General features: G+C 41.3%; 2 protein-coding genes and 1 long non-coding RNA gene across 3 annotated transcripts; all 3 read right to left on the bottom strand.

Moving 5' to 3' along the window:
- Positions 1–8976: 8976 nt before the first annotated feature.
- Positions 8977–10364, bottom strand: LOC100710681 (trace amine-associated receptor 13c-like). Its single transcript, XM_025904110.1, has 2 exons — positions 10155–10364; positions 8977–9943 (listed from the first exon to the last, which is right to left on the bottom strand). The coding sequence occupies exons 1-2, from the start codon at positions 10325–10327 to the stop codon at positions 9136–9138; spliced, it is 981 nt and encodes a 326-aa protein (XP_025759895.1). The 5' UTR covers positions 10328–10364; the 3' UTR covers positions 8977–9135.
- Positions 10365–27155: 16791 nt separating this feature from the next.
- On the bottom strand, positions 27156–29326 carry LOC109197541 (uncharacterized). The gene is made up of 3 exons (XR_002058598.2): positions 29267–29326; positions 29104–29193; positions 27156–29024 (listed from the first exon to the last, which is right to left on the bottom strand). It is a non-coding gene; the product is annotated as an uncharacterized LOC109197541 (long non-coding RNA).
- Positions 29327–37958: 8632 nt separating this feature from the next.
- On the bottom strand, positions 37959–39734 carry LOC100704889 (trace amine-associated receptor 13c-like). The gene is made up of 2 exons (XM_013273987.2): positions 39562–39734; positions 37959–39336 (listed from the first exon to the last, which is right to left on the bottom strand). The coding sequence occupies exons 1-2, from the start codon at positions 39732–39734 to the stop codon at positions 38523–38525; spliced, it is 987 nt and encodes a 328-aa protein (XP_013129441.1). The 3' UTR covers positions 37959–38522.
- Between the last annotated feature and the right edge of the window lie 23061 nt (positions 39735–62795).

Below are 62795 nucleotides of genomic sequence, written 5' to 3'. Positions count from 1 at the left end.
AATTGGAAAAGCAAAATGGACAGCTGAAAAAATGCTGAACATGCTAAGGGTCCTTCAAATGTACTTGCTAAATGAAAAAAAACTCAGCAAAAAAAGTGTAACAGTCACACAATCACAAATATGGAAACATATGGAAACACACATGCACAGAGAGACACACACAGGATCAAATTCAGTCAACCAGTCTAAATATATTGAATTTAAATCATACAATAAGATGCTCCCATAAAAACTCTGTCTCGCCCTCTCTTTCTCTCTCTCTGTCACACACACACACACACACACACACACACACACACACACACAAGATCCAATTCAGTCAACCAGTCTAAATATATTGAATTTGAATCTTACAATGAGATCATCCCATAAAAAGGCTTTCTCTCTCTCTCTCTCTCTCTGTCACACACACACACACACACACACACACACACACACACACACACACACACACAAGATCCAATTCAGTCAAGCAGTCTAAATATATTGAATTTGAATCTTACAATGAGATCATCCCATAAAATGGCTTTCTCTCTCTCGCTCTCTCTCTCTCTCTCTCTCTCTCTCTGTCACACACACACACACACACACACACACACACACACACACACACACACACACACACACACACACACAGGGAGAGAGAAGTAAGTTTCTAGCTCAGTCAAGCAGCCTGGGAGCTGCTGAATTTGAATCCACCAATCAGAGAGCCTGTGCACTTTTTCCCGCCAAAACAGGTGCAGCCGTTTTTACACACACAGAGCACAGAGACAGGATTTCTGCAGTGAATTTCTCATAGTGAGGATTCCTCTCAAACAAATGACCATAATTTCCTAACCGTAGGGGCTAGAACGGTCATTCTTACACCGTTTTGTTCAGAAGAGATGGGGGAATCTTAAAGTGTTGACACTTTATCATTAAAATATGAATTATTGAAGATATTTGACTTCTAATGCACCATAACTGAGTAGAGGCAAGCGAAAACTGCCTTGGCTTGCCCTCAAACAACGCTTTCTAACTCTAAATCTATTTGGAGTATTGATATCATTCTTTCACCGTTAGAGACAGCAGGCTTTGGTGAACAATCATGGAAATTTTCAGGTCTCTGTTGATATCCATTAAAAAGATATGACGAGAGAAAAAAGTGGATCATTTCCAGAGTTTGAAATCTGAAGAAATCTGAGCGAGGGACGAATTTCCTACCCTCAAACAAGTCTAACTCATTTCAGAATGGTAATAGGTGAGAAAGAAATTCTTGAATTGTGAGTGTCAGGAGTGTCTGAAGATATACTGGGACAAGCCTCATGTTTTAACTTCGCTTCGTTAAGGAGATATGACGATTCGAATATGCCTCTCATTACAGAAATCAAGCTGTGATTTTGAACAAGCTCTCCATTGACTTTCTATGGGGATTTTTGAGACTTTGTGTTGGTCTGAGGAGATTTGCCAAAATTCTATAAATCTCACAACAATGATGGTGACATTTTCTGAAAGCCAGCAAAAATACCTACGTTTTGATGTATAATTTGTGGAAGTTGAGTGAAAATTGAGCAAGTAGCAAGAAGTTGTTCGGACATGAAGAGAAGACTGCAAAACCTTCAGTGGCACACTGGAAGCCAAGTGCATAGCAACCATAACAACGCATGTATTTTGTGAAAAATCACAATTTTGCAACTCAAAACTTTAAGAGGCATAAAAGTAAAACGGTAAAAGATTTGAAAAAGCTGATTTATTCCTGAATAGCCCAATAATTTGAGAACATTTTAAAGTTTGAATGGTTGTTCTACGTGAAAGTAGGAAAAAGTAGTTAAGTTTCAAAAACAAGCAAGTTTTAGCAGAATTGCGGAAGTTTCCCATTCATTTCAATGGGACAAATTAAAGGAAAAAAACGTAATATTTTAAAAAGTATAACAGTATAAAATACCAAAAGATATAGCCGGAAAGAGCAAAAATAGCAGAATATTTTAAAATTTGAACGGTGAAAATCGGCTGAAAATTGTGGAAGTAGATCCACGGCGAAAAGTGTACGGAAACACCCGGAATAATAAAGAATAAAGAGAAACAGGAACTCAATAGTGTGGATGCTTAATCAGCATCCACACAATTATCGGCACCTCAGAAAATTGTTACAATTACAAATGTTTTGGTATTGTTAGGGTTTAAAATGATTAAATAAAGCTGGTTTTTATTATTTTTATATAGACAACGCGCAATGTGCTCATAAATGAGTTGGTGTGTTTTAAGGGTCTAAAACATCATTCAGTGGTCTGACTGGACTGAAATAATGAGAATTGACATAGAGCGCAGAGGGTCTCTCTTTTTTGCTACATGCTTACACATCACACTACATAATGGTTAGAAGGATATTTTCTGGGCCAAAGGGAGTCTGAAAAGAATGTCCCGAACTAGATAAATAAATCACTGGTAGGATAATATTAAATGATCAAAGCTAGGCAGAGAGATGTTTTTGTCTCTGCCATTCCAGGAAAACGAGCACATAAGAGGTCGGGAGTGAACGAAGAGGAGGCCAAAGGGAGACATCAGGATGGTTCCGGGGAGAAGACAGTCATAATAATAATAATATATAATTGTTGCAGTATAAAACTGTATGGCCATCTGTCTTCATACTTTCGGTGAAGACAGATGGCTGTGTTCACAGAGAGGTCCAGTGCTATAAACTTGTAATTCCAACTACAGAAGCAAATTAAATCTTTTTAAACAACAGAAATTTCTCCTGTACTTCCCCTAGTGTGCCACACTAAGCATGGAGAACAGAAAGAAGAGCAGAAAATTTTCTGAGGACTTGTGTACAAAGATTTTAGAAAAAATATCAACAATCTCAAGACTACAAGTCAATCTTGGGAGATCTTAATGTTCCTTTGTCCACTGTGTGCAACATAATCAAGAAGTTCACAACACATGGCACTGTCGGGCCCCTTCCAGGGGCTGGGGGCCCTCGGGCTCGATCCACAGTGCAGGCTCCTGTGTCTTCTGCCACAAGAGGCTGGGAAGGGTGGGAAGGTTGCCCCTCCGTTGGTCCTCTTTGGGCTCTTATGCTCTGGGGGCCTCTGGATGTCTGGGGCCTGGATCTCCCCCATGCCTGCTTCATAGCCCTGGGGGACCAGGCTATCGCTCCCCACACCCTCTAACAGATGGTTACATGGAGAAACCTTTTGAGTACAAGCGCACCCTTCCACACAGGTATGCACACAGGTGTACACATGGGTGTTCACAGACACCTTATACCTTTTTTGGCTGCTACCTCAAAGCACTACGCTGTCAGTCTTGCGTGCTGCACAATAACATTCAATATTTAGTATTTACTTATACTTACATTTATTTAGGTTATTGCAGTGATGTTTTGTGTATTGTGTTGCTCTCTTTTTGCTTGTTTTCTCTTTTTTATTTCTTTCCATCCAGGTGATTTCTTTTCTTCTTTCTAAAGTGTCCTCTCTCACTGTCCCTCTCCCCCTCTGTTTTTCTTTCCCTCCCTCCCTTTCTTTCTTTTTTCTCCCTTTCCTATCCCTCAGTCATGTCTGTCCTGTCTGTAATAACTTAAAATAAAATACATAAATAAATAATAATAACAAAGGCCAATCAAATGGACCAGTACGGCAAGGCTGTGATGATCCACTTGGTAAAGTAAATCCGCTGGGCATCTTTCTTGGCCTTCAGACAACAATTGGCTAAAGCTCCAAACGGGACAGGCCAAAAAAAAAAAAAAAAAAAAGGAAATGGAACCACTTGTCAAATATGTGCTGTTCTGTACATAATCTAAATTTGAAAGTAATAGTTTAATCTATTAAACCCCAAGGGCCATTTCTGAGGTTCCTGCTCGAAAGTGAGAAAGTGACATGCCCAAAATGAATAATTATTAAAATTAATTGCTGAGTGTTTCTCTGCAATTACAAACTCTGTGCAAACAATCTTGGTAACAAAATAAAACTAACATTTGTGAGACTTCATCAGGGGTGTAAATATTACAGCAGATGCTACTGTGTCAACGTAAATGAGGATGGAACACAGAAAAAATATGATTTTTTCCTCATCTTTTTTTGTTTTTTATTTTATATAAAACATTTTTAAAATATGCAGAGAAAGACAATAAACTCCAGAAAATCAGGAAACAATATATTGACATTATCTGTCAAAAGATAATGTAACTATATGTATCTATAATGTATCATGTAATACATGACACAGTGTATCATGTATAATGTATCATGTAATACATGATACATTGTAGATACATATAGATAGATTATAGATGCTTTGCACAGATAATGTATCAGGTAATACATGATATATATCCGTAATGTGGATTAACATTGGCAATCAAGATAAGCACTCACACAAAGTTGGTTATCAACTCAATAACCTAACTAGGATTCCACCTGCTCGTTCGCATGAAAGGGTGGTGTTAGCAGTGTCTAACAAAAAGGAGCGTTTAACGGGTTATATGATTCTTCTTCCATAAAATGATCCCTATAAGTGTACTCTAGAGACATTATCAGATGGTGATTAAAAAAATCTATATATAGAAGATTCAATATAACATGAAAAAAACACCCATGCTTTTTACGGACAAGAAATGATCTGTGCAGCAAATGTTGAATCTAATCTACACACCTTACACTGCCACATCCTTCACTCAGAAGGTTAAATAAACTATCCATAGGCAAATCTTCATTTAAGTGAACCCTAAGTAAATGGGGTTGGATGGCAGCTGCATTCTGAAAGTAGTAATGGAGAGAAGTATTAGAGAGAGTCCAAGCTGTACTTTTCTATGGTGCTTCTCAAGCCATAAGTCTGCAGAACAAACAGGAGAGAGAAGTTAGGTGCTGGAAAGTAGCTGGGCAAATTGAAAGGAAGGGTGACGAATTAATACAAATCATACAGGGTGGGAAACATTGTGTTTTCCTTAGACTCTGTAGACAAGGGAATCTGCCAGTAAACCTTCGTCACATCAAGTGTTATTAAAAAGCAAGCAGTGCCCAACCAGTCCAGGAAGTCGTTGACCTGTGGCGTGGGATAAGCATCAAACTGTGACATCTGATTCACCTTGGAGGAGTCTGCACAGAACTCTATAGACCCATCTTTCTTCACCACAAAAACTACTAGGCTACAACTTGCTTTTTGTGTTCAGGTAAATTACAGGGTTGACAGCACGTGCTGTGAGCACGAAGATGTGCTGTATGAGGGTGGTGAAACTAGGCAATCTGCAAAATGCATCTGCAAAAGGCTGTTGTAGTGCAACAAGTCCTGCTCTCTGGGCCAGCATGAGATGGTTATCACAATGGAGTGAGGTGGCAATGATTGAATTTTGCACCTCATCCCCCAGCTCATCTCTATCTTTCACCAACCTCACCACAGAAACCGAGCCTGCCTCTCCCCATGCTTCTAGGAGATTGAGGTGATATATCTGTGAGACTCCATCTGTCTCCACTGCATTACTTCATAATCAAAATCCCCCACTTGCCATGTGACCAGAAAGGGACCTTAACAATTGGCAGGTAACAACTGGGCCTTCTCCCACAATAATCTCACAAGTGTCTGCAGTTTTGCTTTCAGGACCAGGATGTATTGAATTTCATTTTTATTTGGGCTTGGACCTTCCTCCCAGTTTTCTTTAGAAACTAAGTCTTATTCAGGCCCTGCATGAGCCAGCTGAGACTGGTTTTTATTTTTCTTTCTTTAATTTTTTTATTTTATGAAAAATCTTCAGCTCATTTTAAGTTGGTGGCAGAATCACATCTCAAAAGAGGGACAAAACTATGTTTAGCACTCTGTAGCATCCTCTCTTAAAAACAGTTCAAGTCTGATAACACTTGAAATGTTTAAATCACTTTTAAAAACACAATTTTTTTTTCAAAAGCTTTTCAGAAGTAGTACCAGAGTCAGCTGGTAGTCAGTTTTAGTCAGCTGTTGGTCACTCTTAATCTTTTTATTTTGCTAATTTTATTCATTGTATATCTTATTGTCTATTTTACTCAAGTTTTAATATTTAATATATATATTGATTTATTTTTATCTTCTTTTTCATTCATGTATTTATTTTATTTTTATTTATATTTATTTATTTGTCTGGTTTTTAACTGCTATCTCTGTTTTATTATTGGAAAGCACTTTAGTCAACTTTGTTGTTTTTAAAGTGCTATATAAATAAAGTTGGTTTGGATTGGATTGATATTCTTGCTGCTATTTTTCGTTTCATGATATTCTGAAGTTTTCCATTTGTTAAAAGGTCGGAACTGCCAGGTCTGGCAGTATTTTTGGATCATGTTCACATGTGACGTGGTATGATCAACCTTTAATGTGTGGATACCATGTTGTGCGTTGTGTTCCTGAGCCCATACAGTGATTTCCTTAAAATAATCATGACTGTTTTTAATGCAATGGCACTTGTGCCCGAAGATCATGGGCATCCAATATTGAGTTTAATCTCTTCCCTAGAGCATAGACATTTCTCCAGATTCTCTGAATTTTTGATGATTTTCTTTACTTTAGATAATGAGATTTTCACAGTCTTCACAATTTTACATTGAGGAATACTATTTTGAAATTAGAGACAACTGCAGACAATTTTTAGATATGTTTTTTGCCAATTGGTAAAACTTGGACCATCTTTACTCGGGCCATGATTACTCAGTTTACTCATTTTGAACTCAACCTGATGCCATTTAATCTTACTAGTAGCAAACTGTTCCACCAGCTGTCTCTTAAGTATCATCTGACCTGAAGCGGCATGTATTGCACAATGCCATTAAACCAACTCTTTTCTGTTGCACAATAACAATTTCCTACAGTGCAGTTCAAGTGCCCTGACGTGATGCACCAACAATCGAAATGCTGACTGACAGGGATCGGGCATATATAGTGCATGTGATGACCATGAGTGGAGTGGTCACAAAAAATGAGATTGTAGAGGAGGAGTTCTGTGGTCAGCTCAATTTAAGTTTTTCGGCCATTTGCTCATCTTAGTAGTCAGTTTAGCACATGCCACATTCTGTGCGAGAGAACCTATTTTTCCAGCCTTTTCTTGTTCCCTTCTCAACTTTTTTTTTAGATGTAGTTCTGCCATCAAACTCAATATTAGTTAATGTTTTTCCTAAAATGGTAGACTTTCTAAGTTTAATGTTTTGGTATATGGTCTGTGTTCTGATGTACATAAAATATGGGTTAATGGCATTTGCAAACTGTTGGAGGCAGTTTGTATTTACAGTCAAAATTAGGGATGGGTATTGATAAGATTTTAACGATTCCGATTCCATTTTCGATTCTGTTTAACGATTCGATTCTTTATCGATTCTCTTATCGATTCTTGTTTTTAAAAAGGAGAACACTAAGGTCGATTAGCTTAGAATTTTGTTTTATATCTTCTCTTTGAACAAGATAGAAATTTAGGAGTAACATGGCCTTATAAACCCAACAGTGAGATCTTAAGAGATCCAGCCTACGGCTCTTCAATGGGGTGTCACAGGGTCCCCGGGGAAAATTGTAAACGTAAAATAATAAAATAAATATTCTTCTGTAGCAATAACAAAGTATAACATAAATTATTTTGTAGCAATTACACAAGAATATCCAGTAATGTCCCTGCCTACAATTAAACACATTCACTTACCATCTGCTGTGGCAAATGGCTGCAAGGTTTTTACCACAAACTAGTCACTGCTCGGTGACATTCGGGCCTGAAAAGAGACGCTACCGGTGGACTGCAGCGACAACTGCCAGCGAGCGCCAGCCAGACTCTGTCTGTCTGTCTCATCATGGTCACCTAAATGCACAGTAATGGCAGGTTTTGTAATAAAGCAGATCGCGCTAACATAACATGCACTGTTAGTTGATTATTTACCTGCCGCATTAACGGGAGAGGACGTGCGAACGTTACCGCTGCTGCTGGGTTGAGATCCACGAGTCCGGAGCGGAATTAAAAACACGACATTCATTTAAGTTCATCGCGTGTTTTGTGAGCAAATGCTTTTGCATATTCGTAGTGTTTCCTCCCTTAATGAAATATCTACTTTGCAAGTATTGCAAGTTGCCCTGTTGTCATCCGTTCTCGTAAAGTATAACCAAACTTTTGAGCGTTTGAGCCGCTTAGGCGCCGTGTTTCCTGCCAGGTACGCTCCGAGGCGCCGCAACGTGGTGACGTCATTCGGGGCGACTGAAATCGATAAGGGAATCGTTTGCAAAAATGGCAAACGATTCCAAGGAATTGAAACAGTGGGAACCGGTTCTCAACAAGAACCGGTTTTCGATACCCATCCCTAGTCAAAATAGAGTCTTTTTTTAGAAATGGGTTTTTATTATTATTTTACATTTAACTACTATCAGTTACTACCTCGTCAGAATGGGTCGTTGCAGCAGGTAGCACTGTGTGTCTGGTTTGTATTAAATCCCAGTTCTTTTGTATTCTTTACGGCCAAGAAAGACACAAGGCTCCAAGTGGTCTTTTTACTTAAAATGATCTTTAATTTTACATATCCTGGATATGGAGACCTGAACACAAAACACACAACCCCAGGTCTGAAACACAAAAGGAAGCCTAGTTGTTTATATACTTGCTCTCTATGTCACACCACTAGTTGGTTTCACTTTCTGCTGCAGGTCCTATGCTCTGCAAAAGTATGCAGTTTCCTGTCAGCCTACGACCTAGTTTTACACTGAAGTCTGGGCCTCTCATAAAACACACTAATCAGCATTTAGATTATATATTTTATTCCCTAACATTTGGCAGACACACAGTGCAGATTATTATAACAACAGACAAACATAAAGCACTTAAATTAACATTCTTTCTCAAGAAACCAGAAATTAGAAAAAAGTACTTCAGTTACTGTTCTTCCTCAGATTTTTAATGTGGTCAAAGTTAATGTATTTTTTTCTATCACTGAAAAAATAAACAACAACAAGAAAAAAAATAGTAGTATGAGCTCATTCAATAAAATGGTGTCAAAATCAGCATAATCAGATTTATACTTTTTACAATTAATATTACAATTAATATTAATACTACAAAAGTGAAGCAGCAATATTCATAGCTCAATCTGCTATATTTACAGAGACCAAAAGAATGGCTGCATTTACTTGTATATAATTTTTAAAGTTTCAAACCTTTTTAAAACAGTATTTCTACAGTATACTGACCTCACAGGAGCCAGTCTGTAGGATCTGTAGAGTGACAATTAGTTTTACAGCTTTTCTAAACCAAGGATAGAACATAGTATAGATCAACGGGTTTAGACATGAGTTTAAAAAAAACACACTCATTAAATTAGGGGCTACTGAGCTATTTCTGTCCCTTACAAGAGAGACACAGTAATACGGGCAGAAACAAAGTAGAAACACAACTACAAGAATCCCAAGAGTCCTGGCTGCTTTCAGCTCAGATTTGTTTGTTTGATTCAATGAACGCTGCAGTGTGACAGTTGTTACATGAGAGCGCATGGCACGAGCCTGAGACACAGCCACCAAAAATACTCTCATATACAGAACTATGATAACAGAAATTGGAACACAAAACGATAAAACAAGGTCAGCAGTTCCTGCAATATCATTGATGACAAGGACACACTCTCCATAGCAGGAATTATACCTGCCTGGTTTAATCAGTAAGTCTTTTAGGTATAAAGTGTCATAGAAAATAGCATAAAACCAACACAAACAAATCCAGTGTTTGATTCTCACCACAGTCATTCTAGTGGGGTAATGCAGAGGGTCACAAATAGCCACATAGCGGTCAACTGATATTAGAACTATGTTCCCTATTGAAGCACAGGTAATGTTGCCAGTCAGATACCAATAAACAGAACACATAACATCACCAAACACCCAGCAGGTTGTGCTTCTAAAGATTTCTAATGGCATCAACAGGAAACCAACAAGAAAGTCTGAGACAGCCAGAGAGAGGAGAAGGATGTTAGTGGGTGTGTGAAGCTGCCTGCAACAAGAGAGAAAAGAAGATAATGCAGATTAATAATGTCAAAATGTCTCCAATAATTTCATTAGTAAGGCACTGAAGCAAGGCAAATAAAACATCATAGTTAAACTACACCAACAATGTGCTAGATTCACTCCATTAATTTATTAAAGCATAGTGTTAAAGTTTTGAAAACTTAAACTCTAATTTCAGCTGAGGAATTGATCTGTGCCTGAAGTGAGAGACTGAGATGATGACGAGAAGGTTCAGAACAGCAGTGATCAAAGAGATACAGGACAGCACAATGTTCAGGAGCACAGCTTTGGACCAGTGAAGTGTTGGCTTCTTGCAGGAACTGTTGAGCTCTACAAAACAAAGCTCGTCTCCTTTCTTTATCTCCATCATCACTTGGCTGCAAATCCTGCAGCTCTCAGTTAAGAGCTTTTGCTTGAAGAGCCATTATATCTGTTTTTGATGCCCAGCCACCCCCACCCACCCATCCACCCCTATGCACCCCTACCCACCCCTGTATCATATGTTTCTTTGACACAAACTTTTGCTTTGTCATGTCAATATCTCACACACAGTCATTTAAGAATATTTTATTCATGACTGGTGGGGTGTTAGCAGTAGCTTAGGAGGTCATCTACTTATCGGAATGTATGTGGGTTAACCCCTGGCTGCTTCAGTTTGCATGCCAAATATCCTTGGGCAGCATAAAAACCCCAAGCTGCTAGGAGTATGAATGTCTCTGACTGGTATAGAAAGCACTTAAGTGTGTGAATGGGTGAATCGGGCATGTTGTATAAAGCACTTTGAGTGCTCCAGGAGAGTAGAAAAGTGCTATTTAATAATTTCCCAGTTTGGTAGATTATGCCTTCTGAAACTGACACCACCATTTTACTGTGTTAAAACACACTACACGGTATTATACACAGTATTTAAATATTGCATATACTGCATTAGCATCATAGTTGCATACTTTGAGGGGGATCCAAATTCTCCCAATCCTGAACACATGCTGCCCGTTTACAACAGTGCATAGTCAAGCCCAACAAGGTCCTCTGACCTGCACAAACTTGACCTGGCCTTCTGAAACTCTTGCTGTTAATTTAGCAGACACCTGGTCTGGTGTGTCATATCGTACATTTCCTATCTTACCTGAGGTGGGCCACTAGGTAGTAGATTGAGGTAAAAGTTATTCCAAATGATAGGTCAATTTCTCCTATAAACTTGACTCTGTTAGTCCAAGCCAGTTTTCATGACAGCCTGATAACAGAGGCTGGATAATTGCATGGCAATACACAAAATAAGAGGAGGCTGGCAAAGCAGAATGAACTAATGAATATCCCTATAAAATGTGTAAGAGCTGATATATACAATGTGTAAAAGAATACAAAACATTAATTTGGAAATGTAGTCACAAAGTTTTAGGAGTTATGCACTAGGACTGCTCTCTCACAACCTGTAGTTCTGAGACAGCTTTGGGAAGAGGGTGTCTCTGAAAAAAACTTGGCTTTTTAAAGGGAATTTTCAGGGGGTGTCATAGACACAGACTGCTTTTGTTTGGCTAGTATCTAGCTTTCTGAAATAAGCCTTGCTACTTCAGTGGATCAGCGGGATTGGCAGCCTCTGGCTTCAACTTTAGTGAATGAAGCTTCCAGTGTGGCATCACCAGACAATTTCCATAAAAAACAGTCTGAAATAATTACGAATTTAAAATAAAAATATGCTTATGATTAACTCGCTAAAGAGATCTGAAAGGTATATCCATGTGTCTGGTCCCATTACTTCTTGTGGCCGTGGTGTCAATCTTTTTAGCAGGCTACTATCTCTGTACACCTGGCTCTAATTAAAAAGTAGGGTTGTCATTATATACAAAAATATTTTTCGTCATGTCATTTGACAGGTTTCAGTTTTGAATATTTAGATGTTGTAGTTAATTCTGTATCTCCTGCTATAAAATCATCATGGAATGGGCATGTGGCAGGGAGAGAGTAGACCCAAATACAGGGCTCAACAATAAAACAGCTCTGTTTTATTGTTCTTCATTGTGTCATTGTTCTATTATGTGTTTTTATCTATTGTACAGTGTCCTTGGGTGTCTTGAAAGGCGCTTTATAAATTTTTTTTAATATTTTTTATTATTAACAGAGAGAGTCAAAACACAACTTTATTACCTAGCTACAAGATAAGGCAGAGAATAGGTGGAGTAAACTGACTGGACAGAGACTGGTGGTGGTGATGAAGATGACAGAACCACACACAAAAAATAGTTTCAGACTGACTAATGTTGGGTCTGCGCTTCCACAGGCCCCGCTACTTTAGAGACTTATTCTCGTGAAGGGCAAAAACAAGACAGAACATCTTCAACTGGTCTTTTACTTGTTAGTGAGGGAAGGCTGGTCGGAACCAGGCTCTTGGAGCTCAACGCTCCTCACCTGTCTCCAACCAACTCCTTCAAAGGGCAGCCCTCCTCGTAGCCTTTTATTCCCATGACAGTTACAGTTTACACAACACAAACACCTCCCACCGTAAAACCCCCCTATGGTTCTAAAAGATAAGGCACTGTGTGTGTGTGTGTGGGTGTGTGCGTGTGTGTGTGTGTGTGTGTGTGTGTGTGTGTGTGTGTGTGTGTGTGTGCACGTGAGTGAGTGTGATCTCCTGCTCACCAAAAGGATCATAAAAGCAGGAAGCTTACAACACAAGAAACAGGTCTTTCAGATAGGATGTTCTTACAATAAAACCCAGCACCAGAGGGGCTGGAGAGGTGGTCAGAGACAAAGGAATGTCTTTGATCATGCTGCTTGAACTAAGACTTTACAAACTTAAGAAACACAATGACAGCATTCAACAATTTGACTCCAACAACTAACATGATGAACAGGTGCAGTTTATGAGGTTACAGACTTGCTAACCGAAAACAAAGACATTAATTCTGCCAGCCAAGAAACACTACATACCATTAAGTTAGCAGAACCAAACACAGTGTGAAAGCATGCTAACGTGAAACAGGAATGTCTGAAACATGGCAAGAACCTTTATTATAGATCTGCTCAGAAACACAACATTCTCTCTCAGGAGGGCGGGTAATGACAGAATTTTGTTTTGTAATTCTTAACAGATTCAAAAACAATGAAGTCCTCTTGAGCACTCTTCAGTTCTGAAACAGAAAACAGCACACAATCGACTTTAAACTTTCTGGCCTGGATATACTCAGTTTTTATTCTTCCCAGCCCAGAAAGATCATGGGATAAAGAGTCTTGCTCACTTATCCTTGCAGTCTTAGGAAACCTGGTGTCAACAGAAACCAGGGGACTAACGAACTCATGCAGGGGCAAAGAGTGCCAGAGCTCTTCCTCTATTTTGGAGTGGAGGATAGAGCTTTATCCTTTAATAATGTCACTGATTGGGTGGGGCAGGTGGTGTTTAATTCATGCAGAAGCAAAGTCAGATATAATTCTCTTTTTATGTGATTGCATACAGAGCTTGATGCGGAAATTTTGGATTCACAAAGAAAACCGATAACCACTCATTATCTCAGACCGGTGTTTTAGGGTTGGTCTGCCAGCTAACACAAAGAAAGCCTTGGTATGTTGAATTTGCCTCATAGTGCAACACTCTGGTTGTTTTATACACATGGTATGAATCAGACCAACAACAGATCTAAATATAATTCCTTATGAGCACCTATCAATATAAGTCCCTAAACACTACACGACCTACACACTCATCTCGACCCGTCTAATTCATATGTCCTTTCTTTGACAGAAAATGATCCTTCTTAGTGCCTACTATTGCAAAGAAGTGGAAATCTACAGTACAAAAATCATAAAAACATGCCAGTCAAATGCAACATTGTTCTAAAAAGGACAAGAGATGAATGCTTCAGTTTGTCACAGATTAAAGTGGAATGAATGTGATTGGTTAAATTGCATTTCGATCACTGTAGAAAGAAAGACACTGCAGCAGATTAGAATCAAGCAGAACATTAAATGTATAAATCATTTAATAAATCACCAAATTAATACATGCATGTTCCTGTGGCAATGCGCCTCATCAAGGAAACACAAAGACTTTAGAGGCAGACCCACTATTTTAGCTATTACAGCTATTTTGTGGAATATTTATTGGTCAGCAGTATTCCTGTTGATCTCTAATCTGGATCTTAGAACCTGCTCTGGAGTAGATTAGGTTTGTAGTATACGTTACCATGGCGATGTACGGTGGTAAGAACCAAAGGAACCACCAACAAGGTCAGCAGTTCCTGCAATATCATTGATGACAAGTACACACTCTCCATAGCAGGAATTATACCTGCCTGGTTTAATCAGTAAGTCTTTTAGGTATAAAGTGTCATAGAAAATAGCATAAAACCAACACAAACAAATCCAGTGTTTGATTCTCACCACAGTCATTCTAGTGGGGTAATGCAGAGGGTCACAAATAGCCACATAGCGGTCAACTGATATTAGAACTATGTTCCCTATTGAAGCACAAGTAATGTTGCCAGTCAGATACCAATAAACAGAACACATAACATCACCAAATACCCAGCAGGTTGTGCTTCTAAGGATTTCTAAAGGTATCAACAGGAGGCCAACAAGAAAGTCTGAGACAGCCAGAGAGAGGAGGAGGATGTTAGTGGGTGTGTGAAGCTGCCTGCAACAAGAGAGAAAAGAATATAAGACAAATTAAGAATATCAAAATATCTTTAGTGAAAATTCTACACAAATGCAAATATAATACACAAATACAAAATTGATGCACTGAACTTTCTAAAATTTAAACAGTGATTTCAGCTCAAAAGTTCATCTGAGGAAGAGAGAGATTTTAAAGAAGATAAGACAGCTGAGAGGACCCGTGGTTATGTCATGTACTAATCATGCTAAAATGTCTTTAGTGAAAATGTGTCCTTAGTTAAAACATGATTAAGTTTAGTCAACAGCCATTGTTAAGCTGAAGATATTTATCTCTTGCACTTCATCCATTCATTGATGAAAATTTACTTTTTCACATATCTAAAACCTAAATCGCAGTTTCAACTGAAAAACTAATCTCTGCCTGAAGTGGGAGACTGAGATGATGACCAGGAGGTTCAGAGCAACAGTGATCAGAGAGATGCAGAACAGCACAATGTATAGAAGTACAGCTTTGGACCAGTGAAGTGTTGGCTTCCTGCAGGAATTGTTGAGTAGTTGTTGAAAACAAAGTTCGGCTCCTTTCTGTATCTCCATTATCACATAACTGCAGATCCTGCAGCTCTCTGATGAGAGCTTTGACTCAGAGAACTGTTATATCTCTTTTTGCTCACCTTCTTCCCACCCCCATTCCCTCCTCTTTCTTTTGAGACAATCTTTTTCTTCTATGTTTTCAAACTCACTTTTGGCAACTACTGCTATGACATAAATAACATTTAATTGAATTGAAGTATCTCAAAAATAGTGCATGTATGTATCGAGACTTATGTATGATGCAAATTGTTCTTCTGGACTCTGAAGGTACTTAAGGACAGCACGAGAGCTCACCACGTTTTACTCCAACTTTAATCTTGGTTTCACACAACTGAACTCATAAAGCGGCAAACACCTCCTACAACCCAAAATGTTTCATTTGGGAACAGAATGGTGTGTATGTGTAAGTTTGGTGATGGAGTTTTTATTATAAATGAATGATGAATTTTTATGAATTATTATGTCTATTTTTTTTTTTATGTTTAAGGACAACAGATGGAAATTAGCCTTTGGCTATAATCTGGCATGTTTACATTCATGTAATTTGTTTTTACATTTATGTTCATTAGCATGCACTGTCCTAAATAAATAAATAAATAAATAAACATTACCCCTCTCACTTCCCTTCTCACTAAGTGTGAGTGGACCCCTAGAGGTCCGCCACACATACCCCCCAAACACCCAGTAGGGTGTCTTACTAGTCCAGGACCCGGGGCTTAAGCAAACAGCCAGAACGGCTGAACCTAGGAGGCAGAGAACTTGTAGGGCATCCTCCAGTCTGTGAAGGATGCCCTCCACAGACTGTTTTGTTTCATTGCCTTATTACCTGGCATCTCTGTGTGCCGCTCATTCTGACCCTTCTGTGATTATTCCTGTCTTTGCACCCAGGGCTGTTGAAGGCTCAGCTCTGTCCTGCACCTGTATCGGTGCTTTGAGGGAGGACAGCTGACGCCCAGCTCGCCGGGTTTCTGCGAGTCCAGTCACCAAGCATATTGTGACTGATAGTTCTATGTGGGATTTGGATCAAATTATGAACCTTTTGTGAATGATTCCATGAACACTTTTCCTGTGGCTAACTCTGGCATGATTGGGACTGATTATAAAGTAATGTTTTCAGGGACAATGCTATGAGTGTTTTTCATGTGGCTGAACCAACTCATTCCAGGCCTGAAACTGTTTGAATCTTGCTCGAGGCAGAAAAAGATGTGTTTAGCTGTTCAGAAGGAGATTCCAAAGACTGTTTCAGTTGCTGCTTCCCTGTTAGCACCTCAAGGAGCCACAGGTCAAGGTGCAACTCCTGTTTCAAGGGCAGCTGAGTGCCGCTTGCTCTTGCACCCGTGCCTGATCTCTGGGTGGAGGCAGCGGTTGTCCAGTCAGCACCTGTGCCAGTTCCAGCTCCTAGGGTCAGAACAGCCATGAACCAGCCATCTGCTGCACCCGTACCTACACCTCGGGTGGGAGTGGCTGGCATCTAGTCTGTCCCTACACCCATGCTGGCTCCAAGGGTTAGGCCAGCCAGGGCACAGTTGAGCTCCCCACCCATACCGGTCTCTCGGGTGGAAGCAGTTGGTGCTCAGCAGGTGCCTGCACCTGTTCATGTCTCCGCTGGCAGCTCAGGTGATCTGCTTCAGCACTCTGCGGCTTCCACGCTGCCCTCTGTTTCTGCTGGCGACTCTGGAGAGCCCATCTAGCATCCAGCCATGCCGCCTGGAGGCTCAGCCGAGCCCGTCCAGCATCTTGCTCAACCGCCTGTAGTTACCATATCGCAACCATGTGCTCAAACTTCTGTGGCTACTGTGCTGCCCCCAGTTCGCTGGCCTGCTGCAGCCACACCGCCTATGGCTCAACCTCCTGTGGCTTGCAGCTGTCATGCTGCCTTTAGCTCCACCACCTGCAGCAACCACATCTGACCCTGCCACGACTCAGTCAATTCAATTCAATTCAATTCAATTCAATTCAATTCATCCATCCATCCATCCTCATCCGCTTTATCCGAGGTCGGGTCGCGGGGGCAGCAGCCTAAGCAGAGAAGCCCAGACCTCCCTCTCCCCAGCCACCTCCTCCAGCTCATCCGGGGGAACACCAAGGCGTTCCCAGGCCAGCCGAGAGATATAATCTCTCCAGCGCGTCCTGGGTCTGCCCCGGGGCCTCCTCCCGGTGGGACATGCCCGGAACACCTCACCCAGGAGGCGCCCAGGGGGCATCCTTGTCAGATGCCCGAACCACCTCAACTGGCTCCTTTCGATGTGGAGGAGCAGTGGTCCTACTCTGAGCCCCTCCCGGATGGCCGAACCTCTCACCCTATCTCTAAGGGAGAGGCCAGCCACCCTTCGGAGGAAGCTCATTTCTGCCGCTTGTATCCGCGATCTCGTTCTTTCGGTCACTACCCACAGCTCGTGGCCATAGGTGAGGGTCGGGACGTAGATCGACCGGTAAATTGAGAGCTTCGCTTTTACACTCAGCTCCCTCTTCACCACGACGGACCGGTGCAGCGTCCGCATCACTGCAGCGGCAGCACCAATCCGTCTGTCGATCTCCGGCTCCCTTCTCCCATCACTCGCGAACAAGACCCCGAGATACTTAAACTCCTCCACTTGGGGCAGGAACTCATCCCCGACCCGGAGTGGGCACTCCACCCTTTTCCGGCTGAGAACCATGGCCTCAGATTTGGAGGTGCTGATCCTCATTCCCGCTGCTTCACACTCGGCTGCGAACCGTTCCAGTGCGAGCTGGAGGCCCCCACCCGATGAAGCCATCAGAACCACATCATCCGCAAAAAGCAGAGATGAGATTCTGAGGCCACCGAAGTGAAAGCCCTCCACCACTTGGCTGCGCCTAGAAATCCTGTCCATAAAAATTATGAACAGAATCGGTGATAAAGGGCAGCCCTGGCGGAGCCCATCACCCACCGGAAACGAGTCCGACTTATTGCCGGCAATGCGAACCAAACTCTTACAACGGTTGTATAGGGATCGAATGGCCCGTAGCAGTGGGCCAGACACCCCATACTCCCGCAACACCTCCCACAGGACACCCCGAGGGACACGGTCGAATGCCTTCTCCAAGTCCACAAAACACATGTAGACTGGTTGGGCAAACTCCCATGCACCCTCAAGTATCCTCGAGAGGATAAAGAGCTGGTCCAGTGTTCCGCGACCAGGACGAAAACCGCATTGTTCCTCCTGTATCCGAGGTTCGACTAACGGACGAACTCTCCTTTCCAGCACCCTGGCATAGACTTTCCCAGGGAGGCTGAGGAGTGTGATCCCCTGTAGTTGGAACACACCCTCCGGTCTCCCTTCTTAAAGATGGGGACCACCACCCCGGTCTGCCAGTCCAGGGGTACTGCCCCTGATCTCCACGCAACATTGTAGAGGCGTGTCAACCAGGACAGCCCTACAACGTCCAGAGCCTTCAGGAACTCGGGGCGGACCTCATCAACACCAGGGGCTCTGCCACCGAGGAGTTGTTTAACTGCCTCAGTGACCTCGACCCCAGAAATTGGCGGGTCATTCCCCTCATCCCCAGACTCTGCTTCCTCCTCGGAAGACGTGTCAGTGGGATTAAGGAGGTCCTCGAAGTATTCCTTCCACTGTCTGACAATTTTCTCAGTCGACGTCAGCAGCGCACCGCCAGCACTATACACAGTGCAGGTAGAGCACCGCTTTCCCCTCCTGAGACGCCTGACGGTTTGCCAGAATCTCTTCGAGGCAGTCCGAAAGTCTTTTTCCATGGCCTCTCCGAACTCCTCCCACACCCGAGTTTTTGCTTCAGCCACTGCCCGAGCCGCATTCCGCTTGGCCTGTCGATACCTGTCAGCTGCCTCTGGAGTCCCACAGGCTAACCAAGCCCGATAGGACTCCTTCTTCAGCCTGGTGGCTCCCTTCACCTCTGGTGTCCACCATTTGGTTCGGGGATTACCACCACGGCAGGCACCAACCACCTTGCGGCCGCAGCTCAATGCAGCAGCTTCGGCAATGGAGACGCTGAACATGGTCCATTCGGACTCAATGTCCCCAGTCTCCCTCGGAATGTTGTTGAAGCTCTGCCGGAGGTGTGCGTTGAAGATCTCGCGGACTGGGGCCTCTGCTAGACGTTCCCAGCACACCCTCACTACGCGTTTAGGTGCACCGGGTCTGTCCAGCGTCCTCCCCCGCCACCTGATCCAACTCACCACCAGGTGGTGATCAGTTGACAGCTCAGCCCCTCTCTTTACCCGAGTGTCCAGAACATATGGTCGCAGGTCTGGTGATACGATTACAAAATCGATCATCGACCTGCGGCCTAGAGCATCCTGGTGCCACGTGCACTTATGGACACTCTTATGTTCGAACAAGGTGTTCGTTATGGCCAAACTGTGATTTGCACAGAAGTCCAATAACAGAACACCACTCGGGTTCAGATCAGGGAGGCCGTTCCTCCCAATCACGCCCCTCCAGGTCTCGCTGTCGTTACCCACGTGAGCATTGAAGTCTCCCAGTAGGACAACAGAGTCTCCAGGTGGGGCACCTTCCAGCACCCCCCCAGGGACTCTAAGAAGGCTGGGTACTCTGAACTGCCACTCGGCGCATAAGCGCAGATGACAGTCAGGACCCGTTCCCCGACCCTGAGGCGCAGGGAACAAACCCTCTCATCCACCGGGAAAAACCCCAACGTACCGGCAGCAAGCCGGGGGATATTAGAATACCCACCCCAGCCCGCCGCCTCTCACCAGGGGCAACTCCAGACTGAGACAGAGTCCAGCCCCTCTCCAGGAGACTAGTTCCAGAGCCCAAGCCATGCGTAGAGGTGAGCCCGACTATATCTAGCCGGTACTTCTCAACCTCACGCACTAACTCAGGCTCCTTCCCCACCAGAGAGGTGACATTCCATGTCCCTATTGCCAGTCTTGGCAGCCGGGGATCGGTCCGCCAGGGCCTCCGCTCCTGGCCGCCGCCCGACACACATTGCACCCGACCCCTGTGGCGCCTCCTGCGGGTGGTGGGCCTGCGGGAGGATGGGCCCATGTCTCCTCTTCGGGCTGTGCCCGGCCGGGCCCCATGGACTAAGGCCCGGCCACCAGACGCTCGCCCTCGGGCACCCTCCCCGGGCCTGGCTCCAGGGCGGGGCCCGGTAACCCTATCCCGGGCAGGGTAAACTGTTCCCTCGATGTTCTTTTCATACGGGTCTTCTGAATCGCTCTTTGTCTGGTCCCTCACCTCATTCAGTTTTATTTATATAGCGCCAAATCACAACAACAGTCGCCTCAAGGTGCTTTATATTGTAAGGTAGACCCTACAATAATAGATACAGAGTAAAACCAAACAATCAAATGACCCCCTATGAACAAGCACTTTGACGACAGTGGGAAGGAAAAACTCCTTTTTAACAGGATGAAACCTCCGGTAGAACCAGGCTCAGGGAGGGGCGGCCATCTGCTGCGACCAGTTGGGTTGAATGACGACCCTTTGGTGGCCCAGAGAATGACGGCCCTTTGGGGACCCAGATCAGGTTTGCCAGAGGTAATCCACACATGGGCGAGCACAGGACCACCAGTGTTTCTGCAACTGGCCTTATGCTAGACCATGTGTGGATTACCTCTGGCAAAGCAGATCTGGGTCCCCAAAGGGCCATCATTCTTTGCAGTATGTGGGCCATGTGTGAGCAGATTGTGTGGGCCAGATCCGGGTTCATACCAATTTTGCTATGTGGGAATGTGTTTATTAATCCAATGATGAGACTGCTAAATATTGATTTTCATCACTATTTAGTAGGCGACAGGACACATCTTTGAGGAGAGTCAGTGGAGCAGGAATGGCAGAGGGACAATGTGTTCTGTTTCTGCTTTAGCCATTAGTTTGTCAGTTAGTCTGCCATCTTCTGCATGCCATCCCATGTTCTTTTAAGGTTATTAGTGATCAATTGTTCCTCAAGACAGTTTTAACATTTAAGCTTGCCTTTTTTCCATTCTAATAAGTCTGTGGGCTTCTCTTATCTCCTTTCTGGAATGCTATGTACTTTACCTTCTTTAGGTTATTTTGTGACCTATAGCGTATTGTTTAGATACTCTTTAACTTATTTCTTTTTAATCATTGCATCCTCAAGCATCTGGTGTCTTCTTCACACACTAAGGTTAGTTATAGAGTTCCACAGGGCTGTGTGATAGAACTAATTATTTTTAAATTTAACATGCTTCCCTTAGGTATTATTATTAGAAGGCACATCATACATTTGTATTGCTGTGCAGCAGGTAATGTGCGGCTTTATCTGTACAAGAAGCCAGAAGACACACACCAATTATTTTACCAATTAAACACCAATTAACTGATGAATGTGTTATGACATAATGGTATGGATGACCTCTAATTTCTTGTTTCTAAATTCAAATAAAATTCAGATTATTGTATTCTGGCCTAAAAATCCAAAAAAATATGCCTTCTAATAAAAGCTCCCTGAAAATGTTGTGGTTAATCCAAAATGCTCCAACCAGAGTATTCGCAGGGACCACAAAGAAAGTTTTTTTCACCCCCATGTCTCCTGTTAAATCAAAATTCTAATTTAAAGTCTTCATACAAGGTTTTGAATTGTCAGACCTCATCTTATATTAAAAATGTAACAATGGACTCAATAGAGTACTTTACTATGTTAAGGAGTAGAATGGGAGGCACAGCCTTTAACTTTCAGGCCTCTCTTCTGTGAAACCAGTTTGGATTTGGATGAGAGACACCCTCTCTACTTTCAAGATTAGGCTTAGGCTGCTGGAGGTTTCTTCCTGTAATAAAGGAGTTTTTAATATTCACTGTCAACAAGTGGTGCTAATAGAGGGGGGTTTCCCCTCTTTTACTATATGGAATTTACTATTTAAAAGAAAGCACCTTGAGATGACAGTTGTTGTACTACTGAATTTAATGCAGGAACTGTTGTGACCCCCTAACGTCTCATTGTATCATTAGATAATAATGTAATCAGAAATTACAAAAATTATATCTAATTTTTTACTGACTTTTCTTTTTCAGATAGATAAATGTGGTCAAATTTTAATACATTTTTTATTAGTAAAACAAATCTGTATTTTTAACTTATTCAAGAAAATTGTTTTAATATAAGAGGCATTAAATTTATAAAAGTGTATGAATAAAGCTGTTGTTGGTAAAATAAAACATATTTTTTCTACTTTCTTGAAACATTTAAATTTGATTTTTCATTTCTCCAGATTACTAGATGTATGATGTACTGACTTATAATGTTTGTTGTTTATAATATGTTAGAATCACTGCTGTGACGCTTAAAGATCTGCAGAGTGATGATAAGGTTAACAGATTTTTTAAACCATGGATAAAACAAGGCATAGATCATTGGGTTTAGAAAAGAGTTCAAATAAAAGGCAATGACCACAAAAAATGCAGATGAATCACTGATCACATTTTCTTCAACGAGGGTGTAACAGTAAAATGGACAGTAGCTTGCAAGAAACACAACTACTAGAACACCCAGAGTCCTGGCTGCTTTCAACTCAGATTTGGATTTTGCAACTGCTGTAACATGAGAGCGCATTGCACGAGCCTGAGACACAGCCACCACAAATATTCTCATATACAGAACTATAATGACAGTGATGGGAACAAAAAAAGATAAAACAAGGTCAGCAGTTCCTGCAGTATCATTGATGACAAGGATACACTCTCCATAGCAGGAGTTATACCTGCCTGGCTTCAGGAAGTCTTTTAGGTAAAGAGTGACATAGAAAATAGCATAAAACCAACACAGACAAACACTGAGTTTCACCCTCGCCACAGTCATTCTGGTGGGGTAATGCAGAGGGTCACAAATAGCCACATAGCGGTCAACTGATATTAGAACTATGATTCCTGTTGAAGCACAGGTAATGTTGCCAGTCAGATAAAAATAAAAAGAACATATAACATCACCAAATACCCAGCAGGTTGTGCTTCTAAGGATTTCTAAAGGTATCAACAGGAGACCAACAAGAAAGTCTGAGACAGCCAGAGAGAGAAGCAGGATGTTAGTGGGTGTGTGAAGCTGCCTGCAACAAGAGAGAAAAGAATATAATACAAATTAAGAATATCAAAATATCTTTAGTGAAAATTCTATTAGTAAAAATGTTTATATTAGTAAGACATGATTCAGTCTAAGAAAATGAAAAAATACAGTGGTTAAAATACAGAAAGAATGCACCAAATTAATTTCATTTAACATGCTTTGAACCTTCTAAAATGTAAACTGTGATTTCAGCTCAAAAGTTCAAAGGAGAGATTTTGAAAAAGATAAGACAGTTGAGAGGACCAGTGTCTATGTCATGTACATGTAATCATGCCGAAATGTCTTTAGTGAAAATGTTTCCTTAGTTAGAACACATCTCTTGCACTTCATTTATTCATTGATGAAAATTTACTTTTTCACATATCTAACACTTAAACCGCAGTTTCAACAGAAAAGTTAATCTCTGCCTGAAGTGGGAGACCGAGATGATGACCAGGAGGTTCAGAGCAACAGTGATCAGAGAGATGCAAAACAGCACAATGTACAGAAGCACAGTTTTGGACCAGTTAAGTGTCAGCTTCCTGCAGGAATTGTTGAGTAGTTGTTGAAAACAAAGCTCGGCTCCCTTCTGTATCTCCATTATCACAAAACTACATATCCTGCAGCTTTCTGATGAGAGCTTTTACTCAAAGAACTTTTATATTTGCCCCCCACCCCCCACTCTTTCTTTTGAGACCGCCTTTTGTTTTCACATTTTCAAACTCACTGTTGGCAACTATTGCTGTGCGTAAATAACATGGAATTTAATAGCGTATTTAGAGTAGCATAGCCTACTATAGCGTATTTAATAGATGTATTTCACAAATGGTCCATGTATGTATCAGGACTAATGATGCAAGTTACTGGTAGATTGTTGTGCCTTCTGAAACTGAAAAACACAAACTAGGGTGATAATAATGAACCATGTTCAAAACCAACTAAACTATACTAAAAGGACATGACAGTTACTTATTTTTAACACATGCTCAGAAATTATACCACAGGCAGCTTAGGAAGGCAAGCCTAATCTTCACCTTAAAGCCAGGACTGGGATAGCTTAAGGCGATTGCTTGGAATCCAAACCACATATTAACAGACAGGGAAGTCCTAGTCTTCTGAAACAGAATTTATTATGTTTATTTTTCCTACATCTTAAATGGTGTGTCAGATCTAACCTCTCCTGCCCTACAAGTGGGTCACTAGAGGCGTGAAGCAAATATAATAGTAGAGGTACACAAAATATTATTTACTGTAGAATGTCTGAATCTGAATTGGAGTTCTGGATCATGGCTGCTGTCTAACAACCTGCAGTTGAAAAGTCTTGCAGAGGGTGTCTCAGAAGAAATGTTACCAGTGTGGCTTGTTGACTTTGCAAGTGATGGTACAACTGCTTTGATAGGCTAATGTAGAGGAACACCCAGTGTAGAACATATATACTGGAAGTGCTGGGTATACAAGTCTGTCCTAAGTCTCCTGTCAGAAAGACTGCAGCAGTCCAGGAGTTGGGTTAACTGTCTTTAATTAAGTTCCAAAGAAGAACTGCTTCTGGAAACAGAAAGAGGTATTCTATAATTAGTAGAGTCAAAGATAATTAAGAAAACAATCACAACACATCATCTACTCAACACAGCAACATTTTACGTCCATTTATGGAACATTTTATGTCCACAAGGGGTTCAATTTTCAATTCAATTTAATTAAGTTTTATTTATATAGCGCCAAATCACAACAACAGTTGCCTCAAGGTGCTTTATATTGTACAGTAGATCCTACAATAATAGATACAGAGAAAAACACAACAATCATATGACCCCCTATGAGCAAGCACTTTGGCGACAGTGGGAAGGAAAAACTCCCTTTGAACAGGAAGAAACCTCCGGCAGAACCAGGCTCAGGGAGGGGCGGCCATCTGCTGCGACCAGTTTCGGTGAGAGAAGGAAGACAGGATAGAAGACATGCTGTGACAAATAGACAGAGATTAATAACAAGTATGATTCAATGCAGAGAGGTCTATTAACACAGTGAGTGAGAAAGGTGACTGGAAAGGAAAAACTCAATGCATCATCCCCCGGCAGCCTACGTCTGTTGCAGCATAACTAAGGGAGGATTCAGGGTCACCTGGTCCAGCCCTAACTATATGCTTTAGCAAAAAGGAAAGTTTTAAGCCTAATCTTAAAAGTAGAGATAGTGTCTGTCTCCCGAATCCAAACGGGAAGCTGGTTCCATAGAAGAGGGGCCTGAAAACTGAAGGCTCTGCCTCCCATTCTACTTTTAAATACTCTAGGAACAGCAAGTAGGCCTGCAGTGCGAGAGCGAAGTGCTCTTATAGGGTGATATGGTATTACAAGGTCATTAAGAAAAGATGGGGCCTGATTATTTAAGACCTTGTATGTGAGGAGCAGGATTTTGAATTCAATTCTGGATTTAACAGGGAGCCAGTGAAGAGAAGCCAAAACAGGAGAAATCTGCTCTCTCTTTCTAGTCCCTGTCAGGACTCTTGCTGCAGCATTTTTAATTGATTGAAGGCTTTTCAGGGAGTTTTTAGGGCATCCTGATAATAATGAATTACAGTAGTCCAGCCTGGAATTAATAAATGCATGAACTAGTTTTTCAGCATCACTCTGAGACAGGATATTTCTAATTTTAGAGATATTGCACAAATGGAAGAATGCAGTCTTACATATTTGTTTAATATGTGCATTAAAAGACATGTCTTGGTCAAAAATGACTCCAAGGTTCCTCACAGTGTTACTGGAGGCCAAGGTAATGCCATCCAGAGTAAGAATCTGGTTAGGTACCATATTTCTAAGATTTTCAGGGCCGAGTACAATAACTTCAGTTTTATCTGAATTAAGAAGCAGAAAGTTAGCGGCCATCCAGGTCTTTATGTCTTTAAGACATTCCTGCAGTTTAACTAATTGGTGTGTGTTATCTGGATTCATGGGTAGATAGAGCTGGGTGTCATCAGCATAGCAGTGAAAATGTATGCTATGTCTTCTGATGATACTGTCTAAGGGAAGCATACATAATATAAACAGAATTGGTCCTAGCACCGAACCCTGTGGAACACCATAGTTGACCTTAGTGTGTGAAAAGGACTCTCCATTTACATGTACAAATTGGAGTCTATTAGATAGATATGATACAAACCACTGCAGTACCTGTAATACCTACAGTGCGCTCTAATTGAAGAATATTGTGGTCAACAGTATCGAACGCTGTACTGAGGTCTAGCAGGACAAGCACAGAGACAGAGAGTCCACTGTCAGAGGCAATAAGAAGCTCATTTGTAACCTTCACTAAAGCTGTTTCTGTGCTGTGATGATCTCTGAAACCTGACTGAAACTCTTCAAATAAGCCATTCCTCTGCAGATGATCTGTTAGCTGTTTGACAACTACTCTTTCAAGGATTAGCTAAGACAGCTGGGTCTAGAGATGGCTTTTTAAGTAAAGGTTAAACTACAGCCAGCTTGAAGGCCTGTGGTACATAGCCAATTATTAGAGATAGGTTGATCAGATTTAAGATTGAAGCATTAATTAATGGCAGGACTTCTTTGAGCAATTTTGTAGGAATGGGCTCTAAAAGACACGTTGATGGTTTGGAGGAAGTAATTATTCAAGTTAACTCAGAATGATCAATTGGAGAAAAAGAGTCTAAATGAATATCAATGGTACTAAAAGTAGCTGTGGATAATATTACATCTGTGAGATGATTATTGGTTATTTTTTCTCCAATGATTAAAATTTTATTTGTAAAGAAATTCATAAAGTCATTACTAGTTAACGTTAAAGGGATGGTTGGCTCAACAGTGCTCTGACTTTTTGTCAGCCTGGCTACAGTGCTGAAGAGAAACGTGGGGTTGTTCTTATTTTCTTTAATCAGTGATGAATAGTGAGATGTTCTGGCTTTGGGGAGGGCTTATAAAGCAACAAACTATTTCTCCAGGCTAAATGATGAGCTTCTAAATTTGTGACACGCCATTTCCTCTCCAGCTTACGAGTTATCTGCTTTAGGTTACGTGTTTGAGAATTAAGTACTTCTCTTTTGAGGCCTTACTTTTTACAGGAGCTACAGTATCAAGAGTTGTACGTAGTGAGGTACAATTATTAACAAGATTATCGACCTCTGTTGGAATAGCATTCAGGTAGCTGCTTGGGGTCACTGTTGACCATAAATTGGCTAAATAGCAGCTGTCATATAAGTTGTTAATAGTAAAGCATGAACATGGCAAGCTAGCAACAGTTAAACTAAACAATAAACAATAGAAAAGTCCTTTATCCACTGGATGTAATCATCATACTATTAACTTAGTACTAAATAATTAAATAATCCTACCAACATGGTATCAATATACCGAGGCATAACTTTAACATGCACAATTATAGCCCTTATCATACCCGCTAACCTGTCAAAGGGAATAACGCTTACAGGTTCGTTAACGCACACTTAATCATACAAAACCAAATGCGATGGTCTCCCCTCTGCGTGCTGAGCACATGACCACTGATGCGCTTATTCCTTTTGGGTGCACTTGATTCTTGTCTCTACATCCTGAGGTCAAGTCAGAGCAGGAAGTTTGAACACCCACGCTCCGGATTGAAAAAGACCCCAGCCCCATTGAAGCAAAAGATTCGAAAATTGAGAGATGTGTCTAATCAACACACAACAACTGCCAAGACACTAGTGAATCACTTCGCCAAGTCACAAAGTCTCAAAAAAGGAAATTACTAGAACTGTACACATAAATGGACTTCAGCTGTGCAGACCAAGAAAAACCCAGTTTCTGCAGACAAAACTGTTATGGCCTGGGTAATTGACTGTAAGATTGCACTTGGTGCCTAAGCTTCCCTCGTATCCACCCATGGGCAGGGCCAACAGACTCCCTCACCTGGAGCTGATTGAGAAAAATTTAAGACCACTTGAAAAATGGCAACCACCTAAGAGTTGGCTCCATTGTTCTCCTAAAATATCATCCGTCCTTTGTGGGAGAAAAGGTTGCTGGGTCTTGTAAACATCAGAGCTTCTGGGACTCGGGAATTTGACTTTCCACTCTAACACACAATTTGCCCCAAAACAGATTCTGAGGTTACCTGAGGGCAGTGAATGCAGTTTGTAGTGTCATATTGACCTAAAGTGGATTTTTTTTTCATTATTTATCCATTCATCCATCTTTGTTCGCTTATCTGGGTCTGGGTTGTGGGTTCAGCAGCCTAAGCAGAGAGGCCAGACCTCCCTCTCCCCAGCCATCTCCTCCAGCTTGTCCGGGGGAACATCAAGGCGTTCCCAGGCCAACCAAGACATATAATCTCTCCAGCGTGTCCTGGGTCTGCCACTGGGGCCTCCTGTCTGCGTACAGGGTCAGCTCATTCTCCCACACGTTTCATTAAAATCATCATTTGACTCCACCTGGCAGGGACAGTGTGTTATTCCGATCTCCTCCACCTCTCTATACTTAAAATGAACCTTAACACAACTCACACATGACCCCAAATGGGCAAAACACTATAGAAAAAGGCAAATCTTCAGTGCCGTCTTCACTCAGGCCCACCGCTGTGCATGCAAAAGCGGCGAGACAAAAAAAGGATTTGCTTTCCACGCAGCGCCTTCACCGTCCGCAACTACATATATATATATATATATATTTAAAAAAAGGGTTAAAATACTAAAAGAATCAATATCTGTGGTGCCTACTGATACAGAAAAATAAAACAAAAAAAACAAAACAATCAACAGCCGCAGCAGTCAGTCTGTCGAATTACACCAGTTTAAAACAAATTAAAACACACTGATGTGTCGGGTCCTCTGCCCGCAGCCAGAAATCCACTTGGCAAAGCAGCAGCTCGGTACTCTGTGAATAAAAGGCAGGAGATCACTTACGCTGGACAGTAAAACACAGGAATATTCCTCAACTGTATTGTTTTCGTTACCTGTCCACAAGTTCGTGTCACACCCTAATAAATGTGGGTCAGTGGCGATGAAGTCCACTATACTGTTCTCACAGGAGCAATGTTTCCCACCTACAAGGGTGCAAATAACTGTAAACCTCTGCCAACAGCCAGAGCTCAAGTGGTACATTTTTGTGTAACCTACCATTCTAACAGAAGTTTAGGGGGACCCGTATCAGACTTTCATAGAAAGCACTTGCAGCTTCAGGTTTGCAGAGGAATACCCAATTGCCCACACCTGCACTTATGAAAGGAGCAAAGACCAGCTCCGCCCACCAGGGGCGGTTCCCAGACTCCAGGTCTCACCTGTCACATTCTCCCCCCTGGTTTTTGCATTGGCGACCCGACAATGAAACTTTAAAGCCACGGTCTGTAAAAAGCTGTAACTGAATGCACACTAGGTGGCCTGGCTTCAGCTGATTGGGGCAGATGGTGTGGATTGGAATGGTGGCCGGCTGTTGAGCGTGTCGTTCTTCTAACTGTACCACTTTCAGCTAATGGAGTGGGGACACTACGCTGTTGAGTCAGGGTACCAGGCTCAGTCCCTCTGGACTGCGGCCTCATTACTATAGCCAGGTCCTCTGGGGGTTGTTGGAAACCAGGTTCAGATGCCGTTCGTGAACATTGAGGGTTACCTCTCGGGGACTCCCTTCGTTGCCACACATATAAGTCTCCAGCATCCTCAGACAGGGATAACCGCTCAGGTGAACTTCTAGGATTAGGAGTTTGCTGGAGCTCTGCCCTTATTTTCTCACAGATATCAGCAGGGATCAGCTTAATGAATTGTCTATTAACCTGCCTTTTCTGTTCTGGATCATGAAGTGGGGCCACTGTATACACAGGACAGCCCAGCGCTGTTCCAAAGCTCCGAGCTTTGCTGTAGTCAGATGGCTCAAGGGGTTGTTGTCAGTATAGACAACACACCTGTTACCCAGCAGATATTCCCTAAATTTTTCAGTCATAGCCCATTTCAAGGCTAGGAATTCAAGTTTCATGGAGCTGTAGTTGGACATGTTACGCTCCGTGGGCTTTAGTCCTCGACTAGCATAGGCTATAGAATGCACCTTGCCATCTGCTTGCTGTTGTGAAAGCACTGCCCCCAAACCCCAGTGACTGGCATCAACCTCCAAAATAAAAGGTTGTGAAAAATTACCATAAGCCAACACGGGGGAATTCACCAACCGAGCCTTCAACTCTTGGAAGCTGTTTTCGCACTGCTCGGTCCAAACTTCCTGCAATGCACGCTTGGAGGGGCGTTTGTGCTTAGTCCCAGCCAGCTCGGCCACCAGCTGGTGGAGCGGAGCAGCTAGGGATGCAAAACCTGGAACGAAGCGGCGATAGTAACTAGCAAACCCTAAGAATGACCTCAATTCAGCAACAGAGCTAGGAGTTTGCCAATCAGACACCGCAGATATTTTGTCTGGGTCTGTGTCTACCCCGTCCTTGGAGATCACATGCCCAAGGTACTTTACCTCTGTCTGCAAAAAACAAAATTTTTCCAGCTTGGCCTTCAAATTTTGTTCCCGCAAGGTCTCCAGTACTGCTCCTAGGCACTGAATATGCTCATCTACTGTGGTAGAGAAAACAATCACATCATCCAGATACAACAACAAGGATTGGTGATTCTGGGAACCAAACATTCGCTCCATCAATCTCTGAAAGGTGCTTGGTGCATTACAGAGGCCAAACGGCATGCGGTTGAACTCGAATAACCCGAAAGGAGTGCAGAAAGCAGTTTTCTTCTTCTCTGGCTCAGCAACAGGGACTTGATTGTAGCCACTAGCCAAGTCCAAGGTGGAGAACCAGCGTGCACCTGACAACACGTCCAAGGACTCCTCAATTCAGGGCAAGGGGAAAGCATCCTTCCTAGTCTTTGAGTTCAAAAGACGGTAATCCACACAAAGCCTGATTGTGGAGTCCTTCTTTCTTACTACCACAATTGGAGAGGCAAAAGGGCTTTCTCTGATCACCTGACTCTCCAACAGGTGTTGAATATGGGCCTTAACGCTCTCATACTCTGAAGGTGGAATGCGTCGATACCGCTGGCGGACTGGAGTCTCATCTAACAGTGGAATCTCATGAGTAATTAAATTGGTACACCCTAAATCACCATCATGAGAAGAAAAAACGGATTGGTAGTCCCGCAAAAGGGCTCTTACCCTGTCCTGATCCTGTACAGTGAGAGCTGACAGATCAATTGCATCAATCGCAGTTTTCAGAGGGTTGGGTTCCACATTCTGAGTTGCCATGGTAACACATTTTTCCTCTCCCAAATCTTCCAACAGACTGGTCGAGCCATCTGATTGGCTGACAATTTCAACTTGGCACAAGGTGCCAAGCTGACTGCGAGGTGGCAAAATGGCCTCAGTTAATCCCACATTGGTAACTGGGATAAATGCAGTGCCACTGACCACTTGGACCAAAGCTGGAGAAGAAAGGAGACCATGAGGCAAACCGGCATCTAATGGTTCAAAAATCACTGTTCCAGTGTGTGCCGAATGGGCTTTTCGACATGTGGTAGGTACAAATTTCATTGTGCCTGCGGGGATGCAAATTTTTCTTCTACCCTGAACTCTCACTGGGCCACTAACCTGTGCTTCAGGCTGTAGTTGGGCTGTATGGTAACGCTGCAAAGCCTGCTGCCAAGGATCTTCCTGCACTAAAGGAAGGTCAAAAAGAGCAGAGCCATGTTCCAAAAACAGCTCCCTATAACACTCGTGGATCACATTCATGTCAAGTACTCCACATATTTCTGAGTTGGGGCTGGGCTCCAAAGGATCTCTAACAACTAACACACCACGCTTTGGTATTTGCCTCCCTAACACCTGGCAATCAAGCTCCAGGTAGCCAACATAGGGAATATCTAGCCCATTCGCTGCCCGTAACCGCAGCCAATGGCAGGCTTTCAGTTTCTCTAGACCCCAGTTCTTAAAATGTTTGGCAAAAAAACTCTCCGTGATGGTAGTGACCATGGACCCAGTGTCTAATAAACAGGAGATGTCTACCCCTCCCATATTAATGGTAACCTTTGGACAGGAGCCTACCAACTTGGGTGGGGGACCAGACTTTTGAGCATTACAACTGTTGGAGCCAGTTATGCCCCCATCTGATATGTGGCTCAGCATAACAGAGGGTGCTAGTTTTCCGTCTGCATGGAAAACGCACCCTGACCAGATGAGCTCCTGCTAGGGGCTGTAGACTCAAAGGCTACTACCCTCTCATTATCACAGTCTTTAACAAAATGGCCAGGTTTCTGACACCGTCTGCAAATAACCTGCCTTCCTCTCTGCGTGAACCTAGGCTTACTTGATGTATTGGCAACTCTCAACTCATGGGTAAGCTGATCAATCTGGGCCTGCTGCCGTTTTAACATTTCCTTAACCTCTGCCAATTCTGACCCAATAGTATCCCTTGGCACCCTTGTTTGTCCTGTATGCTAAATGCTGTAGACTGCTGGGACAGAATAAGTCCTGAACCGGCCGGGTTCTACTCCTACTCTGCCTTCCTGCTCCCACCTGAGGGCTTCATCTCTTAAAGTATGGAGGTCATAATCTGGATGTTCGCGAACAATCCTTTTAAGCTCGCGGCTCAAATTTCCATCCCTGACACCCTCTACAAACTGATCAGAAAGCAGTCTAGCAGCCTCAGGAATTCGCCTCTGGACAACTTTGAATCATTTTGTCCATGAGAGAAAACAATGCATGGGACAATTCCCTCAGTGACTCTCCTTCTTGCTGCCTTGTTGCATAAAAAGCTTCCTTAACAGCAATAAAGGACATATAAATAAAGGACATATATATATATATATATATATAAAAGAGGGTTAAAATACTAAAAGAATCAATATCTGTGGTGCCTACTGATACAGAAAAATAAAACAAAAAAAAACAAAACAATCGACAGCCGCAGCAGTCAGTCTGTCGAATTACACCAGTTTAAAACAAATTAAAACACACTGATGTGTCGGGTCCTTTGCCCGCAGCCAGAAATCCACTTGGCAAAGCAGCAGCTCGGTACTCTGTGAATAAAAGGCAGGAGATCACTTACGCTGGACAGTAAAACACAGGAATATTCCTCAACTGTATTGTTTTCGTTACCTGTCCACAAGTTCGTGTCATACCCTAATAAATGTGGGTCAGTGGCGATGAAGTCCACTATACTGTTCTCACAGGAGCAATGTTTCCCACCTACAAGGGTGCAAATAACTGTAAACCTCTGCCAACAGCCAGAGCTCAAGTAGTACATTTTTGTGTAACCTACCATTCTAACTAGAGATGGACCGATCCGATATTACGTATCGGTCCGATACTGACCTAAATTATTGGATCGGATATCGGAGGGAAATAAAAAATGTAATCCGATCCATTAAATATCAAAAAAGCACCTCAAAAAACTTGCAACACGGCGTAACTCGGCTCATAACCGTAGCACGTCGGAGCAGTATGCGTCACGTGATAGAGCGGCTGTGTGTATTTGTAGCCTCGCTAGCAATCCGGCATTTCATCTCCGAGGAAGTTATCCCAGAGAGAAGTAAAGCAAGTGTGTAAGTTCATCTCTGAATGTTTGTACAGCGTTCCCATGTTAAGCTTAACAACCGATATATGGAGCGACTGCCTCTCTCTCTCCCTCTCCTGTTGCTACTTCAATCGTGAAACTGATCAATGACCAGCTGATCGGCTTTTCTGTCGCGAGTCTGTCTCTCTTCTTTGTTTTTGGCCCACTTTGCACCAGAAAGAGGAAACCAGCGGCTGAACAACAGCAGCACATTTAACCTTGATAAGCTGTTGTTAGAATTTATTTAATATTACTTTCTACACCAGGATCCTTTTGTACGTAGCTGACGGCTGGTAACTGTGCAGGGGCGGATCTAGCAAAGTTTAGCCAGGGGGGCCGATAGGGGATTAACAGGGAAAAGGGGGGCACAAAGACATACTTTTCTTTCTTATTCTCATTTAAAATGTCTAGCTTGTAATAAATAATTATCTGAATCTTACACCCAAAGTTTTAATCTGATGTAAAATGTATAGAAGTCCATTACTGTATATAGTAACTATTAAGTCTAATATACCCTAGTAAGCTACTACTACTACTTTTTCCTTTGGGAAAGTACCATCTGTGCAGTCTGCAATTCTGTTGAAGAAAGATGTTGAATCTTTTTAATTATTCTTGAAAAATAATTTATTTCTGTGCATTTTTTTTCACCTTGCATCAAATCAAAGTTGATTACATCGATTAAGCATCATCAGGTGGAGGGTGGGGGGTGGTTCCCTATTTTCTTTTGCTGGGAGTTTGCAACCCTATTAGTTAGGTTGCTTAATATTTCTGCTAAGTACTCTTTAAAATACCAGAATAGGGAGGATGGAGTAGGTTTAAGTTTATTAGATTGATCAGTGTTGCTGAACTATGAAATATTTTGGGCGCAGTGTATTTTTTATATACAGGTATAACAGAATAGCTTTAGTGTTGTTGTTTATTTAAACTTGAGTATGAACTTATACAAAATGCAGCAAGACATTAAAAAAACAGTTTTATTGATTAAAAAACACACTATATCGGATTCATATCGGTATCAGCAGATATCCAAATTTATGATATCGGTATCGGTATCGGACATTAAAAAGTGGTATCGTGCCATCGCTAATTCTAACAGAAGTTTAGGGGGACCCGTATCAGACTTTCATAGAAAGTTAAAAAACACCAACTTGCCCAACTTGGACCAAGCACTCGCAGCTTCAGGTTTGCAGAGAAATACCCAATTGCCCACACCTGCGCTTATGAAAGGAGCAAAGACCAGCTCCGCCCACCAGGGGCGGTTCCCAGACTCCAGATCTCACCTGTCACACCCTGATCTAAATCCAAGTGAGAACCCCTGGGGATGGATGGCTGTGTTCCAGACAGTAGATGCTCTTCACCGTCTTCACTACTTGAAGAAATGTTCCCACTCAATTCATAAAAACGCTTGCATCAAGCATCCTGCAACAAATTTTTGATGTGATCAACAATAACGGTGGAGCTACTCATTACTGAGTTCATGTTTGGAACTTTGATTTCTGTTTTGAGCGGGGTTGCAGGGTTTTTTGGTCCTAAACTTTTGATCAGCTGTAAAACAGCTTGGATCATTGTCTTGGAACCAGACAATGATCTCAAGCACAGCCCTAATCTACAATAGAATGACTGAAAAGCAAAAGGCCATGGTGCTGATATGGCTCAGTTAAATTTCAGACCTCAACCTGATTGAAGTGTTGTGCAGGTCCCGAGATGTGTTAGTTATATGTTTTTATTGTTTTATTCACATCAGTTCCATTGTCAGTCTGTCAGATAATGTTAATACTGAATAGAACTGAACTGAATTGCATTAAGTTGAGGGCACACAGTACCATGGTGATTAGCACTGCAAGAAGCTTCTGAATTTGCTTCCATGCATCTTCTCCCATTGGTTCTATTCAGGTACTCCAGCTTCCTCCCACATCCAAAGACATGCTATTAGTGGGGAATCTCAATTGCATATAGGTGTGAGTAATAGTGTGAGGCCTGCGTCAGACTGGCGACATGTCCAAGGTATACCCTATGGTAGCCCCCCGCGACCCGGACAAGGATAAGCAGAAGAGAATGGATGGATTAACTAAATTTAATTACATTGAATTTAACGTTGTGGCTGGTTGTTTAATTGTATGTGGTATTTGCATTAAAAGGAAAAAAGGCTTCAACTAGTCTCTAGTTTTTTGTCAAAGCTCATCCTGTAACTCTTGCTGTGAGCCTTTAAAGTCTATTTTTATCATGTGTGTACACATGACATTATTTATAATTATATGGTGTTTATGAAAGATACAACAATATTACTAAATATAACACCAATTTTCCTGCATTGAGGATAGGTCTCACATTGAGACACCGACCCTTTTCCTGGGGGCAAATGCAGAGAGTGTAAACAATAAGAGTGGGTCAAAAACCACCCAAGGGTTGGCTCCATTGTACTCCCAGGATATCATCTATCCTATGAGGGAGAAAGGGTGGCTGGGTCTTGTAAACATCAGAGCTTCTGGGACTCTGGCTTTTGACTTTCCACTCTAACACACTGTCTGTAGTGTTATGTTGACCTGCAAAGCTTATCTAAGTTTTAGCTAATGTAGGTATTTTTATGTTCATCCTAAAGTATAGTTTGGGGGTTCTTTGTGGTTTTTTGTTTTTTTGTTTGTATTTTGTTGTTATATTATTTTTATTTATTCCTCTTTAATTTTGCTGGCGTATGTAGTGTAGAAATGTTTAGCTTATTTTAGAGTTTAGACATGTAGGAATGTCTAAACTCACACACACACAGTGCTTAAACTGTTACACTCACACATCCACATGCACACTCACTCACGTGCACTCACATAGACATGTGGGTACGCGCACACACAGGCACTCACGTGCTCGTGCATACACACACAGACATACAGAGTTTCCAGCACACCATGGGGGATTTATGATGGGGTCGCCTCTATAAAGCTGGCTGTGACTAACAAAGGGGTGAAGATTGTTTCAGAGGGACACCGGCCTCGTCTTCCCTTCTAGAAGTGCATGCTTAAATGAAGATGAATAAAGATGAATAAAGTTTTTGTAAAAATGACTACTGGGTCCGGTGCATCTCTGGAGGCCCGAGGAATAAAAAGAACCGGGGTAAAACTGATTTCCCAACAGTAGCCAGTCAATTTGTGATCATGTTTAGACAACATCATAAACACTGTGTAAAGCAGTTGTTGTTACAGATGTATATTATACAAATATTGGTCTCAGGACTGTCATGGTCCTGGGTCGTGTGTTTAGTTACATTCTGTCATGCCTCGGTTACAGTTTTAGTTCATGATTTTTCAAGCTTCCCATTTGTCTCATCCCTGTGTTAATTTTCCCATGTCAGCTTTTCATGTTAAGTCTACGTGTGTTTATCTGTCATGTTTCATGTCCAAGTTTTCTTTGTTTGTCAAGTTCGAGTCATTTCTGTGTCTCGTTATGTTTCCCGTTTTATTTTGAAAGAGTCTTGTGTTTTTTGTTCATTGTATTTAGTTTCACTTCCCTTGTTCTATCATTATGTTTATTGTTGTCAGCTGTTTCCCCATGTGATTCCACTTCCCTTCATCATTCCTTATGTGTATTTAGTGTGTGTGTTTCCGCTCAGTCAGTGTCAGATCATCTGTTATCATCACCATAGTCACAGTCATAGTGTTTCATAGGTTTTCCTTGTAGTTTTTGTTGTGTTTCATAGTTTGCTCAGTGTTCATAATTTCTTCATGTTGTTTTCACTGAGTTTCATAGTCTTTTAGTTTACACAGCGTTCTCAGTCTTCTTTGTTTCTTAGTTTCATGATTTGCTATTGCTTGGAGCCAAATAAAGGCTCAGCTTTTGTTAACACCTGCAACCCGTGTCTCTGCGTCTGCTTCTGGGTCTTATAACAAAGACACCGGCGCACCCCGCCGTGACAACGACAACAGCCACTTGTTGTAAAACTTCTTTTGAAGTGCACCAAGCATTGCTTGAAATGTGATAGTCCATATTCTAAAAATTACACACACATACACACACACACACACACACACACACATACATACATACATACATACATACATACATATATATATATATATATATATATATAGAGGGATGGAGAGAAATTTCCGCATACAAATTCTTTGAAATTTAGTTTTAATGAGTGACAGTGCATCAGTAAATTTTACTAGTAATTTATTTTTGCTCATGTACATAGTGCTGTCAAAGTTAATGTATATTTAATCAATATTTAAATTTTATTCAATAAAATGATCAATGGGATTGAAATCATCGAATTTTTACTTAAATGACAAAAGTACGCTGTATCTGAAAAATAAATCTTTTTTCCCTTATTTCCACAATTTTTAGATAATCAAAAGCAATTTTACATTTACAGATTATTAGCTGTATCATTTTATTGATTTAAAATTTTAAAGGTATTAGGAATGGAATTTCTTTTTCTTTTTTAATTATTAGGCATCGCTTGAACTTGTTGCAAAAAATGCTGGAGTTCAAATATTCGACAGGTGAGTCAGGAACTTCACTCAATTGCCACACATGTTCTTATTAATAAATAATTGGCACAAATCTTTAACATTAGAAAGTATGATCAAAATGTTCATCTATTGTCAGGTGTGTCAGAGTACAGCCATAATTCAAAGTCTGTTTAAGTAAGAGTATAAAAATCTACTTGCTTATTTCTTTACCTAGAAAACTGCATGAAGCTCTCCATATGTTAACATGAAATTACGTGTACTAATGAAGAAAGTTTTAAATGTCTGTAAATTTTCAGTAGAAAAGCAATTTTACATTTCCACATTATTAGATGTGCCAATTTCCTGATTTCAAATCTTAGTGCAACAAATTTTATGGAGTTTTTATAGTATGTTGGCCCCACTGGTGTCATGCGTGAATATCTGAAAAGTGATGATAAGTTTAACAGCATTTCTAAACCAGGGGTAAAACAAGGCATAGATTAATGGATTCAAACAAGAGTTAACATGATATAAAATGATCACAAAAAATGTAGCTGAATCATTGACCACATTTTCTTTTACAAGAAAATAGCAGTAAAATGGACAGTAGCATGCAAGAAACACAACTACAAGAATCCCCAGAGTCCTGGCCGCTTTCAACTCAGATTTGTTTGTTTGATTCAGTGAACTCTGAAGTGTGACAGCTGTAACATGAGAGCGCGTGGCACGAGCCTGAGACACAGCCACCACAAATACTCTCATATACAAAATTATGATGACAGAAACTGGAAAAATAAAAGATAAAACAAGGTCAATGGTCCCTGCAATATTACTGATGAGAAACACACACTCTCCGTCGCAGGAATTATACCTGCCTGGATTAATTAGAACATCCTTTGTTTGAAGGCTGCTGTAGAAAGTCGAATAAAACCAGCATAGGCACACACTAAGCTTGGATCTCACCACAGTCATTCTGGTGGGGTAATGCAGAGGGTCACAAATAGCCACATAGCGGTCAACTGATATTAGAACTATGATCCCAGTTGAAGCACAGAAAAGACTGGTGATCAAATAAGTATAAACAGAACACATGAGATCACCAAGTACCCAGCAGGCCATGTTTCTAATTATTTCTAATGGCAAAATCAGGAAACCCGTGAGAAAGTCTGAGACAGCCAGAGACAGAAGGAGGATGTTAGTGGGTGTATGAAGTTGCCTGCAGAAAGACAAAAGAAAAAAATATATTACACATTAATAATGTCAAAATGTCTTCTATGAAAAATAAATTAATGAAAATATTCCATTCCGTTATTTAGTCTAGGCAAATAATACACCAAGAATGTGCCAAATGTTTCATAGATTTCATATGTTAAGATTAGTGAGTTTAAAAGTCAAATATCTAAAATTTAACTGTAGTTTCAGTTGAAAAGTTAATCTCTGCCTGAAGTGGGAGACTGAGATGATGACCAAAAGGTTTAGAGCAGCAGTGGTCAGAGAGAGGCAGGGCAGCATAATGTTCAGAAACACAGCTTTGGACCAGTGAAGTGTTGGCTTCCTGCATGAACTGTTGAGGAGTTGTGGAAAGCAGAGCTCAGCTCCTTTCTGTATCACCATTATCAGACAGCTGCAGCTCCTGCAGCTCTCTGAGCAGAGCTTTTCCTCACAGAGCTGTTATATCCCTTTTGAACGGAGGTGGGTGGGGTGCTGTATATGGTCGGGAATGGGGGGTTGGGGGATCCTGGCAATCCTCTTTTTTCCCTATCTCTTCTCTTTCCTTGGTCTATTAACCTGCATCATGATGGCCTACGTGGTGCATGCCCAAGGTCCTCCTGGCAGGTCTGATGCTTGGCCCCTGCATCTGGCCCTCTGGGTTGGGTTGGGCACCTCGTGCTCCACTTCGAGGTGGATGGCTGGCTGGGCTGGGTGGGTCAGCATTTGTTGCTTGGGTTTTGCTCGCTACCTTGGTTGTGCCAGCTCGTGTCTTTGCTGGGATCTGGGTCCGCCAGCTGTCCCTTTGCTCCTGTGGTGCTTTGGGCTCCTCTTCTTGGCTGTTTGTGCTGCCGTCATCGTTTCAGGCAACCTGGCCTTTGTTAAATCTTGGTGGGTGCTTTTTCGGTGCTGGTCTTTCTGCATGTTTTTTGGTTCTACACTTTGATGTGCACTGCACCTTGATCTTCTTCTTCACTCTGGGTTGCAACTGGTCTCCAGTGGAGAAGTGGGAAGTAACGAAGTATAAATATTTTGTTATATATTTCTATGTGAACTTTTCACTTTTACTCTCTACATTTTTAAACATATATCTGTACTTTCTACTCCTTACACTTTTAAAACAGAGTTGTTACTCCTAAAAGTAGACATCACTAAAACCAAAGCAAAAACAGTTCATTGCATCTCAGTGTTCTGTTTCATAAGAACCACGTTAGAACCATCTTTTAAATGACTAACATCTTTGTGGCGATAATTGGTTATTGTCTTTTGAAATAGGCTTGAATTGGCTTGCCTTTGATTTCACTGGAATCTGTAGCCTCTTTTAATTTAGTGTGCATGTTGATGTTCCATTAAAAATGACTTGAACTCACAAGAGGTCAGCTTTGCACTGTGCATTGTAGATAAATGTGTGGTATTTGGCACTGGAAAACACGCAAACTCCACATAAAGTAAGGCTGCAAGCTGCAACCTGCAATCAAACCCAGGGCCATCTTGCTGTGAGGCAACAGCAAGAACCACTGCACCACATCTTAGTAGAGCAGGTTTAAAGTCATTTTATAATATGTTGACCTCACCTGTGTCATACTTGAAGATCTGCAATGTGATGAGAAGTTTGACAGTGTTTCTAAGCCAAGGCTAAAACAAAGCATATATCAAAGGGTTTAGACTAGAGTTAAAGTAAAATATAATGACCACAATAGATACACATGGATCATTCACATGTTTTCTTTAAAAAGAGTGTAGCCATAAAATGGACAGTAGCATGAGAAAAATACAATGACAAGAACTCCAAGAGTCCTGGCTGCTTTCAGTTCAGATTTGTTTGTCTGATTCAGTGAACTCTGAAGTGTGACAGCTGTAACATGAGAGCGCATGGCACGGGCCTGAGACACAGCCACCACAAATACTCTCATATACAGAACTATGATGACAGTAACTGGAAGAATAAAAAATAAAACAAGGTCAACAACAACAGCAATATTACTGCTGAAAATAATAATAATGTCAGTGGGTCCTGCAATGTAATCAATGACAAAAATACATTCTCCAACTGCAGGAATTGTATCTGCCTGGTTGAAACAGCTCATCCTTTATGAGCAGAATGTCATAGATAACAGAAGAGAACCAACACAGACAGACACAGAGTTTCATTCTTCTCTGAGTGATTCTGGTCGGGTAATGCAGAGGGTCACAAATAGCCACATAGCGGTCGACTGATATCAGCACCATAATGCCCACTGAGGCAGAGGTAACAATGAAGGACAAATAAGTATAGAGTAAACATGTGAACTGATCAAGAAACACACAAGCTGTATCTTGTATGATTTTTGCAGGTATCAACACCGCACCAATGAGAAAGTCTGACACAGCTAGAGAGAGGAGGAGGATGTTTGTGGGTGTGTGGAGCTGTCTGAAAGAAAGAGAAAATTTTAAATCAACAAGACATCATTGTTTCTAGAAGGAAACAATCCAAACAAAGAAAAATAAATACAGCTGTCCTATGATAAAGTGTAGACAGTCAGAAGGCACTAAAGTTTTAGATTACAGAATCTATAGATTTGTGCATCATTGTGGGCAAGTAGTTTACCCATAAATCAGTTTATTTAAATTTAGTTGTAATTAGTAGTAAATTTGTAGTAGTAGACCTGTAAAGCTACAGCAGGAGCTTAAAAAATTAAAACTCTGCCTGAAGTGGGAGACTGAGATGATGACGAGCAGGTTGAGACCCACAGTGAGCAGAGTGACCAACAACATCACAATGTAAGAGAACAAAGCTTGAGACAGGGATGTTATAGTCTTCTTGCACGAGGTGTTGAAGAATTGTGGAAAGCAGAGCTCTGCTTCCTCCTGGGTCTCCATCCTCACAGCCCTGCAGAGAGCTTCAGCTCTGGTAGCAATGTGAGCAGAATTACTAATATAACTGATCCTCACACCTTCGCTTAACTCCTCTCTTCATCATTCTCTCAGTGTCTCTTGGACATTAATGCCGACTTCCCCTTTCAGTATGCCAATATATTTAATTTATTATTCTTTAATGCATTGAAAAACCTGGTCTTCTGAGTGTGCACTGCTGGATTCAGGCTGATCACCTGTTTATGGTAAAGTGCTTATCTGGCTAATGATAGCTGACCACATGTAGCCCAATGGTTTTAGGTCTATGTGAGCTTCTGAAAATGGTACATCCCAGCAACACTACAGCAACATGGTTCTCACCCCAACCGGTCGCAGCAGATGGCCGCCCCTCCCTGAGCCTGGTTCTGCCGGAGGTTTCTTCCTGTTAAAAGGGAGTTTTTCCTTCCCACTGTCGCCAAAGTGCTTGCTCATAGGGGGTCATATGATTGTTGGGTTTTTCTCTGTACCTATGAAGCGCCTTGAGGCGACTTTTGTTGTGATTTGGCGCTATATAAATAAAATTGAATTGAATTGAATTGAACACTAGCTAGTCGCATTTTTTTGTGCTTTTCAAAATAATGCAGCATTACACATAGCAAAATTGGTATGCCCCAGATCTGGCCCACACAATGTGCTTACACATGGCCCACATACCGCAAAGAATGACGGCCCTTTGGTGGCCCAGATCTGGTTTGCCAGAGGTGGCCCACAGGTGGGCCAGCACAAGGACAGTTGCAGACACACGGCTGGCCCTGTGCTGGCCCAGAAGAGTTTCAGCTCTAGCCCCAGCTGTCAGCCCAATGTGTACTTTAATCATGCCATGTAATATCATGTGCCAGAACATAATAGTGCAAAAGAAGCATGAGAAAACTCTACACTCCCAAGTTACTTACAGTGCTCTATACAACATGCCACATTCACCCAATCACATACTTTCTCTAAACTGAGTGCTTCCTAACTACATTCATACATATTCACACTCTTGACATGCAGACTGGAGGAGCCAGGGATTGAACCATTAACCTTCCGATCAGTAGGTGACCTGCTCTACCTCCTGAGCTACAGCCACCCACTGGGAAAGATGAATAAACCCTCACTAGGTTTTGGATAAAGTGTTCACTCGCAAACCTGTCAAACCTGCATTTGAAATGTTGACTACCTGTCAAGAGCATTTTGTTTCAGTAAGTAAGGAAAGAGACAACAAGCTTGTTAAGACATGTACATGGGTGAGAGCTCTGATTGAGACTCACACCCAACTGTAGTCCGCCTTCTTTATTTATACACTCAATGTATAGTTTACACAATGTATAGTTTCATAACCCTGTTAAGGGTAAAGGCGTGCTTCCCCTTTCGACAACTCTACTGCACGTCTTCGTCCTCATGCATATGGCATAATCTTCTCATTTCAAGTTCCTTAGGCGTTTCCTGTTTTTCTCTAAAAGTAGTTGAAACAGGTTTCACAAGCAGTTACACAAAAGTGGTTATTTTCCACTGCAGCAGTATGTATGCTAAAGACGTAAAACATAGACTTTATAAAAAGGTATAATAAAACAGTAAAATCTCTTAACATATTCCCTCCTGTTTTTACGAATTTAGCAGTGTACATAATCATGGTTTTACACATATCAGAATATGACCTCTTGTTTTCACATTTTCGATCACTTCGTCATTAGAACCATAGTTTATGAATAATTACAACACTTTACACAAAATCATCATCTCCATCGGGATCATCCTCATCATTGTGTTCATTCATTCATACTGAAACGTAAGCCGTTAATGATGTAAAAATCATCTTAGTAATCATTTTCCTTAAACATGGAAGAATGCATGTTGAAAATACACAAAATAACAGGAGTAAAATTCCTACGACTATTAAACCTTTGTATAACAAAACAGTCCATGAGCCACTTAATAACCATCTCAGCCAGTCAGTGCCTCCATCCACATATTCCTTTGACTGCATGTTCTGGAGCTGTTTTAAAACTTCTAAAGCATCTGTCATGTTACTGGAATGTATATTATCAGGTATGTACGTACAACAAGTAGTATTAAAAAGTACACATAAACCTCCCTTTTCTGCTAACACAATATCAAGCGCCACCTGATGTTGCATAACCATTATCCTGAGAGCGTCTATTTCTTCGTTCTATTCGCTGTTGACTTTGCAGGAAGCATTCAGAAACAGTCCGAAACGGTAATTTAGAGTCTCTATTCTTAAAGCGTGTTTTCCTATTCCCACCCATGGGAAAAGTGCGTGAGCAACCTTTTGTCTTTCAGTCCAAAGTTTAAATTCCTCTGGGACATCGGAACCCCATATGGAATCATGCAGCTTGGGGTCTAAGGTGTTTCGTCTTTTCCTTGTTATCGACGTGGCATCTACGGTTATTTTAAAAGTGTGGTCAGATATGAAAATGGGAGCGCATTGACCTGTCCAATTCTTAGGAAGGATAAAATAGGCTCGTTGGCCACAGAGCCAGGCCATTCCTTGCACCCAATAGGTGCCATTCGAGATGTTGCTGCTCTTCACTGGTCCTCCAGGAGCGTGTGTCTGTACTGCTTTGCAGTTGGTGGTGTTTCCCATTGGCGTGGATCCGTTCACTTGGCGGTAGCATAGGGTGTGGTTCAAATTCCCATTGTTTTCGAGAAAGACTGGGAATGATCCAGCCTTACTCCTGTGCTTCACTTTCAGGTCAACCCAGAACCATTCGTCACATGTGCCATTTCGTAGTCCTATCTGGAAAGGTTCACCATGGTTGATCACAATTCCCTGGTATTGATACCCAAGGCTGGCATAACTTGCGGCACACTTTGCCTGAGTTATGTTCATTGCCTTCGCGTACAAGGTGGCATATTGTGTCGTTGGGGGCATATGGGAGCAAACATAACAGTTTTTCCTAGGTGTACTGTCATGTATATATCGATACCATGCGTTGTTCATCCAGGGGTGGATGTTATCCTGTGTCATAGCATAATGATGTGAATCATCATGTGTCCAGGCTCTTTTCTTGCGAGGTCCTTCGTTCTTCTTGAGCAGTATTAGACATCCTGCGACCAGGGCTGCCAATGTCAGTGAGATCAAAAGCAGCTTCATGATGACCTGATACACCTAGCTCCTCTGGTGAGTAGACCACAAGCAAGAAGTAAAGGGCGGGGTATACCCAATCGGCCCTTTCTCCACTTTATGGATCACCAGAAGGTAGGGGAATCGGCGTCTATTAGTCTATGCTCTCACTCACTTTCTTACAGTGGCTTTGATGTATCCAGGATGGTCGCTCTGCGATCTTACATGCTGTGGGAGTGGTTAGAAGCACTTGGTATGGTCCTTCCCAACGGGGTGAACTCCAATTTTTCCTCTGGAGCACCTTGATTAGGATCCAATCACCTGGCTTCAACCTGCAAGACACTGGAAAAAATCCTCTGGCAGTTTATTATTCAGAACGATTTCTTTGTTTTCTAGCAGTTTAGTCATCCATTCTGCTAATGTGGTTTCTCTAGAAGATTTAGTTAAAGGTTCACTCGTTATAGGTAGTGGAAATGGTCTACCATGGATGATCTCAAACGGTGTGAGCTTCTGAGATCCTTGTGTTAATCTCATCCACATTTTTACCAGGCCTACACATTCAGGCCACGGTCTTCCTGTTTCTTCCATACACTTCCTAAGTCTCTGCTTGATTGTGCCATTTGTTCTTTCTACTAATCCTGCACTTTGTGGATGATAGGCACAGTGGTTTTTGATATTAAATCCTAGTGCTTCTGAGACTTTTTTAATTACATCATTTACAAAATGGGTCCCATTGTCTGATCTCATCAGAGTTGGGATACCATAGGTTGGAATAAAGTGGTTACACAGACATTTCGCAACTGAAATGGCATCTGCTTTCTTTACTGGATAGATTTCAGGCCATTTTGAGAATACATCTATGATCACTAATGTGTATTTTGAGCCTTGACATTCATTTAGTTCAGTGAAATCCATGTGTATTGTATGAAAAAGATGAGGTGGTGTAGGGAAATGACCTCTTCTTGGTCTTAAATTCCCTTGTGAGTTATGTCTTTGACAGGTCATGCATGTTCTTACAAATTCTTTTGCTGAAGTTTCAAAATTTATAGTGTAGAAGTGTTTAGTGACTATAGTTACTATCCCTCCTGTTGACACATGAGTAACTCCATGTGTCACCAGGGCCGCTGTTTTATGTAACGACTTCGGTAGTATTGTCTGTGAAGGTACTCAGTCATCCAGGTCATCATAGTCAAAGGAGTTTGCAAAGAAAAAGAAAGGCGTCTGGACTTCTCTGAAGAAGTCAAAGAAGTCCAGACGCTTTTCTTTGCAAACTCCTTTGACTTCGGTAGTATTGGTTTTCCGTCGCACATCATTAGGTCATCTCGTAAAATTGCTCCGCATTTTAACGATTTCTTTTGTTCATTTAATGGAGCTGCTTTTTGTTCATTTTTCAGTATGTCTATTGGTATCTGTGCGTTTGTTTCCATTATTAGTGCACTTTCTGTTTTGTTCGCAGCTGCTTTTGCTGCTTTGTCTGCAAAGTTGTTTCCTTTTGTTATGTCTGACACATCCGTCTGATGTGCAGCACATTTGCATAAAGCTAGTTTACTCGGTAAGGTTATTACTTCTAGCAGTCTTTTAAGTAGACTTCCGTGCTGAACTGGGCGTCCTGTTGACGTCACCATACCTCTATTCTGCCATATCTTGGCAAAATGATGTGCAGCAGAGTAGACATATTGGCTATCAATATGAATGTTGATATTCTGTTCCTTATGTAGTTCACATGCTCTTATCACAGCTGTTAGTTCTGCACTTTGTGCTGAGTGTGAGGTATTTAATGGTTTTGCTTCTATTATGGTGTCACGAGTTGTCACGGCATAGCCTACACAGTTCCGACCAAAACTATCTTTAGATGCTGAGCCATCTACAAAAATGTCAAGGAAGCCAGGCTGTGGTGTGCTATAAATGTCAGCTCATGGTTTCGTTTCCTCATCTAACTTCTGCATACAACAGTGCGGTTGACCATCATTCGGTGTAGCTAAAAGTGTGCTTGGATTCAGCTGTCCAGACTTTTCTATCGTTATGTGGGACTGTGACAACAGAATACCCACATATGATAGTTGTCTGGCATGCGTAAGGTACGACAGGTTTGCTTGTAGCAGTATTGAAGTTACTGCATGTGGTACTTTAACTATCAGAGTATGTCCTAAAACTATGTCAGCTGATTTCTGCACTGCCTCTGCTGCAGCTGCGCAGGCCTGTACACATGTTGGGAGGCCAGCTGCAACAGAGTCCAGTTTTGATGAATAGAATGCTAGTGGACGCTGTTTTTCACCGAATGTTTGTGTTAAAACTGCTTTCATATAACCTCCTCCTCCATCTACATGTAGATAGAAAGGTTTGTCATAATCTGGCAAAGCTAAAACAATATTAGTTTGCAGCACGGTTTTCAAGTGTTCAAAAGCTGTAGATGCTTCTGTTGACCAGGTTACTTTATCTTTTAACCCTAAATCTTTTCCATAAATAACATTCTGTAAAGGCTGTACCTTTAATGCATACTCAGGTATCCATGATCTGCAAAAGTTGCAAAGTCCTAGAAAACTCATCATTTGCTGTTTTGTCTGGGGTTTTGGGGCATTTTGTACTGCTAGCTTTCTTGAGTCTAGTAGTTTACCCTAAGTATGTTACTTCTGCTTTCCGTAGTTGCAGCTTATGTTGAGAAACCTTGTGACCTTGCTCGGCTAAATGATGTAATACTGTCAATGTATTTGTTTTGCAACTCTGTTCTGTGTCTCCGGTGATTAGAATATCGTCTACATACAACAAATATTGGCCTGGAGCTGGCAGTTTACATGATGACATTGATTTTCGTAGAGCTTCAGCATACAAAGTGGGGCTGTTCTGAAACCCTTGAGGTAGACATGTGTACGTGTATTTTTGTCCATTAAATGTAAATCCACATAAGTGTTGTGAATCTGGGTGTAGAGGCACAGAAAAGAATGCATTTGATAGATCTATCACTGAGAACCATTGTTCTTTGGGAGTAATCTGATTCAAAATTGTGTGTGGATTAGCTACAACAGGCGGTATCTGTTCCGTTATCTCATTAATAGCTCTAAGGTCATGCACTAGTCTATACTTCCCTGTGTTTGCTTTCTTGACAGGAAATATTGGAGTGTTGCATGTTGAACTCGTTGTTTTTATTAAAATCCCTGCTTGTAGCATGTCTGTTATTACTGGTGTGATGCCTTCCTTAGCTTCTGAAGTAAGAGGGTACTGAGGTTTCAAAGGCCTGTACATGGTTGTTGTTTTCACTCGTACTTGATCTGCTGTTTTAATCAGGCCTACATCTGTTTGACTTGTGGACCATAATGTTTCAGGCAGCTGTTTCAGCTCAGGGTATGTCTCCACTGTCACTGCATATCATTCAATGCTGGAGCTTAATAAATGAGAGTCTGCACAATCAATAAGGTGTGTTGCAGGTTTAGTTGTCACTACCCAACCTAATGTGTATCTCATACATCCTGTTCTGCGACCTTGCAACCAACCTTCATGTGTGTCCTCAGTTGTTTCATATCTATCTCTCTCTACTTGAGTTAGTACATGGCCCAAATGTTTCCAGTCAGTGACGTTGTTTCGTGCTACTGAGACATGTGGTTTTGCCATTCGGTTTAACTCTTGTGTTTTATCGTTCTGTATTACAGAGCATACGGCATTGCCGCTTTTAGTTACATACAGGTGTTGTAAAGTTAATCTTTGTGGGCCTAGTCTGTGCACTTTGTCATATGGAGGATCAGGACCTGGGCTTTGTTTAAATCTCAAAGTGTTATGATAGTCTGTGCACGCTAGTTGTTGAGAGTCTGGTGGCAAATATTTTTCTGCTAATCGCTGCAAGGGTTCTAATGGTGGCAGATCTAAAGTCCAGTAGTAATGGGGCTCACCATTCCCTTTGCAGTAAAAAGGAGATTGGCTTGTTGATTCCTCCTCACACAGCATTAACTCTGCGTGCATGCCATTCTCACCAGGTACTACTCCTATTTTTAGTTTTTCTAAACTATCTCTGCCTAACAAATTAACTGGGCAGGATGGGTCATAGATGCACTGATTTTTGCATTTTCTACCACTTTTCCTTTCCTCCAGTATCAGCGGAACGGTAAGCGGCTGTACATTTATATGTCCTGAGGCTGATTTTACAATTACAGTGTCCACTGAAAATTTCAATCCCTTTGGTTTTTCATGTAGGACTGTTCTACATGCACCAGTATCACATAGCATGGTCATAGGCTGACCATTTACATAGATAATTATAGTAGGTTTGTGCTCTGAATCTAGAACTAATTGTTCTATATTAAAAATGTCATCCTTTGCCTGTTCTTCTTCTTGTCCCTTTCCTAGTCAATCCTGCTGTTCCTCTCCTCTGTTCCTGCAGTTCCTTGCAATGTGTCCTTCTTTACCACAGTTCCAACAAGTATTATCTCTCTCTCTGTCACTTTCATATCTTTCTCTATCATTCTCTCCCTTTCCTTGATATCCGCCTCCTCTGTTTTCACCTCTAAAACCTCCTCTGCGCCTTCCTCTATTCCTCTGCTGTCCCTGTCTTGGGCCTCTATATCCTCCTGCAAAGGCTATGAATCCTGTTTCAGGATCCACAGAAAAAACGTTCCCTTTATTTTTTTTCTTTAACACACGAGTAGCGTGCTCTGCATATTGTAATGCATCAGGCAATAATCCAATGTTCATGGTTACCCAATGTTTCTCTACGTGTGCTTTTACAGGTGCCAGAAGGCCATTCAGGAATGCATTTTTTAAATGTTGTTGATACGGGGTGTCTGGGCCTTCCTCATAGTTTAATCCTGAATGTTGTCTAAAAACTGGGCGTAAACGATCGAGGAAGTCGGATGCTGTTTCAGCTTCCTTCTGCTTTACTTCTCCTATTTTAGCATAGTCTGCTCTGGGAGCCAGTTGAACTCTAATCCGCTCATACAACTGTGTCATGGCAGTTTGTAAGTCAGCAGATCCAGGACCTAGGGCCCTACCATTTTCTTCTGATCCTGTGAAGTCTCCTCTAACTGTTCCCATTTTTAATCCTAACAGGTCTTGTATTACCTGAAGCATTTCATGGCCATTCAAATACCACTGTCTTCTAATTAACTCGACAGCATCTCTCCACTGTATGAAACCTTCATTTAAAGGTGGGACATCTTTGAGTACATTCTGTCTATCTGTTTGTGACCATGGTCTAAAAACAAATATATTTGGATTCTCATCTTGCTCATTATTTTCACCACCAGTCGGCTGTCCATATCTAGGATTGGGTGTGGCTATCATTGGAAATAGACCTGAGAGGCCAGGTGGATCTACACTGCCCCCCGTGTCTCTCCCGTATGGGTCTTTTCCTGTGTCCTCCTGTGGGCTTCTACCTACAGTTATACTTTTTAACATGCTTTGAGCTTGAGCATAGGGGTTAGTTTGGGTGGTGAATGGATTTTTTGATTGTGGTTCAGGTGCCGACGACGTTGGCACATAAGGAGGTGGCTGTGGTTTTTGCAACATTGTTTCTTTTTTCTTTTGTTTTTTCTCTCTATTTTCACTTCTCCTTTCTTCCTCCTCTTTCCATGCTTTAAAATATTGCAGTTCTTGTGAGCGTTTTATTTTCTTTTTTGGATCTTTCTCAGTATTTATTTCTGCTTGGAGGGTTTCTTTTAATTTTGTCAATGCGGAGGGGCTACATTTTCCCTCCCATGTGGGACATTTAGTTTTCTTTGGGTTCCTCCATCTGCATGCACTAATTTGTCCGGCACCTGGACATTTTTTCTCTAGCCACTGCTCGTCAGCAGTGAGTTTTGTAGCTTTGTTACCCATTACAACAACACTGCAGAGCCGTCTCTGGTATTAGAGTTAGGAGTGGTAGTTGACACGCCCTTCTACTCCAAGCATGGAGCGGTGTCAGCTTTATATGATGAAACACGACCTTTCTCCCTTCTCACCAGTACTTTAGCTACTGACAGAAAATAAAATGACAGTAACAAAAGAGCAATCCAGCAGCGTACCGTGCTGATAAAAATGATTTACTCTTCACACACAGAAAACACAAACATTTAATATACAATCGCGCAGATCCTTTTAGTGGATCAGTCTACCGGCCCTTCAGGCGGGCAAATCCCTGCACTTTTATACCAGCCCGTGCGGTGGCGAACCTGCACTTTTATACCAGCCTGTGCGGTGGCGAACCTATTTTTGGATCCCTGCACTTTTCTACCAGCCTGTGCTATAGGCGAACAACGTTTTACGCGAGTGTATACGTGTGGGTTTCTTTACCTTACTGAAACGTCGCTGCAGCCGGTTTCGTTGGATCGTTCCACTGCCTGGGGTTTCTTCCTGTTAAAAGGGAATTTTTCCTTCCCACTGTCGCCAAAGTGCTTGCTCATAGGGGGTCATATGATTGTTGGGTTTTTCTCTGTATCTATTATTGTATGATCTACTTTACAATATAAAGCACCTTGAGGTGCTATATAAATAAAATTGAATTGAATTGAATTGAATTGAACTGCTGCTGATGTGAAAGACTAATTAGAAATATGGATTATTGTGGTGAGCACTGGAGTAAAGTGTAACTGATAAAGTGGTTGCTGAATGTATGTAGTGTGATTTTAGTGGAATAAACTGTTTCTGGTGGTTTGTTCTCAGATTGTACGTATTTTCTTTGTCTGTATTCTCATGCACACAGCTTACTGAGTATTTGCTTTTCTCCGTTTAATCTATTTTGTAGTTCCAAAAAAATCATTCACATTCCATTTTTGCTCCTGATTTTTTTTTCTAACTGTACAATCGTTAGGGTGCCTGGGTTGTTGACCCAGAGTTTTCAGTTTTACATTATTATTGAACTTTGATTTTGCCATTATTTATCATTTCTAGTCTTTTGGTTTCTTTGTTAGAGTCCTCTGTTGTCTGGTTTCTGTCTCTGTGTTCCATGGTTGCTCTCTCTCCCCTGTCAGCTATATCCACGTGTCTGTGTTATGTTTCCTGTTTTACTTTGAAAGTCTGTGTGTCATGTTAATCTGGTTTTGCTTCCGTGGTCTCGTTAGCCCTGATTTGTCCCAGCTGTGTTTCCCTTCTGTCTCCCATTCCCTGATTGCTCCCTCTGTGTATTTAAGCCCTTTGTTTCCTTTGGTCTATGTTGCGATCACCTTCATCCTATGCTTTGTGGTTTTTCCTGCCTCTCTATGTAGGTTTATTTTGTGTTTTCAGTTTTCTTACTTTTGAGTTCAGCTTTAAAGTTGTTTTGGGTGTACTTTTGCCTCCGAGTGTATGAACTTTGGTTCCTCCATACTTCCTGCCTGCACACAGCCATGACAACAATAGGTCTACACTTTTGTGGAGCTCTTCCCAAAGTTGGCAAGGTTTTCAGAAAAACAAACTAAACATTTTGACGAGTCCCTTTTTAAAGGGTGGTAAAAGCTTTTAATTCATTCCTCAGCGTTGAAATGATTGGCTTACTATTCATGTTTGGACATACAGTTAGTTCCATATATATTTGGACACTGACATAAGGTTTGCTTTTTTACCTGTTAATGGAAACATATTACAATTATAGTTATATAATGGACACTGACATAATGTGTAGACGCCCAGCTTACACTTGAGGGTCATTCAAACTGGATGAACAGCTACCCATGAGCAAGGTACCGTCCCTGCACACTGCTCCCCGGGCGCCTGATTAGTGGCTGCCCACTGCTTCACTGAGTGAATGGGTTAAATGCAGCGAGAGTAATTTCCCCACGGGGATCAATAAAGTATACATGATGATGATGATGATGATGATGATGATGATTATTATTATCATTATGGAAGTTTTGGAATTTCAGCTTAACATGTGCTACCTTCTTTTTAAAGGGACCAAAGGGACAAAACCAGATCCAGAGTGTGTCCATGTTTATGTGTGGGACCAGTATCAGACTGCAAAACCTTAAAAGCAAAAAGTTTTAGTTTCAGTTTCAATTTTATTTCTATAGCACATTTAAAAGACCCAGGTACATCAAAGTGCTTCACAGACGAGCCGCATTTGCGGGGTTACAGCAGTAAAGGAGCAGGAAAATACAATTATCAGCAAAAGAAAATACAGTATAAGATGGTGAGGTGGCAACAAGCATGAACTGGGGAAAAGTTAAAAACTAAGTTGTTTGGAAGGCAAGCTTAAACAGGTGGGTTTTTAAACGTGATTTAAAGGATTCGATGGATTCCGACGCACGGACATCAATCGGCAAGCTGTTCCAGAGTTTTGGTGTGGCAAAAGCAAAAGCACGATCCCCCCTACTCTCCTGTCTAGACATTGGTTGCATTAAGAGCCCCTGGTTAGAGGATCTGAGTGCTCTTGTGGGGATGTATAGGTCAAGGAGGTTGATTAAGTAGCTGGGTGCCAGTTATTTAAAATTTTTAAAAGTGTATAAAAGGATTTTAAAAACGATACGGTATTTGACGGGGAGCCAATGAAGGTTGGCGAGGCTGGGTGTGATATGGTCATGTCTTCTGGTGCCGCTTAAAAGGCGTGCTGCAGCTTTCTGGACTAGTTGCAACCGTTGGATGAGGGAAAGTTGGAGGTCTAAATAAAGAGAATTACAGTAGTCCAATCTCGAAGTAACAAGAGTATGAATGAGCTTTTCAAGGTCATCATGTCGTAAGTAGGGCATTGCCTTAGAAATTTGGCGTAGTTGATAGAAGCTGGTTTTCACCACTGCAGCTACTTGCTTGTCTAATTTAAGAGAACTATCCAGCACTACTCCAAGGTTTCTGACGGTAAACGAAAGATGACTGGCATAGGATCCCAAGGTATCCGATAGCTGTTTCAAGGGCATGTGACTGTCAAAGATGATAATTTCTGTTTTGTTTTCATTAAGGGTGAGAGAGTTGTGCAGTAGCCAGTCTCTAACATCACGCAGGCAGTTGAACAACGGCAATAGCGGGGACTGGAGATCCAAATCCAGAGGAAAATAGATTTGGATATCATCCGCATAACAATGGAAAGAAATATTATGATTTCTGAAAATTTGTCCCAGGGGTAGCAGATACAAGGAGAACAGCGTAGGACTTAACACAGACCCCTGGGGCACACCGCAGCAGAGGGGTGCGGAGGACGAAGAATGATTCCCCATAGAGACAGAGAAAGTCCTCTCAGCTAAGTATGATTTGAACCATGAAAGTACTTTGCCTTTAAGACCAACTACATGTTCAAGCTTTGAAAGGAGGATGTCGTGGTCAACCGTATCAAAGGCAGAGAACAAGTCTAAAAGAACTAAAACCACAGGACGTCCTGCATCAACAGTTACAAGGAGGTCATTAAAAACTCTCAGTAGGGCTGTCTCGGTGCTGTGGTGAGGTTTAAAAACAGACTGGAATTTTTCATTGATTCCATTCCATCCTAAGAAGGATTGTAATTGCTTAAGAACTATTTTCTCTAAGATTTTAGCCATAAAAGGAAGTTTAGTCTATAGTTTGAAAGGACATTAGGATCAAGATTACTTTTCTTGATAACAGGTTGAACGACTGCATATTTGAAAGCAGCAGGTAAGAGCTTTGATAAGAGTGATGAATTCATTAGAAGTGAGATGCAGGGTCCTATCGTGTTCAGGGCATTTTTGATAATGCGAGAGGAAAGCACATCGTGACAAGAGTTAAAGCTTTTCGATTGGCCTATTATTTCCTTAAGGGTCAGAAAAGATACAGGTTCAAACTGTTCTAGGACCGTTGAGGGTTCAGAAGTTGAAGATTTGTCTACAATGGGTAAATATGAGGATCTTAGTGCTGTGATTTTATCTAAAAAATAGTTAAGGAATTTTTCACATAGGGCTTGAGAGGTCTCAGTCTGAATGATGGAGAGTGGACTTATCAGCTTATCATCATAAATAGAACCTGTGGCTTATGACTATTAGTCGCAATGATCTCCGATAGAAAAGAGGCTTTTGCGGTTTTAACAGCCTTCTGATATTTCTTCAGGCAATTATGAAGAATGTCCAAGGAGATCTGAAGTTTGTCTTTCTTCCATCTCCTCTCAGCTTGGCGACATTCACGTCTGAGAGTACGGGTGGAGTCATTCAGCCATGGTTGACGGGACGGTTTAAGGCGTTTAGTCTTTAAGGGGGCCACAGTGTCTAAGATAGAAGTACAAGTGGCGATAAAAGAGTTAACGAGTTCGTTAATCGGTGTAGCTGTATTACAGTTAGCATCGTAGAAGGCGGAGTTGGTCAGGGCAGTAGAAAACTGGGCAATAGTCTCCAAATTAATCATACGCACATTTTGCACAGGACCCTCACATTTCAGCTCCATATTACACGTTTTGACATTGAACAAAACTGGGAAATGGTCAGAAATCCCAGGGTTGTAAATGTCCATGATGCAAATGTCCAGGCCGTAGGACAGTACCAAGTCAAGCGTGTTGCCCTTAATATGAGTTGGTTTGCTGACCCACTGAGTAAGGTTAAAAGAGTCTATAAGGGCAAGAAAGTCCTTGACCAGCGGGTCCAACTCACAACAAACATGGATATTAAAATTACCAGTGATGAGAATACAGTCATAACTTACAAAGAGGTTTCCTAGAAAGTCAGCGAACTCGCAGATAAAATCCTTCTTGAATTTCGGTGGATGATACACCACCGCACAGATAATCGGGGAGGAGCAGACCAGCTCAAGTAGTTGCACCTCAAAGCTAGAGAATATGGCAGGGGGAAGCTGTCGTACACGGAATTTATTTTTAAAAACCGTGACTATCCCTCCACCTCCGCCCGAGGTCCTAGGGGTGCTAAAAAAGGTACATTCCGGTGGAAGAAATTCCGATAGAGAGACGGACTCACCGGGGCGAATCCAGGTTTCTGTCAGGAATAGGAAGACCCGCTCGGATGAGAGAAAAAAATCATTCAGGACGAAGGACTTGTTCGCCAGCGATCTGGTTTTAAGCACAGCCATCTGGATCGTAGTCATCTCATTGTTGTTCGGAGCACGCCTCAGCAGGCGTAAGTTGCTGTGGTTCACACCACCTCCACGAGCCCGCATCCAGCTTCTAGTAGGTAGATGATTGGCCGGTAACTCCGAGTGAACAAGTTGTCCGACTTGGCGGGTCCATCGATGACGGAATAGTCTGAGGGTGTGCTGGTCGTGAGAAGAAAATAGGGGTTGAAAGATATCCGAAATGGCATGGTAGTTGATTACTCCATGTAATTTTAAGTAGGCTTTGATGCGAGTCCGGACGCCGCTCCGTTTTCCCCGTCGTCTAGAGCGTTTCTTAGCAGGGAGGAAAAAAGGCAAGCGGCATTCGCACGCAGTCGTGTCTGTGGGAAACGGGGTGTAATTTTCCGGTTTCCAGTACGGGTTTGCTGATTGATGTTTCAGAGGTCGGAGATTGAACAGCATTTGATGATCATAAACGATTAGTGTGGTAACATCCAGGAAACATATAGAAAATAAAATAGCCAACAACAGATAGAACTCGGGGAAGCGGAGACGGCTTGCCGTGCACACTGGCGCCATCTTGGATTTCCTCGGAGGAAAAAAGGGGGAAAAAAATTGGAAATCCATATTATGAGAAGTGAAGAAATCCTTCAATATGAACATTTTATTTGCTAACGACCTAATGTTAACCAGGACAATCCTAGTAGGGTCCGCTGGGCTGGTGACAGTCATCCAAGGAACCTGTTTCAATGGCCGGAGATTCTGCAGATTCACTCCACCGCTGCTAAGACAAGGTAAGAGAAGGCGGGGAAGCTGGATCTCCTCAGCCAAACTGACAACAGGTACCATCCAGGTGCCAATAGGTTCCAGGAAGTGACCGGAGACAAAACACTGGTATAAATTTAGCCAGTCTGAATTCAGCCAGAGCGCATTGGGAAACTGTTCTGTTACTTCCAGATGACAGAGCTAAATATGATTTCAGTTTCGCTAACAGCCCGCTGGGTTTTCCCCTACGTTTAAAGCGCTTTTTCTTGTGAGATGGGGTAGGGGTGGATCTGACAGCAATGGACGGTGAGCCATTAACACAGGTGCCATATTGGTAATCCATCTCTTGAGGCTTGGGTCTACCACAGCACGCAAGACCCCAGATGTAGATCAAGACTGGACAGGGGTCTCAGTGCATCTGGCTTACACCTGCAGAAGTGTAGGCTTACCTCGTTCAAAAGTTTCCTAGAAACCCAGGTGATGTCAGACTGTACAGAGCTAAGGTGTCAAACATCATCCTTACATCTACTTTCAAATGAAGTGTACTGTTTATACAAATTCCACTGCATAATGAAAGCCCTGGTTGGCATAGCTCCACATGGTACAGTGACAGTCATTGCTGATTTGTATGGTAGTTTGGTTAATGATAAGGAGCTATTCTATCAATTAGGCATGGAATTCTCCTTCATGGAGCTACTTGTTACTTTGATTACATTTCAAAGCCTGTACTTTTTCACTTTTACTTGGGTAGAAAAGTTGCTTCAGGACTTAAATGTCAAAAGCTGAAACCATATCTCAAATAAGCTAATATTTTTATTAAAATGGCACTCTGCTTAAAGATTTGTTTTGTTTTCTGTGCTCTATTGTGAATAAAATATGCGTTTATAAGATTGCAGATTTTAAAAAGTGGCATTTATTTATAATTGGCTAAGTGTCCAGTGTTTTGAGATATACAATTAGCAGTGGTTTGAAGATCAGTTTGTTTTATTATATTATATTAGGCTGCTCTAGTGGTAAATTCCAAAATTGGTTTCTTTACAGGTTTGGCTTGGCGGGTTTTGTGCCAGATGTCCATCCTGACTCTAATTTTTAATGTATTTAAAAAAAACACAACTAGTCATGGCACACACTGTTTAAAAAAAAAAAATCCTAAAAAAACAGGAATATTACGGCAGCTGGGGCGCCAAAATAATACCAGAAAATACCAGAAAATAACTTCCTCATAAAAATACGGTTATTTTCAGTAATGACAATACAGTTTGTTGCCCTAATTTTACATAGGATTCTGCCTTTCTCATGTGCTTGTAAACAGTAAATTAGAAACATTTTAATGTGATTAAACAATGACATTACCTATAAACAATGTCAATGAATGTGGCAATATGAATCATAATACGTAAATGTACAGAAATATACAGTTAACAGTTGGTTTAAATAATAATGGATTGCATGCCCTGGGATAGACTGACAGAGGCAAGGTTGCCATATCACACCATCGGCCCCTCTGGCTATCACCAGTAGGTGGTAGGGTAGGTGAAGTGTCTTGACCAAGGACACGACGACCGAGAGTGTCCGAGCCGGGGCTCAAACCGGCAACCTTCTGATTACAAGGCGAACTGCCAACTCATGAGCCACGATCGCCCTAAATAGCAATAATAATAATAATTATTTGATGTAAAAAAAGTTTATGGGAATCATTTTATATATTTTTCCATAGCATTACATTTGAATTCAACAGTTCAATCTTTCAAATAACGGACAGATATTTGTGAAATCATGATACATTTGTGAATGTATGTTAAAAATCTAAATATGCATATGTACAGACAGATACATTAAAAAACATGAAAATTATGTTATATTACATTACAGTGATTTAACGTTAATTGACATTTGAAATGCGAAATCAAAGTCTATTTACGTAACTTTAATGATATTCTAGAAGGGACTAATAAAAGGGACTTTTTCTTTCCCACTGTCACCAAGTGGTTGTTCAAAAGTGCTTCTTTAATTGTTGTGGTTTTCTCTCTGTTACTTTTGGGTCTTTACCTTTATAGTATAAAGTGCCTTGAGGCAACTTTTGTTGTGATTTGTTACTATATAAATAAAAATGAATTGAGTTGAATTGAATAATTTTTTTTTTCTTTCTAAGATTGAAAAAAAAATTAGCTTGCCTCTAATGTTTATATGTTTATATCATGTTTGTTTATGCATATAAAGCAGTTGCTGAATTATGCAGAAACTAATGCCTAATGGGACCTCCGACATCTCTTTGTATCATCATATTATGTAGCGCTGTAAAAAGGACATGTATAATAATGAGAATCAGAATACTTTATTAATTCTTTATGTGGGTTACAGATGCTCCAGGACAGTAACAGTAACAGACTAAACTTTTTAAATAATACAATATGTTATAGAGCTTACAAATTTTAGAAATAACACTAATATATACAAATCACTCAATTATAAGAGTTCAGAGTCTTTTATAGTATGTTGGCCTCACAGGTGTTATGCTTGAAGATCTGCAGAGTGATAATAAGTTTAACAGCATTTCTAAACCAGGGGTAAAACAACGCATATATCAAAGGGTTTATACAAGAGTTAAAGTAAAAAATAATGATAACAGTAGATGCAGATGGATCATTGACCACATTTTCTTCAGCAAGATAGTAGCAGTAAAATGGAGAGTAACATGACAGAAACACAGCTACAAGAACCCCAAGAGTCCTGGCTGCTTTCAGCTCAGATTTGTTTGCTTGATTGTTTGAATGCTGAAGTGTGACAGCTGTAACATGAGAGCGCATGGCACGAGCCTGAGACACAGCCACCACAAATACTCTCATATAAAGAACTATGATGACGGAAACTGGAACAATAAAAGATAAAACAAGGTCAATAATCCCTGCAATATCACTGCTTACAAACATACACTCTCCGTAACAGGAATTATACCTGCCCGGTTCAATCAGGATATTCTTTATATAAAGACTCCAGTAGAAAATAGCATAAAACCAACATAAGCACACACTTAGTTTGGTTCTTTCCACAGTAATTCTGGTGCGGTAATACAAAGGGTCACAAATAGCCACATAACGATCAACTGATATTAGAACCACGTTCCCTATTGAAGCACAGGTAATGTTGCCGGTCAGATACCAATAAACAGAACACATAACGTCACCAAGTACCCAGCAGGTCGTGCTTCTAAATATTTCTAAAGGCATCAACAGAAGACCCACAAGAAAGTCTGAGACAGCCAGAGAGAGGAGGAGGATGTTACTTGGTGTGTGAAGTTTCCTGCAGAGAGACGAAAAAATAAAGTAATTCATCATTTCAAAATGTCTTCAGTGAAAATTCCATTAGTGAAAAAGTCCTATTAATAAGGCTTGATTCAATCGAGGCGAATAAAATATTTCAGTCATGATTAAAATACACCAAGAACATGCCAAATTGATTCCACTCATCACTAAATTACCAAAACTGCAATTTCAGCTTTGAAGCGCAAGACTAGGATGAAAATGAGACAGCTGACAGCAGGATTGAAAATGTTTTGTCAATCATGTTAAAACCAACTTTGTGAAAATGTTTCATTATTAAGGCATGAAGAAGCCTATTCAACTTAACAGTGATAACTGAGACAAAGATATTTATTTATCTAGCAAAACTAAAGTGAAAATTAAAAAAAGATATATTTATCAGTTGCATTTCATTAGCGTCAATAAAAAAAATTCATCTGTGCCTGAAGTAAGAGACTGAGATGATGACGAGAAGGTTTAGAGCAGCAGTGAGCAGAGAGATACAGGAGAACACAATGTTCAGGAGCACAGCTTTCGACGAACGTAGTGTCGGCTTCCTGCAGGAATTGTTGAGAAATTGTGGAAAACAAAGCTCAGCTCCTTTCTGTATCTCCATTAGGCAGGTCCAGCTCCTGCTGCTCTGTGATCAGAACCATAGGGTGGATTTATCAGCCCCCACTCAAATCCCTCCGTCTTCACTCACGTACACAAACGCACACAAACACACTGTTCCTCCTATTTCTTTGCACACAATCGGCAATTCCACTTTGTCAAACTTACTATGTCACGCAAAGCGTATTGATGTCTTCTTTATTTGAACTATTAAAACCAGTCGTACAGCTTGTCACTACTGAACTTGTCATGGTTTAATATATTTTTAATACACAAGGGTCACAATTATTAATCAGCTTCAAACCATATTCTTTTTTAATAATACTAATCAGAGGTAATTCTCTTTTTTTTAAGAAAGTGTACTTACTACACATGCTGATGGTACAGGGCTAGAACAGCAACCTTGTTAACCAGCTATCACTTAATATCCATTTGCTTTAACTTTTCTGTTAAAAATGACTGTATTGGGTCAAATGATAAAATGGGAAAACAAGCCCAACAACATGCAATCAGTCTGCTATTAGTTTTTTGACAGGACAAGGTTTAATTGACACTTTCATGCAGTCTGTTTGCTATGATACTGTACTTATTTCTGATAAATCTCAAATCTTTTGACATTTACATCAGATGTGTAGTGCTCGAAAGAGCCAGGGGCTGAAGCCACACCAGCAAACTGCATGAAAACTATACATCGGGAGCAACTCTCTCACCCACAGACTAGGGTGGAATAAATGGAACAAATTTGTAATTTATCAAGTTTGTTAGTTAGTTCTAGTTAGTTCATTACATTAAGCTGATCTAATGTAGTGTTAGTCTATACTACAAATACCAGTTAATTGGGTATTATGGCACCTGTGGTTGGCGGTGTTATTGCCAGTGTTTCTGCCGGTGTCTGTATTTGTGGTCTTTTTCTGTGTAACATAACCTGTATCGCTGATTTTTGATGAGATTGCAACTTCCTTTGTTTTTGACTCACACACTGTTTGAAGTCCACACTTTTAACACAAGCTGAAACACACACTCAATGATGGTCCTTTTTCCTCAATCGGTCATGTGATTTCGATGCACTTAGTGAGCTGGTCAAGAACAAACAAGCTGTTCGAGATTGAACATTATGTAATATGGCTCTATTAGTTAAATATTTGTGGTAAACCTTGAGTGCTTTTTGCTTTCAGCCCAGGTTTTAAAGCAATGATTCAGGTTCTGTACCATGACATTATGAGTGTACTGAAAATGAATGGAGTCTTAAGTGGTCCATTCAATTTTCTAAGGGCGATGAGGCATGGATATTCTTTGTCAGTGTGATGGCTGCAGTTACAGCCACACAGTGGTAATATCAGTGTAGAGAATTATACATAACACTGGATTCACATTTGTCTGTCTTTAAATATAGGAATTAATTTAAAGGACACTGAATAACTGGTTTTGGTTTAGAATTAGTTTGTTATGTTAGTTTCAGTTAGGCTTTGTGTGTTTTTACCCCTTTATGTGTTTTTGTGGGCTGATCAGCCACTATTTAAGTTTCCCCTTTATCTCGTTTAGTTAGGTCAGTTTGTTTGAGTTATCAGTATTGTTTTTTGTCAACTTTGAGTAGAGTTCTGTTACTTTGACCTCTTCTATGGGCCCAAAATTTTGATGTTTTGTATGATTTAACCAACTATGTTTTGGGGTTAAATAAAAAAAAAACTTTTTTTGAGCTTTAACCTGTGCCTGAGTTTCCTTCGCTGCTCGGTCCATCACAGTAGGAGGGTATCATGCTGTATTCTTCAGCAGCTTGGTGGTATGGATTTGGATTTATATGTGTTTCTGATGGACTTCAGCAAGCTGTAGAGCCACTTGCAATAGCTCTTAGAAGCAATAATGGTATACAAGGCATCTCACGTGGTGGCATAACTCACACTGTCTCGGTATATGCTGATGATTTTTTATTATATGTAACTAATCCCATCACATCTA

Source organism: Oreochromis niloticus, linkage group LG16 (genome assembly GCF_001858045.2).
Source record: "Oreochromis niloticus isolate F11D_XX linkage group LG16, O_niloticus_UMD_NMBU, whole genome shotgun sequence".
NCBI classification, from domain to species: domain Eukaryota; kingdom Metazoa; phylum Chordata; class Actinopteri; order Cichliformes; family Cichlidae; genus Oreochromis; species Oreochromis niloticus.
The sequence above is the reverse complement of the archived record's forward strand: the minus strand, read 5'-3'. Positions and strand labels throughout refer to the sequence as shown.

Bases quoted from the DNA above. Each gene is read 5' to 3' on its own strand.
- LOC100710681 (XM_025904110.1), bottom strand. From the start codon at position 10,327: ATGATGGAGATAAAGAAAGGAGACGAGCTTTGTTTTGTAGAGCTCAAC. The intron at 9,944-10,154 runs GCACAGATCAAT...CTCTTGTTGCAG, and splicing joins ATCTCAGTCTCTCACTTCAG to GCAGCTTCACACACCCACTA.
- LOC100704889 (XM_013273987.2), bottom strand. From the start codon at position 39,734: ATGGTGATACAGAAAGGAGCTGAGCTCTGCTTTCCACAACTCCTCAAC. The intron at 39,337-39,561 runs GCAGAGATTAAC...GTCTTTCTGCAG, and splicing joins ATCTCAGTCTCCCACTTCAG to GCAACTTCATACACCCACTA.